General features: G+C 41.5%; 1 protein-coding gene across 1 annotated transcript; it reads right to left on the minus strand.

The window, feature by feature from the left end:
- Positions 1–22,162: 22,162 nt before the first annotated feature.
- CPZ (carboxypeptidase Z) lies at positions 22,163–60,283 on the minus strand. The gene is made up of 11 exons (XM_074865031.1): positions 60,130–60,283; positions 48,011–48,034; positions 45,319–45,693; positions 44,316–44,528; positions 41,232–41,428; positions 40,098–40,259; positions 32,663–32,821; positions 28,461–28,596; positions 27,252–27,391; positions 24,494–24,593; positions 22,163–22,722 (listed from the first exon to the last, which is right to left on the minus strand). Exons 1-11 carry the CDS (start codon positions 60,215–60,217, stop codon positions 22,367–22,369), a joined length of 1,950 nt encoding a protein of 649 aa, XP_074721132.1. The 5' UTR covers positions 60,218–60,283; the 3' UTR covers positions 22,163–22,366.
- Positions 60,284–72,089: the final 11,806 nt, after the last annotated feature.

The raw sequence follows: 72,089 nt of genomic DNA on the forward strand, positions 1-72,089 counted from the left end.
GACAGTGATTTTTCAGGCACAGTGACAAAAAAAAGGTCAATGTAAAAGGATGGTAAAATAAAAATTACAGGAAGAAGCAGCCTATAAGGAAGGAATGTTTTTTATTGGGGAAAATATGTCAATCTCAAAGAAAGGTAAAAGACAGGCTTTTGAAAAAACAGGATGTAGCAAATGTTTCTCCAAATATGTCAAAGTCTGTGCCATGCATCATGACATGTCATGTGACCAAGATATTCCAACTCTGCCGTTCAGGTATTGAAAGTACTAGTCCTTATTTTTGCCAGTTTGCTGTACGGAAAATATGACTTCCAGCAAGCTTGTAGCAGTAAATGGCACACAAGAAATTATAGGGACGTATATATACTGTGTGAAACACTGTTTGACAGATACCACCTTTCACTCTGGAGGGGAATTAACTGGTAAGAGGAAGAGCAGAGAGATGTGAATCAAGAATAAAATAATCTCAGTTGCCTTTTGGGAGGTTTTTTTAATTAATTAATTAATTAATTAAATAAATAAATAAATATGATGGCAGTGTATGTGAAACCATATATTAACAATCTAAGACTGGGCTTCTTTTGCCTTTCACTGCAAAATCAAATTGGCTCACTTAATTTCCTAGAAAATTTCTTCGGTTATGTGAATATTTCCAAGCAGAAATGTACTCATTTTCCAGGGAAAGTAAAAGGATGTGTAATCAAAACCAGACTTATTTCTGAAAGGAAACTGGCTCATTTTTAGAATGAAAATATGTCTTGCGTTAGGGAAGTGTGATCATTCTTGATTTTGTGACTTCCACAAAGCAAAAACTCCAAACCCTCAAATCCTATTTGTGAAATGGAAAGAATAGGACTTCCCATACTGGATCAAACCAGAGGCCTGGGTAGTTCAATATCCTGTTTGTCACTACCCAAGAGAGCAGCTTCAGAAGAAAGCATGAGAACTCCCCCTGGGAGTTAGTTTGACACAATCTATCCCTCCCAAGATAATTTCTATGGGTAATTCTAGCTTCTAAACTTGGAAAATTATATAAGGTCTTAATTTAAAGAGCTTTAGTATAAGTTTCAGCAATTTACTATAACTTACAGGACTTATATTGATGGTATTTTTGTATACTTCTGCTAGCATAAGGTTATAAGTCACCCTTGCTTAATTTGTTAGTAATGAAGTGTGTGCAGGCACATATATTATTTTAAGATTTGAAAGAAGAAGTTGCCAGAAATTACTCTAATCTTCTCAATATCTGCAACCAGTTAAAGCATTTTGCTCATTCTATTGATTGCTCTGAAATATTCAGAGGGGAAAAAAAAAAAGGGAAAAAATAAAAAAAAAAGAGAAAAATGTAACCTGGTCAACAGTTAAGCAATTAAAACAACCTCCACATAGTGGGGGTGCAGCTATGTGGTGCACAAAGGCGTGGAGATGGCGAGTGTCACTGGAGTGGTTGTGCTGTAGGGCAGACACAAAGAGCTGCTCATTGGGATGGGGAGAGGTTACATTGCTGCTGTGGCAATTGCAAGCTGAAGAACATCAGTGACTGGCAATGAAGCATTAACCACAACGGCCTACCTGCAAGTGGCTTGATGTTAATGTGAAATGGCAGCTGAGAGCAGCTCCATACAACTTTCTCAGCCTCCCTAAGTAATTGGTAACCTCTGAACCCTGCTCACATGAGTAGCTGGGGAGAGCTGCTCCCAGTTAGGCAGAGAGGTCAAGCCAAAGCCTGATTGTCTGGACCTTCAAACATGTGACCTTCTTCCTCAAAACTTTCTTTCTCACACCTAAAGATCATGCCACTGGCCCCTAGAACTGCACTTTGATCGGTGCTTGGAGCACTTTGTTTACCTTATGTATTAAACCCAGTCAAATGTGCTTGAACTGTACAGTATCAATTTTTCCCAGGTCCTTTAAGTTTGCGCAAAGAGAAACTAGCCTGTCTTAGAAAACTTCTACCTTACTTAGTGCTGATCTTGGACTTTTACAAAACTGACAGTATCACTAATCCAATCCTGATGTCTGCAATGAGGTTTAACACTTGGAACATCCAAATGAAGTTTAACCAGAGCAATTTACTGAACTTTTAGGTCCAGCATTTTTCTGGGGCATATTCTGCTTTTAGATTGAATATGACAGTATGTCCTGATTAGCCCAGTGTTGTGAAAAGTGGAACCAAAGCCTCATTCCAGGTGGCTACCACGTACTACAGCATTTCTAATCACACTTAGCATTTGACCATGCATGCACTAAAGTTTTGCCAGGGCTTTTGAGAGGCCAAATTAGTTCTTTGGTTTTTAAATAAAAAAGTAAATGAACAGATGTCAACAGTTGCTTAGTTTTTATGGGTTTAAAATATTTTTATTTTGACAAACATCCAAATATTCTAGTTGCAGCACAAAATGGTTATTTCTTTGCTTCCACCACCAACGTTTTCTGGAAATACACCTCACTGGCTGATCATGCTACTATTTTCCAGATAAAGCTTTTGCTACATGCTTTTCTCTGGCAGAAACTCTCTTGCTGCTGAACATCATTGACTCTGGCTCATGTTAAATATCTTATTTCCTTTAATAATTAAGAAGACATTTTGAAGGCAATTATTGCTATTTCCTTCCTACCTATTCATCTACTATCAGTTTCTTTTTCTACATTTTCATTTGTTTTGGTGGAAACAATTTTCAAAGCAGGCCACTAATAAACTGGCAATGGTCCTGCTCAGTCATATTAAGAATAAGTGTTCTGGCATTCTCTGATGCTGAATTTCACATAGCAATCACTGGCAAGCCATAAAATTGTTGCAAGTTTTACCAGTACGAAAAGACATCTCGGTACTCCAAAAATTTGGTACTCACTTAACCTAGTCAAATTATTTTACAGTTTAGAAAGCCAGCTGCCTTGCAGTGACCGTCAATTTTATTGTACAAATCAATTTGTCTCCACTGACGGAAAATAATTGCAAAGCAAACAAATTATCCATGGTACATTGAACCCTATTCACTCCGGGGACGCTGAGCTTACAGCTTGAGAAGATTTCCCTCTGCCTGTCTCAGAAATAGAGCTTGCTATTAAAAAAACCCCAATGAAACATTAAAAAATCTTACTGCTCTTACTCTTACTGCTGCTGGAGAACTTCAGTACATTAATTTTGCATTTGTCTAGGCATTAAGATGCCATTACATGGAACTTTTCTGAGTATATTCAAACCCAAGTCTATGGTACTGCTTCATATACTAAATTTTTAGTACAAAGAGCACTGTTGTTGAAAGTGAAGGATTTGGAAGCTGCTGAAGGCTTACAAAATCACTCAGGATGTTATGTAAAAGCACAGACCAGCAGCTTTTTATATAGGCCAATATCCACAGAGGGATTTAAACTCCTGAATAGACTGTAGGGTTGGAGTACATTTACTCATATTTCACTCCTCAAAGCCACCACCCTCTTTTCATCTGCCACTGGAAACATTTCAATTCTGTCAACACGCCTAATGCCCCAGCAGTTCGGCTCCTGCAACCCTCCCAAAGTACCTTCATTCAGGGTGTGGGTCTGGCTGCCTTGCTTGGAAGATGGAGATCAGCTTGGACTCTACAAAGTGTGGGTGCAGGTGTCATTTCCAAGCAAACACCTACCAGTAACTAGGGTTCTCCAGTGAAGGTGGACAGTCCCTGGAGCTGGTCCCAACTGGACTGCCCTGACTTGACCAATGCCATGTTCCTTCTTTCTCCCTCTGGCATAAGAAATATTTAAGTACTTTGGTGAAAAGTAGAACAGACTTAACTCCTCCTCAGGAAGACTGTCAGATACAGGTTTCATCCACTCCTCCATGTCCCTGTGAAGCCTCCATGAGGACAGGCTAGCTCCAAGGTGGTGGCTCCAGCTAGCTCCTGGGATGGTTGAGATGAGGCCAACACCAAATCCCAGAAAGACTTTGAAAAAAGAGGGACCTACCTTTAAGGAAAAGTCTCCTTGTAAGCCCTAAGGAGAGGGAGGCACTTCATCCATCTGGGAAAGTTGCACAGCTGCTGGAAGAAAAAAACTTGTGCCTTCAGAACTCCCTAAGGAGTTGGGAACATTCATGGTTAAAACTGTTGCCTTTGGGAATCAAGGTCATAGTATGTACAAATCACAAATGCTGGCTCACCGTCCTAACTAAAGATGTCTAGCTTCATAGCGTATAGTCTTTACAGGTTCTTGTCCTAAACTCAATGAGTAGAGAGCTCAGTGTCAGGCCTTGCAGAGTCATCTAATTTCCAGTGGAAAAAAAAATTATATCCAGTAGATAAAACATTTTATGTATATATATACTTTTTTTTTTTTTTAACTTCCATCTGCTTTAATTTCAGATGCTGAAGATGAATCTTCCCGTCATTTGAAATACTTTTTCATTTTCTAATTCCCACTCTGTGGGGCTATTTATTTATAACCAACTGTGTTGGTTTCAGCTGGGATAGAGATAATTTTTCTTCTTAGCAGCTACAATAGTGCTGTGTTTTGGATTCAGTATGGAATTTGGCATGAGAAGAATGTTGATAATAAAGTGATTTTTTCAGTTGCTAAGAAAACAAGGTCTTTTCAACTTCCCATGTCCGGCTAGTGTACAGGTGCACAAGAAGCTGGGAAGGAGCACAGCCAAAACCACAGATCCAAACTGGCCAATGAAATATTCCATATCATAAGATGTCATGCTCAGTATATAGATGAGAGTTGGCCGGGAAGCTGTCTTTCTCTTCTGGGATTGTGGTTTCAGGATTTTCCCTCCTCTGGGATCACTAGCCAGGAATGGGATGGGCATTGGTCGGCAGGTGGTGACCAATTGCATTGTGCATCACTCATTTGTATGTTCTATTATTACTATTAATATTATCATTATTATTTAAATTTTTATTTAATTTCCATTATTAAATTGTTTCTATCTCAACGTACAACTGTCCTTACCTTTACCCCTCCAATTCTCTCTGCCTTTCCCTGGTGTGAGGGAGGGTGAGCGAGTGGCTGTGTGGTGTTTCTCTGCCTGACAGGTAAACCATGACACCAACATCCAGTGGTATGGCAGAAAAAACCCTAGGTACTTGCATTGTTTTGTGATATCAGTAAATTTCAAAAGAACAATAGGATCACCTTATCTATTTTTAAATAAAAATGAGCACTATATACTCTTTCCAGTCTGTCCCAAAGATCACCTGGGTGGTAATTTCTTGTCCCAGTAAACCAGTCTTTGAACCTGCATTTCATTACAAACATATTTCATTTCACTGCCTCAGCATTTCAAATAGAGATGCCACCTGGTAAGAGATGCAGCAGTAAGCTACATTTTTTCCCAAAGATGAATGCAGTGTTTGATGAAATACATCCCACATGGCTTCTCTTTTTTATAGGTGGGATTTCTAAGAAATGAGTCCTGTGGTGTCATTCTAAGTGAAATTAAAGCCTACTGGATTGTCCATTTTTCTTTATCATTTAGTGGAAAATTTTAGCAAAATTTATCAATGTGTATTGATATAAATTTGTCAGGGATTGGTTAGAAGAGATCTCAAATTTTCTAAATTGTGGAAACAGGCACTCATTATTAGAAAAAAAGTTGTAAATTTACCTCCACTGAGGAAATAGTTATGGTAAAAACCCTACTTCTTTTTTGACACCATAAAGTCTACATGAAAGAAAAGCACGAAATGAGGTATGGTTTGGGGTAGAGCTTCCTTCTTCTTAGGTGTCAAAGCCAACAAACGTTTAGACAAACAGCAGTGAGAAGCCAGACTTCCTCAGTTCCAATGTTCATCAACCACCTCAAGCTACTTACCAGACATGAAAGAAAAAGAGAGGCCAAGAAGTCAGTGGAGGGAGTTACAAAATACTTGGTAGCATACAGCCTAAATTCTTTAATGACATTTTTAGTAAAGGTTCTTGCTGCCAAATGCGGTTTGCTTCACCATCAGATCTGTCTCCATTAATAATGCGTAACTCCACTTCAACATTATTCCTGTAAAGCACTTTCTTAATAGCAGACATCAGCTTTGTGGATTGCTACAGAAGTCAGTAGAACTTGGTTTTTGTGAATGTATGGAGTTCTTTATCTGAACATTTGCAATTTAAAACATTTCTAAGAACTACCAGAATTCCCGGCAGAAATCCACCCCCAGAGAGGCTGAAGTCAAATCACTGGAGACACATTTCTATGATCCTGACCTGGGAAGAACGTTGCCCAATCTAGTCTATGATGGGAAAATATTTGAAACAGGGACAAATTTCTCATTGACCTCCTCTTCCCCCACTAAGCTCACATTCTTCACCTCCACTTCATAATTTTTCATGGAATCAGAAGAACAACACGTATTTTCTCCATATGTTTCTGCTCAAACTCTAGTTGCATTTGCAGAGAGGTTAACTTTCTAAATAAAAAGGGGCAAGAGTATAAGCACTCAGATGCTTGCAGGAATAGAAGAAATGGAAAGATTTTCAAGAAAATACTTTTCATGAGATTTCCAGGAGATTCTTCAACTTCTCTCTAAATAAAGGGAAATATTTTTGCCCATATTAACCATGTGCCATCTTCTATCTACTTTCTGCTGAAATTTTGTGAAGTTTTGGAAATTAATATCTGAGAAGCAAAAAAAATAATGTGTGAAGAAACAAATAGACAAAAGGATTTATTTCACCCACTCATTAACATCCCAGGAATAGTCTGTGAATGACCTTTATTATCACTGTAAGTTAATGCTAAATATTATATATGTTAAATTATAGATTAAATATCATAGAATAAAGCTTGGCTCCTACTGGGCATTTTAGAAGAATTTCCATTTAGACACCAGATATTGCTCTCTCTCTTTTTGCATCTCATTTATCTGCTAAACACTAAAAACATTTATTACGTGGTTATCGTAACATCATTATGTAAAAAGAACAAAGATGAGTGCTAAACCCAGTCATGTATAAAGTAAACAAACCGCAAACAGGCAAATGGCACATCTGGGACCTGACTCTGCCCTGTGAAGTCATTTACTGTTTTAAAACTGAAAGAGCAATGTCTGCATGGTCTTTTGTCACTGATTTAGTAAAATAATTTTAAAACTATTCTTTTGTTCAAACTGGTACAACCCTGCTTCCAGTGGCCATGATTCACAGGCTCTGTACATAAATTTATGAAGCACGGTTTTCAGATCTATGCTGACTTAATGTTCAGGTAACTCCTTTACCTTTAATGTGTTTCCTCCCAATTCCCACCTGCAACTCTGAAGGATAACGAAGCCCATTGCATTTATTTAATATTTCATTAATTGCATTTTAAGTCCAAGGTATAACCACGCACTGCTACTGGGAGGACAAAAGGAACTAAGATAATATTGATTCATTTAACCAGCATAGAATGAAGTAAAGGTCAAATTGGGGCAAAGCTGGTACAAGCAAATACTTCCTAGTTAACTGTTGTGATTCAGCTACCAACAACTGCAGGAAAGGCATGGGAACAGACTCTCCAGTGCTCACTAAAGTGTGCCATTAGTCTGTTCTTTGGAGTCATCAGACTGTCTCGAGTTGGGTTTTGCCCCCTAGGCAATCATCACAATTAATTGGGCATGCAATTTATCATAGACTAATTAAGTGGCTTCTACTGCATTTATCACTGCTTGTGAAGTGAAGGAGCTCATTCTGGCTTTTTATTTGTATCACTGGCAAGGTAGTTTAAAGCACATGGATTCATCACTTCTAGAGGGGTATTAGATTCGCAGCAACTGAACACCCTTGCACCCAGGAGGGAATAGCAGTACACCCTAGTGGTCTAAGCCAGATGTGTTTGCATTTGCAAGAGTATTGGGCTGGTTTCTGTGGGAAAAGACCTTGATACACTTATGGGTGTGGGGGGGTGTGCATGTGCATGCGTACTCATGCAGTCATCTCTACTCTTCACTGACTTTTGGTCAATTGCAAGCAAAATTTGAGAGAGGGAGAAAGGTCTCAAAAGAAAGAAATGCTGTTAAGGCTCCCATTGAGAAGGCGACTTTACAGTGAGCCTAGCCCTGCTTGGACATGGGGAATCTTCTTGGGAACTCTACCTTGAGACACAAATCAATAGGACACCAGACACGCTTGGTTCCTGTGCTCAGAGTTATGAGTACTCACCACTGCTCATCTGCGCTTTTATAACCTTCTGCTTCCACCAGAATATTTGTTTTGCTCATGCTGATCTGGGAATCATTTTGCAGTCATTAAAGAAGGAAATTTCAACGGAAATCTCCTTTGCACCAGACTCCATATTTACGGTTATGTCACTTTTAAAGACAAAGCAGATCAGTGGTACCTGTATAATTACAGTGGGGTACAGTTGCTTCTGAAAGATGTTTTTTCACCAGAAAGCTTTTGGGCAGAAACTCTGCTGGCGCATTCCTACTGACATTGTTAGTTAAGCCAAAAGCATTCACATTTGGCTGCCTTTGATGGTCCAACGTATCCTACAATGTCGAGCCAGTGTAGACATCCCAATGTCCCCACCATTTTCTAAGGAAATAAGACCTGAGCCAACTCCTTGTCCCACCACTCCAAGCTCAATGTTGATGTACCCAGCCAGACACTTGAAAAACTCCAGGGAAGTGTGTACAATATTTTTTCTTTTTTCAGAGATTAGCTGTATGGAATGAATTACATAAGGTGATGAAGGATGGAAGAGTTTGAATCTAAATGATAAGAGGGAAAAAAAATGTTCAGCGTTGTTGCTGTAATTGGCATAAGAAAGTAATCTATTCTTCAGCAAGATAAGGCAGCTTAGTTATTTTATTCAATTATTAAGGCATCTTAGCAAATGCTTCTGAGTCCTCATAATGACTACTCCCATATGCCCCAAAGGGTTGTGTGGTCTCTTCTCTTAGTCTGCGCACTGCAGGGTTGACTTTACACACAGAAAATCAAGATTGCAAAAGCATTCCTCAACAAGGAAACATTTCCCATTTGGTTCTCAGCTCTTCATTGTATTTCCCACCCACTTAACCACAACATTTATTTTTATAAACCAAACTGCCAGGAGCATGCCTGCACCACCCTTTTGCATTTTTAACATGGACTAAATAGAAGGAAACTGTCTTGTGTTATGCCAGCTTCAAATCTCTGCATTTACCCCCCAATTCAAATAGATTTTCAATCATCATTAAGGGTGGAGGATGTATTTAATGGTATAGCTATACTGCACACTACTATGTCGAATGGTGATAAGTTACCAAGTCGGGTACATGTGGGCACTGGTAATTGTCTCACCATAGCCTCAGTGAGCTCTTCGAAGCCTTTTTTTCCTCTCACTTTTTGACACGCCACAAGTTTCTCCTTTTTGTAGCAGAACAGGAACTGAATAGATACTAGCAGCAGCAGGAGGAAAACAGAAGAGTCCTTGACCTTTACTCCACCCCAGGATATGTCCCTAAAGAAATATAAGACTTAAAGTTATCACACAGGCTATTGTAGCCTGAAAAACCTTCTCACAGCCTAGGGGCCAATATGCAGTATTTGCTCCATGTCCACTCTTTGCCAAAATCAAATAGCCCATTCCTATTCAAGAAAGCATTCAAACTTACATTCAATGAGAGGCAAGTGGCCAGTTTCCACCAGAGGGATTTCTGCATCACAGTTTCCAAAAGTAGTTCCTAGTCTCAGCAGTGGGGCTTAGCTTTATTTAGGTAGTAAACTACAAGATCATCTTAATAAAGCTAAGAGCATTAAAGTGTCTGCAAACTGTGGAAGTCAATGCCTCAGAATAATATTGAAACAAAATACTTGACAAAAGTTTAACATAATGGTTGATATTAAATAGTTCATGAAGACACCCACGACTATATAATATGTTAAGGCATTGTTTAAAGGAGTTACTGGGGTTTATACATCAGATTGTATGCCTTTATATAAGCTCACAAGTTAAGATTTCCACCACTAGCCATTACTGCATTTCTTCCTGTACTGAAGAATTTCTGAGAAATCCCTGAGCAGACAGGTCTTTCAGAGGAATGAATGTAGTGTATCATGTCGCTGTTGTCTCCCATCAGTGAAGTAGGCAGAGACTGGATGAAAGGAGGGTGGAGGGAGAAGCAGCAGGAAAAGCACTGCAGAGCAGTGTGGACCTGCTTGGGTGGTGTCACTGGACAGCAACATTTAAGGAAGTTTCCCCTCCTACCTTAAGATATTCAAGCAGTAACAAGATATACTTGAAACTGGAATTATGTAGAAAGTTACATAGGTGTTCGTGATTGTACCCACCAACTTAAAGGCTAAGATCTCCCAAAGAGCAGACATTTTAAGCCAGATGATTGTCCCCAACATATTTATTTATCTATCTGATTTTTCAATCTACTACTTTTGTGTAAAGAAAAGTTAAGCACAAGAGCTGATGCACCTTTAGGGTTCTGTCAAAGGGTATCTGCAAAAAGAGCAACCACTGTACCTCTGCTAAAAGAAAACTTAGTTGTACAGACACTAGTCATGCAATGAAAAGATTGGGTTTTACAGATCTTTCCCTGTGTCTCCTGAATATTTCTACCTGTCAAGTCTTAACCAAAATGCTTTTGCAATCAATCACTTAGGGTCTTCATAAGAAATCTGGAAACACACACCCTGGCTTGGATATATTCTGGACTCAGACAAAGTGCCAGTCAAAAAACATCACAGTAAGCCACAGAGACTGAGGTCCATTCTGTTTCTTCTTTTCTTGATTGAACATAAACCAGATGGAGCTGTGTTCTCTTACCAGTGCATACGTGTTTCATACTGGCAATTGGGTACACATATGTTTCTACATGATAAAGTGACATAAAAAGGTCTTGAAATGGTCCTTGGTAGAATATGCCAGTATCCTTTAAAGGATCAGATTCTCAAACATCACCTAACCCGAGGGTATTCGAAGACTACAGATTTATTAGTTTTGTCAGTAAAGTTCTCCAGTAACCTACACACGTTTCTGTGAGTGCCAGGATTTGGGCCAGAAATTGCCCCTATGTTGGAAACTTGGGACGCAGCTATAGTCGGTATGAAAATGGCATCTCAGGTAGTCACCTCATAGCCAATGGAGAGAAATACATGCAATTTTGGGACAATCCATCCTATTTCAAAGCAGACATGAAGTAGACCTCTAGGTCAGCTAGATAATGACTTGAAAGTGTGCAATTCCCTCCATTAACTATAAACTAAGCTTAGAGCTGTTATCTTGGTTGCGTACATTTACATCAAAATCTAGTGAGATGAAGCCCTCCACAGGTACTCCACCTCTCCATGTGTCCAGTCTGTAAGTGTATTCAACACACTTTAATAAGAGTGTGTTTTCTGAAAACAGGGAGCGTAACTGTGAGATAACGTTCTGTATTTTTGCCATTTTTATTGAAAACATATTTATAAAAAAGTGTAAGAAATATCAAGTAGCTTACCCCGAATGTCTTAGTGATCAGAAATTGGTCCAGTTAGAAGAAAAATATGGGACCAAAGCACTTTTTCTAGAGGGAAGAGCTGAAGATGTAGCAGCTATGCTGTAAACATGGGGATATTGAACGCTCTGCCTTCTCTAGTTGGGTTTTAAATGCAAGTTGACACAGCCACTGGAGTTTTTCGGATGAGCAACATGAGTGCTGACTGGACCAAGCCTTTCAGGGGAGGTAGTCAGAGAAAAATCCAATTTGTGATTCCAGCAGAGACTGAAATAGGAGCTGTACCCCTGAGCATGTCAAGACTGATGCTTTTGAGCAAGCTGACAAGTAGACATTTAAGTGGGCATTGTTAACATCAGAAGCAAAGTAACCTGCATGCTTTTGGTACACAAATTGGAGTAGCTGAGCAAGCGTTCTGAGATTTTAAAATTTGGACTTGTCCAATTCCTATGCCTAAAATGAAATGGCCTCCTGGTCAGAAATGGGTTTTCACATGTCCTCTACACATATAGGACAAATGTTTTCTTAGTGATTTCAACTGACTGCAGTGATTTATTTGCTAGAGACAGATTGGTCTGCATTCAGTTTTCTCCTTTCTCCATTCCTTTCTTAACACTAGTGAAAAAATAGAAATTTTGTCAAAACAAACTTCTGATTTCCTGGTTACCTACTGGAGAGGAGGAGAATCGCCTTGAGCATTGCATTAGCCACAAAACAGTGTCATTTTAGCTGTCATCTCTCTCTGTTTTGTTTGCTTCCTGGTAGCCCTAACCACTAGTCTTACTGCTGCTTTAACCTGCTCAGATCTTACTTTTGATTTCGTTAGTAATTCTCTTACTGAAGGATTGCATCTTGTGAACTGCCTAAGTTTGGTATTATACATTAATAAAAGCAGCAGAATTAACTAAATCACTTGTACAGTGTTAATTTTTGGCAGAAAACTCACATATTCATATTTTGGGCACATCAATGTTTCATTCAATTTAGCTGATAAAAAATTAATGAAGAAAAATACCTTAGGTTTTGTGATCCACCTGTTTTTGAAGCCTTTATTATTCAACTTGAAAGAAGGCATATTATCAAGACTTCAAAAATCAGAACCAATTTAAATAAAGACAATATTACTTTTTTATTCTTAACGGCTCAAATATCTTTTTGATAGAAATACAAAAGAATACATTATGTAACTTATAAGCCATTATTGTTTATACATGCATTATATAAAAATATATCTCCATGTACGTGTGTGTGCACATGTGTGTGTATAAATTAAGAGATGTTCCAAATGAGCATTCTAAATTTTGGAGTTCTGGTTTGTGACATTTTAAATTTAATAAATATAAAATCCCTTTTCATGTCTAGCTTTTCATTTAGAGGATTGTTCGTGTGGGTGAAAAAAAGAATAAAACCCTGTGGGTTAATAAAGGCTCATGGCATTTCTTGTCTAAGGAGGATTTGCATCATGGGCACAGGGCTGCAGAGACACCTGGGGACCTGCCTCACTGCTGTCCCAGTTCTGGCAGCAGGGCATGATGCCATCCCATAGCTGAGTCCTGTCAAGAGGCTGTTTTATTTGTTCAGTTGAGCACAGACACAACTATCTTGCTTTACTCTGCTCTCCTTAAAGTGCTGGTAACATACCAGCTCAATTTAAGCATCTATGCTTGGGGAATGTGGCTGAGGTTGCATTCAGAAGCACTTTGCAGCACTAGAATTCTGAACCAAATGCAGCCACATCACACAACCTTTGTCTGCCTAACTCAGGCCCTGCCTAGATTTGTTAATGTTCAGAAAAAACTCCTTTAAAGGTGAAGGCGCTCTGGACATGGCTGAGGAGGGAGCACTGCACGGAGGTGACCACTGTTCTGATCCAGACCAGTGTTTCCTGTGTTTCTCTCTACTGATTTGACTGTCTCAGTGGTTGGTATGACTTCCAGTTAGTCCAGCAAGAGTTCTCCTGTGGATGCAATCATATCATTGCAGAAGTGTATTTTTTCTTCTTCCCCCAGGGGAATAGCTCTGCTAGTCTTTGGGATAGTTCTTCCATTCCCCTTGTGTGGCAGCTGTGCCAGCTGAAGTCCTCAGCACCCTCCTTGCCTGTTCACACCACCCAAAAGGTCACCGTGCCCTTGATCTACTGATCACTTGCCCTGGCTTCTTATGGTCAAAACAAGCCAGCCTGGATAACAAGTCTGTGCCAACTTGGTTCTTGTAAGAAAGGCTGATCAGCAGGGATAATAAAACAAGCCTTATCCATGTCTGATAATCCTTAACATTAGATGGATTTACTTCACACTAACTCCTGTGCAGTCCAGTTTCTTAATTTCTCCTTGACATTTGTAAATATTTATGATTAGACTGGGTATCACTTTCTCTGGACTGCACAGGAGATAAAGTATTCTCCAAGGCTGAGTAACAGTCATACCATCCAGTTCTCCAACACACACAAGCTATTGTTTTTAGAAGTCACCTTCTCCCTGGATTATATTAATGTATAAAAATGTGTTGTCTGTATTCCTTTCTTTGTACATGTATGTGATCTATCTCCCAGATATTTACTCCTTCTATAGGGTGAAGGCAGTTTGATTTTTTAGTAGATGTATGGACTATTTTATAACTACATTAGTGACTGACATTAAGGTCAACTGAGACATCCAAGGTATGACATAATAATGTTAATTTGAATACTGGGTTATGTGTTTCAAAATATATTTAGCTGAAATATTATTACAGACATAAAATGCTACTTAATGTCAGTGTAAGAGCTATGCTGTCTTAATTTTGTTTGTTAGCAGTACATTGCTTTCTACAATATATTGCTGCATACTTGTCTGTGATTTTTATCTATGAAGCTTTATTTTCTGATGACAAATGTTATCTTTATTCCTGTTAAAGATGAATAAAGCAGTGAATTCTGAAGTAATTTTTTATTAATCTAGCTTACATGGGTTTCACCAGTCTAGTCCTTAATCATGTCTTATTGCTATCATCTGCATTAGCTGTTACATGTGTAGCTTTAATAGAAATTCTCATTTTTATATGGTTCACTGCTATTGCACCTAAACAAATACCAGTGGGCAGCTAAGAGCAGGCTATAGTAAGCTGTGGATGTCCCTGAATGAAGAATAAGACAGGGCAGTTTCAGCTAACCTACTAGCCACCGATAGCCAAGTAAAAGTTAATGGAAATACATGCTAGAAGAACTGCCATTGGTTTCCATGTGATTGAAGAAACCAAGAAGCCATAAGACCTAATCCTCACTCTATCATCACCTCCACGCATAGTCTCAAACAATCCCTTAGTTTTTTCTGCAGCCAGTTTGCTGAAAGGACCGCCAGGAACTCGTTAAGAGACATCTCAGGCCTGCTTATGTAGATTCACAAGCAAACTTTGCCCTCGTCATTGCAACATATTTTTATTTAAGGCCCTGATGTTTAGGGGAATTCAAAACCCATGTTAAATACCTGCTCACAATATGTCACTCAGTGCAAAATTCATTGGGACATGCAGACACTATGTGGTGGATTAATGCTGGCTGGCTGCCAAATGCCCACCATGTCGTTCTCTCACTCCTCCACCTCAGCAAGACAGGGGAAGAAAAATAAGATTCAAAAGTTTGTGAGTTGAGATAAGGACACCAATTACTGTCATAGGCAAAACAGACTTGACTGGGGGAAGATTAATTTAATTTATTGTCAATTAAAAATAGAGTAGGATAGTGAGAAATAAAAATGAAACTAAAACCACCTTTCCCCCACCTTCCTTCTTCCCAGGTTCAGCTTCACTCCTGACTCTTCTACCTCCTCCTCCCTGAGCAGTTCAGGGGGATGGGGAATGGGGGTGGTGGTCCATCCATAACACTTCATCTCTGGTGCTCCTTCTCCTCACATTGTTCCCTTGCTCCAGTGTGTGGTCTCTCCCACATGATACAGTCCTTCAGGAACTGCTCCAGCATGGGTCCTTCCCATCATGAGCAGACTGCTCCAGCATGGGTCCCCCATGGGGCCACAGGTCCTGTCAGAAAACCTGATCCTGCGTGGGTTCCTCTCCATGGGGTCACAGATCCTGCCAGGAACTGCTCCTGCTTGGGTTCTCCACGGGATCACAGCTTCCCTCAGGGCATATCCACCTGCTGTGGTGTGGTGTCCTCCCCGGGCTGCAGGTGGAGATCTGCTCCACCGTGAACCTCCATGGGTGCAGGGCACAGCTGCCTCACCATGGGCTGCACCACGGGCTGCAGGGGAATCTCTGCTCTGACACCTGGAGCACCTCCTCCCCCCTCCTTCTTCCCTGACCTAGGTGTCTGCAGGGCTGTTTCTCCAACATATTCTCACCCCTCTCTCACAGCTGCTGCACATTTTTTACCTTTTCTTAAATATGTCATCACAGAGGCACCACCAGCATTGTTTTATTGAAAGCAATCAGGAATAGCATTAAAATCAAGGAAGAGAGTTGCAGATAAGAATCAGGAGCAGGAGCACTCCTCTGTGGAGCTGAACTACCCGTATTCAAAGTCAGTGACATAAAGGAGGCCCCTGAGTGTGGGGCAGTCACTGCCCTTTATGGGTAATATGATGCAGAGCCTGGCTTATCTGCTTGGGCTCAGCAGCAGAAGGAAGCAACAGGCAAAACTAATTTGAGATGTTCACATGATGTGGTGTGAAAGGGTCGTGAATGGTTGCTCTGCTACAGAGAGGGCAGTGCTGTGCGTGCCAAGCAGCAAAGCTCAAATAGCTACAGCACATCACTGGCTGTAAGCTAGGAAGCACAAAACCTTTAAAGTTAGGCAGAGATTTTGAGCTTTTATTTATTGAACTTCTGGGCCAAAAATTACAATTAGGTTCTTAAAGTTTCTTGTAAATTTACCTCTTAAACTGTCAAGGTTTAATTTCTAATTATTGCAACACTGTTGGTATATTTATAGATGTAGCTGTAGGATGAATGGTGGTACCCAGCATGTATTACATAGCATGTATTACATTGAATAGTCTGAGGCTGCTCAGTGAATTTGTAATGAGAAATTAACAGCTTTTACATTATGGCAGGAAAAAAAACTTTCCCTAAAACAGTAAAAAAAATCAAATACTGTAATTTAAGACTTTTATCCAATTATTCAATTGGATAAAATTACTAACAAGGTAGAACAATTACTAACAAGGTAGAAAAGAACAAACCTGTTCTTCACATACTAAATCACAGTTCCTAAAAGGGAAGGAATAGAAATTAGAAAGGTCTCCCTCAAAATGCAAGTGGGTGCAAGCTGTAAAATGAAGTTTTCATCCTGCAGGAAACTGATATTTCAGAACTGTGCTTCAGTGTGAATCATGAAAAGCTAAATATCCTGACTTCATCAGAAAGGAATTTTCCACTGCCTCTTTCTTGTCAGTTTCATTGAATTACTATTTTTTAAACAAAAAAAATTCCTAAAAATGCTTAATCAGATCCAGCATAGAGCAATGCCAGTACTAATTGCATGAAAATAAAGATTGTGTATCTTGTGGCAGAAAGAGAAAGCTGAAAGAGATGCATGTGCATTACATTACTGAGTGCGTAAAAATATTTAAATTCCATTTTGAAAGAAGGAAATTAAAACCAATATCAGCATCCACTATCATTATTCTTTTAAGCTTATTGTTAGAAGGTGCTATAAACCCTTAGAGAAATATTTAACTTCCACGTCTCTTCTCCTGTATTTCAAAATAATCCCTGATAACAAAGGTTAGTTACAGATGTATACTGATTGGTTTTTGTTGTTGTTCTTGCCTCCTTTTGAAGTTAGGACCTATATACTGAAATTATAGATGTATTTCAAAGACATATATGTAAATTTATAAAAATATTTATAAAATGCTACATTCCTTTCCATAATCCAGTTCCACACAGACACTGCAGTAGCAAGCACCTGGCAAAAATTCTTACATTTATAAAATTATTTGCCTGTTCAGTGATATGACTACACCTTTCCAGCTGGCCTTATGTGCTATTAACATCTTCGAACGGGATGGGAAAGTGGTGTTATGCTTCCAAGCTCTTCCTATAAAGGCAATCTGGGTCAGTCCTGGTATTACTATGAGATGCTTACTGACAGTGTGCTGCAGAGGTGCTCAGCCTCTTCCCTTATACCACCATGGCCACACCGACACTAGTGCTACTGTACCAGTGTGACACTAGTGGCCCCTGGGAGCCAGGAGGAGCTGCCAAACTTGGGGAAAATCCCCCATTCATCACACCTCATCGAAGTGGACCTGGAGCCAGAAGCAACATGGCCACCAAAAAGCCCCTACAGAGGAACCATTCTTCTGGCATCCCCTGCACACGATGGGTGGCTGGAAGCAGCACACTTCACAGAGGTCTGGCTGCCCCATCAAGGAAGCCAATGTGAAGCCCTCTGGCAGCACAACTTGAGACTACGCAACGTCAGAAAAGACAAATGTCAAACGGGATCCCTCCTCTGACATGCTATGAAGACAAAGACAGCAGGGGAAGTATACTACAACCTCCCCATCACTCCTTTTACATTGTGGTAGCTTCAAAAGACAGATCCTACACAGTGAAGGAAGACAGCGTGAGAGTACCTCTGACAGGAGCTTTGTAAAAACATGTATGATCTTCGGCTCACATTTCCATCCAAGCCACCTGAACAGCTCCGTTACCTGTTGTTCCTCATCTCCTGAAGGCTGAATCTTCAGTGCTTCACTGCTGGGGGGAGGATGCCCTCCCATCACAGAGATCTCCCAGTCTGTCTACAGGCATCACCACAGAGACATACAGTCTTGTCTCACTTTGATGGCGGCTTTCGTAACTGCTAAAGACATCTCTGGCTTGTTTTTGAATTGCAGTGCAATACTAGAGTGATGGACACAAAGAAATGTCATTGGCTTGGCAAACTCTGCTCGACAGCTGGTTTGCAGGACTTCAAAACAGACTGCAATATTGTTTTGGAGTGCTTCCCTTTCACTGCTAAACTGAGGCATGAAAAGGAGAAGAACTATATAAACACTATGAAAAATGATAGCAGGAAGAGCTTCTATTAGTCAGTGATTTTGACACTTAAAGTTTTGTTTTCAGGCACTTAGCTTAAGAAATCTTCCTCTTCTTTTCTATCTTTAGGAAAATAAAGAAGCTTCTTCCTGTATGTGGGTGGCCCAAGACTGGAACATCATTTTGTTACAGGAGACAAAAATGTCAACAGCTGCAAACTTTTCTGCCTTTGTTTATTATTCTTATTTTTGATCTAAAAAGTTTTTATGAATGGATCAAACAGACCCAAATCTTCTTTGGTATAATTCATGCACACAGCTTGTGATTTATGTCCTGATACTTTTTATATGTGTTTTTGACTTTTTTCTGCCATAGGAATGAAAGAGAAATTGCACATATGACATAAGCAGACCTTTCTCTTTGCTCTTTATGTTTGTAATGTTGTTAGTCATATCTGCATGCTTTGACTTGTTGGGAAGATTAATTGCTGGCAGAGCGATGAGGTCTGGACAGTTGGCAGGTCAGACCGTTTATTAATGTGATTGCTTTGTGCAGAAAAATTTTGGCTCCATGGTAGAGAAGATCCCTTCTGAAACGAATGTGGAGACTAGGAAATTAATTATTAAGGAGGATGTTACAAAAACATACATCAATACTGTTCAATATGTGGTTGGAAGGTAATTGAAAAAAATTATGTAGACTCTGACTTAAAAGGAGAGGGAGTCTCATAAACACACACTATAATTCCTGACAGCACTGTCTGGCTGCTGAACCTGTCACGCTCCAAAGTAGCACTGGAAAAAGGCCAAGCCCATTTGATAAGGCATGCTTTAAGCATGATGGAGACTGCCAGGGAACTTTGGTTGGTTTTCACTCTTTTCCTATGTTACTTCAGCTTCAGCTGTAGGAAGGCATGTTTCCTTGAAGCATTTCAATCCCCCTTCCTATTCAGAAAATATTTAATATGCTCCTAAATTTATGTTCCATTAAACTCTGCACATGAGCATATTCCAGAGAGGTGAATGAGAGAGCTGATCACTGTGTTCATTTTCATGTATTAATTGCAGAGCTGTCTACAGCTGCTTAAATTTCACCACCATTTACAATCCTTTTAACCATATTATAGTTGGGGGGTTTGGAGTGTTGTTTTGGGGTGTTTTGTTGATTGAAATAAATATTGAAGAAGATTTACGTAATACAGTCAAGGATACAAATTCAAGCCAATACTTTCCCATATAAACGTAGAACTGAATCTATATTATTCTCAAATAAAAATGGAAAGGTGATATTAATTTTGGTTGCACTGTTATTTGGCTGGTTTTCTTTCTTCCTCTTTCTTTCTTTCTTTCTTTCTTTCTTTCTTTCTTTCTTTCTTTCTTTCTTTCTTTCTTTCTTTCTTTCTTTCTTTCTTTCTTTCTTTCTTTCTTCCTTCCTTCCTTCCTTCCTTCCTTCCTTCCTTCCTTCCTTCCTTCCTTCCTTCCTTCCTTCCTTCCTTCCTTCCTTCCTTCCTTCCTTCCTTCCTTCCTTCCTTCCTTCCTTCCTTCCTTCCTTCCTCCCTTCCTTCCCTTCCTCCCTTCCTTCCCTTCCTTTCCCTTGATGCACCAGTAAAGATGTCCCACATCTAATCTAAACTCAGATGGATTTTTGAGAGCCACCCAGGGAATTAGTGTGGTCTTTTCCACTTCCAAGGAACTGAAAACTGAAGATTTTACCTTATGAAGAAACAAAGTAGTTCCAGAGGACCGAGGCATACCTTTTCCCCAAGAGCTTCATAGTTGCTTCAATGCACTTTAATACACTCCATCTATACAGGCTGTTGCCTGTGAACCAGCAGAAGTCTGATCTTAACTTCCTCTCTGCTGGAGACCTCTTTTTATGGATGATGTAGAGAAACATAGGGAGGCTACTCTTGCTCTATCATATTGATTTCACATTAGTGGTATAGTAGTATAGGATACTAGTTTTTCCAACTCTCTCAAACATAACACATCTTTACATTCTTCCCAGAAAATCATCTTTCCCAAGTCTTGACTGCCATCTGCTATTTCAACTTGGGACTCCAGAAAAGAAGTGGATTTTCTGCACAGTCATTCTGTTTTGCATTTCAGTGGGCTTGGGTTTACTGTGATTACTTGAAAAAATTCTAAACAGTCCTGTGAGAATCTAGGAAATACTTATAGAAAACATCTTTCTAAGTGTGCAAGACATTATGTGCATAAAAAGAGCAGCTAATAGCCAGAAGTTTGGCATATTGTTCTGATTTTTTTAGCTTTACCACTGTTTTCACAGGATGGTGGCTTTGAAAAAAAATGACCACAGAAAACAGTAGTAATACTTATTACTGGAAATAAAGTCTGGAGGTGTATCTCTTCCTTGCTTATCTTTGGCATATTTAGGATTCAGAGTTTCTTTAACTTGGCAAGCCTGGTCATGCAGTACATTCGCTCCCATATAATTACTTTTTGTTACTGCTATGAAATTGTTTTACATAGTCTCCAGACCTGCAGACATTCAAGCATATGAATAACAGACTTCTAACTTCAATCAGATTACAACTGGGAATAAGGTACTTAGACATGTGCAGCATCTGGTTGCAGAATTAAGATCATTCATCTCTTGGGTCTTCTTAGGCAATTATAGCATGAGATCTGTGCACATGGACTATAGGATTCATGCAATGTGGGCTTCTTTACCTGAGATGAGCAAAAATGTTTTTAGAAATCAAAGGACAATCCAGACAGCTAATACAGCAACTCCTGCAGTAAGTACATCACCTCCAAACAATCACCCTATTTACACACTCCGGCATTTTCATGAGGAAACACTGTGAGTATATGGAGTTCTTTAACCAGTTCAAGCCAAAAAGAAGTGTGGGCCTATGTGTTTCATCAAAATTAAGGATATTTTTTTGAATAACCCTAAAAACCCATTATATCTGATGTTTGAGAGAGGACAGCATCTTGCAAGACCTTTATTCACCTAGTTTTACCCAATTTGAAAAGAAATTAATGATTTCTTTGGTGTCTACAAGTTTAATTAACAAGTGTGTTGACTCAAAACAGTGCATGGTGTTAATGACCTTAGTGTAATACATCACATTTTAACCTAAATACCTCAAAAATTCTCTCATGTATTTTTCTATGTCATAGGATGTGTGTATTTCCAGCAGTAAAATGATATTTGAGTATTTTGCTGAAATAGATTAAAAATCTATTTGCTTAACAGATTAAAAACTGTTCAAATTATATTAACATTTAAACATCATAAAGATTGGATACTCAGACTCCTTGGAACAGAGTTTAATTTCCAAGCATTTTTCTTGATTTGACGGGCCTATTCATGAATAACTTCAAAAAATTTACTTCAGAAAATGTTATTATTGATACTAAACTGCCTATGAGCAGTCCATCCTACTGAGCATGTTACTTATTCAGATGCAGATTTATTTCCCAGTTCCTAATTCCTAACGATTTTCTTTTTCTGTCCGAAATCAATGCTAATATCACATAATGAATTTTACAAAAATCATTGAGCTGTATTAGAATAGTTACTGAACTGAACTTAATATGCTAAAATAATGTAAAAAGAGGAAAGAGAAGACTTTTCTGAATGTTTCTGTAAGTTGTTTTTAGTATATAGTCATTAATGCATTGAGACATGTACAAAAATGCATTAAAGGATCAGGAATATTTTCCTGCAGGTACTTAGAACCTAATAAATAATGAATGTGATGATTAACTACATGGGCAGAAGTACAGAGCATTACCAAGAAAAAAACTGCATAAAATCTGGCATTTGAATGGGTGTGCACCACTGTTTTTAATATATAAAAACACTTGAATATACTCAGTTGTGTGTGAAGAGAAAACAAAAGAAGTAAGCGTGCTTGAATTAACATCATTTTTTCAAATGAAACAGATTTAAATATTGCCAAGAGCAGTGAGAGCATCTGGAGTTGGGTGGAAGGGCAGCAGAACGAGCTGATCAGAGCACCATGACACCCTTCAGTGCTGCTTGAGCAGCCACAGAGGTTTGTGCAGGTCTAGAGAGCTGAAGTAAGACCACCACCAGGGCTTCTCCCTGCCCGGCGACGACCCACCTCGAGCCTCGGGCTGCCCATGTTGGGCGTGAGGGTCAAAAAGTTCCAGTGGGTCATATGGGTCGTACATGTCTTCCATTGAGCGGCGGAGGAGCTTGTTGGGCCAAGCCTCAACAGGTCGCAATACAAAGTCGACTCGCCCAGCCCGTTTCATCTTGGCAGGAAGGGTGACCCTCTTCATCACCCGGCTGTATCCCGCCGCTTGGGCGCTGATTATGTACGTTCCTGGAGGCAGGAGTCGCCAGTAGTCTCCATCAGCAGCTTAGGAAAGGTAAAGGCACAACAAAACGGCTTAGTTTTTAGCCTTTCATCCTTTATAGTTACATACTCACATATACGTGCATGCACAGACAGCACAAGTATTTAGGGGGCAGGCTTTGAAAGGATCTCAGATTTTGATTCAGATTTTGAAAAAAGTTCAGATGTAAACTCCAGAATGACAAAAAGAGACTCCACCTGTGAAAATCTGGCCTTTGGGAGCTAATGGAGTAAAATTCACATACAAAATGTCAGTAACTGCTGTGCCCGTGTCACAGGGAAGGGAATCTTTCCTTCATGCTGCTTTCCCAGGGGTACAAGAAATAACTCCAAAGACGTCAAATGAATTTAAAACTATGTGAAACTTAAGAAAGTGAAAGCAGAATCCAGGCTGCAATATATATATATATAGCATGTCTAAGGAGCTAAGAAATCCCTGCTTTTATTATATTACATTCAATTACTTTGCAGACATTATAGCACATAAGACTATGGAGTCAGAGCTGCAGCTGGTATAAATTGCCATTAGTGTAAAATGGGTGTAAATTTCCTCCAGCTGAAGGTTAGAGCCTGCAGGCAAAAGCAGGGAGTTTTAAAACAGAATATTTATTCTTCATTTTATATTTCCTTTATTTTTAATGGCAAGTTTCTTAGCTCAGTTAATGTTGCATTAATGTTATTTTCTCATGGAATTTCTCAGTCATTTTTGACACTGAAATTAAAAGACTTTCTAATCATATGACATTCTTATCCCCACCTAACTCAAGAACAAATGCTCCTTTTTCCTTCAATGTAAACACATTTTTTATTTAATTCTTAATTCTTTAAAGGTCCACTGCCAATGGAAAGCCATTGTCTGGGAAGAAGTTTGAAAAAGACCCTAATTCATGCCAGAGTCTCCCACCAGCCTCAAGAATCTGCATCATCCCCACTATTGTATCCCCTCTAATGTTAGTTTTTTTGAAAGCTGGAAAGCATCCACTACATTATAAACCATTCTGGCTTTACGAATTGATTCAACAACTATCATTAGAGCAAAATGTTACCATTCATGTCTTCTATTTTGCACTTCTATGGCCTATCCTGTTCTCAGTGAAATCAATAATAAAATGAGAGCATTGATTTCAGTGAGAGCCTAAAAGCTCAGAACTTTATGACTGTGAAAATTAACAGTTGCTTATGCCTCAATACTTGTTTACCAGCTGGTGACAGGTATAAAGTGAACATAATTCAACGTTCTAGTTTTTTGCATTCAGCATAACTATTGGCCAAAAATTGCATAAATTTATGCCTTTCCACATGAACAAAAAACATTGCAGGCCCTTCAGTCACTGAAGTTATTCCAGTTGTTAAAGTCAGTGTGGATCCTACTCTAAGGTCTATACCTTATGATCACAGTATTTCAACTAACTTATTCTATCAGGGCTCCGCACCTCCCCATGCTGTTACAGCCTCTGAGCAGGGCTACTGCCATATTCCTGCAAACATGAAACATAAAGGTGTATTTCTGAATCTCACTGAAGACACATTGGCTTTGACGGACAGCAGACAGTTCCAGGTGGAAGTTGTAACAACAAAGACTATGTCAGTCCAGAGACATGACAGACTCAACAGCCAGTCTGACATGTATTCTCTTGTTATTCTAGAAACCCACAGCTGAGCCTTCAATTCTCTATTAAAGCACCATTTCTATCAAATACAACAAGCCTTCTGCAGGTTAAGCTCTCAGTGCTTTCACATTGCCCCAGGAAAAAGCTCAAACTAAAAATATTACCTGTGGTGACATCATGCTGGATGCCCCTGACAGAAATACGAGCATTTTTTATTGGGTTGCCAAACTTATCAGACACAATTCCTTTTATCCCCCGATGAACCTGGCAAAGCAAAGCAAAGTTAGATGGGAGTAATTTATTACAGTACCACGTCCTCATCTTCTACAAGGAAGAGAGGAAACAACTTTCAAGAGGTTCAACCCATTATAGAGGCTCTCAGGCTCAGGCTAACGCCCCTTCAGATCACATCCTCTATTTTGGGAGCTCCAAGGTGGCTGAGGAAAAGGGATAACTGAACAAGAGCTTTTTTTGGGCTAGGTATGTGGCTCTGCATTGAGAGACCCTTCTCTGCACAGATCACTGGCACCTCATGATCTGACCACAGTATTTAAAGACTGTTTCTGAATGTCTGCCCTAGACCCAGAACCACAAAGAAATTAGAAGGTAAGGCTTTAAAAAACAATCTGATGCTCTATACACAATGAGAAGGTATCACTTATCTACTTGGGACTCATCATCGCTCTGCTGCCTGCACTTCACTACATGTCAGAATGTCATGATAGCAGTGTGTATAATATCCTTTTTCCCTTCTCTACAAGTACAGAACTGAGCTGCTTGAGCTGATGAGAAACATGCTTGGTGACAAACTAAAGAGTGATGTGAATGCTGTCATACAAGGAGGTGCACAAACAGCTCACTATATTTGAAGTTCAATAAAACAATACAACACTGGAAAAAAAATCTAAGTATTTAAACATTAATCCTCTTGAGGTTCTTTTTTTGCAACATTCTGAAATGAAAACATTTTCTGTTGGAAAATCTATATGACCTTTTAAAATGAAAAGTAATTCCATTTCTATTTTCCCCTGAACCGCTATAATCAGCTTGAGGTGTTCTTTACTCCACTTCCACCCCTCCTTCTTTCTCTTGGTCTCATTTTTCCCCTCCCCATTATCCTTTGTCACAAAAGAAGATTAGAAAATAATAACAAAGCATCAAAAACAGGGAAAAAATTTGTTCTTCTCTTGGAATATAGAGATGTTTACAAATAAACATTAAAATATCCACTTTACATTAATTCTTAATACGAAACTGGAAAAAAAGTCTAGTCTAGAGACAGCAGTTTTTTATTTAAGGTGAGGCTGTCTTGTCATGGCTCTTGTTAAACAGCTATTCCGTACTGAGTGGAAATATTCACTGGAGGGTTTAGGAACAACTCAGTATAAGGATTTGAAAACTGTCCCTTAAGAACTATGATGATGAATCATTGCAATTTTCTTTTCAGCATGGACTTGAGGATTTATCATATGGATAGTGGATAAATCTGGTCAGAAGAGTCATCTCAGATCCAAATTTAATTTACAGTGTAGACATACTCAAAGTAGTATGACCTCATCCAACTTCAGTAATAATTTTGCAATTACAACATGACAGGATAAAAATGACAAAATTGAAATTTCTTTAATGATGTTGATTTGTTTTCCTTCAGTAAATATACTATTTTTTGCTTTGCCTCAAGTCTGTGCCACATAAGTTTGGGAGAGTGTTTTGATATCACGTCTGATGGGGAGAAGAGATCAGTGTTCACGAAAATGAATTCTACTTCTGCGTGTTAAGCCAAGTAGATTTGTACACACACCAAACAGCCTGGTATATATCAGAATAAGAAAAGTTTGAATTGGTTATGGCAGACTTAATCCTTATCAGGAGTAATTCAGTCATCCTTATCTACAAAGTTATTTTGCTTACTGTTCTGCATTTACTCAAAAAGCTTTTCCGTCATAGACTTCTACAGTATCTCACACCATAAAAATCTTTACATCTTGAAGACTTCAATAGCAATATATATGGATTTAACCCAGCTCCATTTGGATTCACTAAAACTCATTTTCATCAGACAGCTGTAAAATGAAATGAGTTTGGTGGTCTGTACTGTAGACTTTATTGAATGATAATACTTACCACAAGTAGCAAGAGGTTGCTTAGAAAGGCCATAAAAACACTCCTAACAATTTTAAATTACTACATACTCTATCAAAATAAGGCATGACAGAAAGATAATCTACTAATGGCTGAGACAAAGATGAGCAACTTCTGTTTCTGCGTTCACTTACTTATCGTCAGTGAGGTATTTGTTTTTGCTGAGCTTAACCTTATTATTAAAAATTACTTTTAAATGGCATGTTTTAATACTCACAGACATACAGTTGTTCCTTTAGAAGATCAGGCTTCAGATTTTTTTAACTACTTTCATAAAGAAATCAAGCTGAAAAGTGTGGAAACTGCATTTCTAGCAAGATACTTAGAACCTCCCCATTTTAGCTGAAATCTAAATCTCCTGCTGCCATGCAGTAGGGTTTGGGCCACAAGCATGGAATATGGAAAGAAAAAAGTTCCAGGAAGCTCTTTGGAAAGCAGATCTTGTTGGTTTATTCTTCAAAAGAATGGTTTATTCATATTTTTCTGAATATGCAGGTTATCTCTAGCATTAAATTTTGGACAGTTGATTTATAATGTTGCACAAAGTATTTACAGACAATTCCCTTTTTCACTGTTTTCAAGGCATTTACAGTCCTCAATCTCCATCCCTCCTGCAATATAGGCAAAATATTATCCATGTGTCCTGCCAGACAAACTGAGGCACTGGGGCCCCTGTTGGGGTGTGATGATTGATTTGGTGCTATCTTGATCACTAACAGGGAAAACAGTAAAGAAATGAATATTGACAAAGAATGAAGGACCATAAAAGCAGAGCCGTACCATTTCCATGTAATTCAGAAGGGCATCTCTGTTTTCATGCCAGATTGTAAAGAGCTCTTCCTCCAAAGGAAACTTTTCGCATCCTACCTCCACGGTAACTTCAAAGCAATTTGTGTGAAGGTAATTAAAATCTGCCATACCTATAGGTTTAAAAAGAACAAGGAGAGATCATGAACAAGCCACTTAACCCTTAACTGGAGCTTTGTTGTTGCAGTCAGCTGAATGCAGTCCCTGTGGCTGTGGATTAATATATTGTAAAGAGTGTGCATGGCTAATATATAAAAAGTATTCAACAAATTCTGAATTCTACAACTCGTTTCAACTATGAATTAACTAATGACAATGACACTTCTTTCAGGTGAAAAAGCAGCATTTTAAATTATTATTCACCCGACCAAGAAGCAATGATAGAGAGATAAGGATTGGTTAATCATGGTAATTGGATAATCGGCTGTATCAGAAGTGATTGTCAAGGGTCACCAGCAAAGAGATGACCTTTTGCCATTAGTATGTTCAAAACTGTTTCTGTACAAAAGACATTGGATATAATTTTCAGAAGAATGTAAGCCAAAGATATTTAAACCTAATTCTCACTCATGCCCCAAAGCTTTCTAAATGCCTAGTTTCAACATAATTATTTGGGGATTCAGCTGAGTCCTATCTGAAAACACAACTGAAGCACTGCTGAAAATTTATGAACACTGATATTTTATCCATGCCAGTATTTCAGAAATCCTGAAGAAAACTAATTACTATTATTGGAGAAATCAAATTAGCAACAAATGAATGGGATGTTTGTCTCTGTTGTAGTTTTCCCTGAAAAACAGTTTATTTAAACAGATTGAAAAAACAGCACTTGCATACTCTGCAAGATGGATTCAAACTCATGCTGCTAAGGAATGAGAGCATAGCATTAAGCATTTATTTCTAGAATTGAAAACTAGAATACTATATGCAATAAGAAATTTGACCCTTGTCAGCTTGTTAACTTTCCTTGGGTCATATCAGGGCTGAATACATCCCATGGTTTCTGAATATAAATGTTACCAATGTACATTTTTCTACTTAAATCCCTTACAAATTATGTTTTGTAGGGGTTTGGCCTAAAGCAAACTGAAATGAATAAAATTTTCTCTTTCAAACCCTTGTGTCTCATAAAGGTCATATAGAGGTTTTACCTCACTTGATATGATGGTAAAGTGGTTTTACCTCCAGTGAAGCTGTACCACTCAGCACCATTTATAATACCTCCACGTTTTACAAAATTTCCACCGCAACGAAGTTCAGATCGGTCTGAGATGACTGGATGTGCATCTGCGTAGGCTTTAGCCAGCATTTTAAACATCTGTAACAAAAGGGTTTGAAATACATTTGTTTTTACAAACTGTAAACGCTGTCATTGCTGCTGGTAACTATTGCTGTTGCAAGCCCAGACCATACAATGAGCCACCCTACATCCTTGAGGCTCATTGAGGGGGTGAAACTCCATGCAAGGATATTCTGCCAGGAAATTTTCACTTGTCTTCTTCTCCAAGGTCCTTCTTTGCAATCCAATAGATTTAGCTAGAGACAACATTAAATACCAGTGGATTTTGTGATACTTGGCTTCAACTTATCATCTGGGGCAGTAGTAGAGGGCTTGTTTGGTTGTACTTCATGTCCTAGGTTTTAAAGCTGAAATTAGCTCTCCCTGTTATGTTTTAGCTCTTACTATTTTTACCCTTTCAAAAATACCTACAACAGCCGCAGCCCGACCAGATCTTCACATTGGCAGCTGATGTTTAAAATAGACAGAATCAATTTGCTTTGCACTTATCACTCACACAGGACAACCTGCCAGTTTGATCTCAATGACAGTTGCTTCTTTGTGGGGCAGAAACCATTCTTAAAAAGTGAAGGAAAAGATGTGGTGATGGAGGATGTCACCACTGATTTCCTAAGAGTTTTGATACTGATGAAGAACAGATGAGTCACCAGCCAGAAAAGAAAAGTCACAGGTACATGTAGTGAAGACAGAAGAAACAGCAGTGATCTGCAGAAAACATTTATTTCAGTCAGGTTCCTGCTGTTTTTCTCCAATGTTTATTCCAACTTTGTACAGAAATACCCCCTCTCTTTTTTGTCTATTTGAACCTCATCTACAGAAGGTATAATTTCAGATTTCAACATTGAAATTACAGAAATTATCAGATGCTGCTAGGTCCTACTACTCAGTATCATGAGTTTCATTGCTTAAGAAAACATCTGCAAGAAGCTGGGTGGCTAAAATCTTATTTTTAGAAGTGATCCTGAAACTTTAAGGTTAAAGACAAAAATGACCAAGCACACAACTTTGATCTAATATTTACAAATGTTTCTAGTAATCACAAGCTGAGTCAGCTATGGGATCAGGTAGGTGACCAAGGAAAGGTGGAAAGCGAGTGTTATGTAAGTGTAAAGATGTGCTTTTACATCTCCCTTGAGTTTTTATCTGTGTCTAAGTATTGCTCATCCCAGACAATTAAGCCTTCTTCAAAGTTCTGCTGGAAAGAAATGGATGTTAATTGTATATGTTAAGCAGAACTTTTACTGCCAATAGTTTGGGGCCAGACCCACTATCTAATTACTACAGGAAATTGGGTCCCAGTTCTGAACCTTCTGTGGAAGATATTTGCTAAAAGTTTAGAAGGTGCCTATGTGACTTAGGAGTATGTTCTTCACCTTTCCCCAAAATATCTGTAGATGTTTTATTTCCAGTGACCAAGTCTTTCTTCTCTTGTTTCACACCAAGAGGCACCAGACTTTTGCCTGGCCACTAGTGCAAATGAAAGAAAATGGGTGGTAGTGAGAACAGAAAGTAAGAAATCCAAAACCAAGTGAACTGGATTATAAAAAAAGTTAAACTTCTTTAAAAAAAAAAAAAAAAAATGGAATGTGCTCAGATAGGAATACATTTGTTATCACTTAGCAGCAAATGCATGACTAGTCATGGACCTCAAAGAAACTTAGACATTTAGGTGTAATATGGTGGAACAAAGGGCAAAAACCACAGAGGAATCCTCATGACTTTGGAAGCATGAGGCTTCACTTCATAAAAAGAGGTCAGTGCTGTTATCTTGGTCAGCACTTTTACCCCACAGATTGTCACAGGTTGGCTTTTTCAGGGGGAGGGAACAGTGTGTTTCCATTCACCAAAGGAAGTGAATTTGACTTGGTGTACACCATTCTGCTCCCGTGAGCACAGGCATCAATGCAGCTTCTTATGTAACCAAGAGCCTGCTAAAAACATCCATCTCCACAAAAGCCAAGAAATGGGAAAGTTCTGGATTAGGTGGGCTGAATCAGATGCAAGAATGTGAGTGTTAGGACATGGTCCAGCTCTAAGACTCCTTGGTCTCAGCAGGTACCAGCCCAGGCTGTGATGCAGGCCAAAGAGGCTTGAAATCCGCAGTGTCTTGGAGCAGATACCGAGAGGATCTTCATGCTACCGCATATACACCATGAGGGACACAGGGAGGTGGCAGCACCCAGATGCATTTTCAAACAGGGAAACCTGGTCGGCATATACTTCAGAGATTTGATTTAATTTCTGGCCATTATCTGCACTGCAGCATTTCACCCTGGCCTGAAGCCAAAGGTGCAAACTTGCCTCGTTTCCCCTTGCACAACAATTCGACAGGTCAGTGGTCAGAACAAGGGTTATGGCTAATGTACAGCAGCTAAAACAAGCTGCTATATTTCAGGATGCAGGTTCCCTGGCAGAAACAGCTGCAGATGACATTACTTAAATGCAGGTCACTTCACAGGTACAGGTTTTGTAACTTTCTGGGCAAAATTCAAAGTCATACTGATAGTGTTAAGGTTCCCGTGCTGACTCATTCAAAAAATTGGTTTTAATTCAGGACAACCTCAGCCCTCCTCTGTATGTTTTAAACTTCCAAGGTTGTAGCTAACCTCCCAGGCTTTGCAGCCACTAACTATGCAGCAGTCACTAGCTTGAGGTTTTCTGTCTTACACTGTCGCAAACCAGGGATACCATTAGGGCTTGCCCAGCTGTGCACTGCATTGGGATGGAGCAGGTTGTCCATGTGACTGCATCATTTCATTCAAAACACACATGCTGTCCCTGACTGGAGATCATGAAGGGACTGCTGTCCTTCCATCCCACACGTGCAGATCAGGATATCCCTAGCCCAGGTGATGGGATATAAGTGCACATGTTTATGATTTCCCCTAGTCCTCACCAAGAGCTACTGTAGCTTTCATTACCACCCTTCAGATATTTCTTACATGGGCTTTTTACTGATAGTGCCCGGTTTATTTTACTGCTAAATCATTGTCATACACACATAGTAGGTATCGTACAGCTCAGAAGAAATGGATTGATACAGAAAATATTGAATCATCATAAATATTTAAATATTTAATACGTGCTGGTGAGAACTGTCACTTTAGAAGAAGTCAGTCCAGAGATATGCTCAAAGATAACGGATGCTTCAAGTCAGAGATCAAATTCTGACTATTTTTAACTGCTATTCATTATATAAAGAACCACTTTTTCTTAAGAGGCCAGGGACATTTTTTACTTATGCTAGAAGGCTGAAAAACTAGCTGTTCATCTAGTGAGCATGTTGGCAATGAATACTAGATTGAGGAAACCAAAGGAAAATAGGAAAGATGGCAAAAAATTTCACAGAAGATTTACAGTGAGTCTCAAATGGGTAACTTTCCAGGGATGAGGGGAAAATCATTCCTGTTCATCTGACCTGGAATAAATGTTACAAGGCTGCCACCATATGGCAGTCAGGCTGCTTTTTTTTTTTTTTTTTTCTCTTACAGATTTCAATGGAAAATAACACTGCTAGTCAGGCTTGTTCCTTTTCTTCTAAAAATGAGTGGTAAAAATATCACAGCCTACACCCTTTAAATAGTAAAGCCTGGCATTTCCTTACCTGTGCCTTGTGAAATCAATGTTTGGCCTCACAAAACAAGGGTAAATCTTTACAGGTCCAGCTAATAGTGTGCAAATGATCCTATATTTTAAAGCACATTAAATAAGTGTAAAAATCATATTATATATATGTATATATACCTGCATTATATATAAATATGTGATTTCCCAGGGAAGTGGTGCAGTCCCCATCCCTGGAGGGGTTTAAGAGTCGGGTTGACATAGTGCTGAGGGATATGGTGTAGTTGAGAACATCAGTGTTAGGTTAATGGTTGGACTGGATGATCTTCAAGGTCTTTTCTAACATAGATGATTCTGTGATTCTGTGATTTATTACATTTTTAATACATACAAGCATCCATACACAGACATGTATACAATCTAAATAAATCAAAGTTTGTTACTTGTTTAAAAAAAAGTTTCCATAGTTCCACACATGGAAACCACACCAATATGCTCACCCTGGAAAAAAAAAAATTACCTTCTCATCAGGTGTAGGGGAGAACATTTTTTCTTCCATAGGATGCCTTGAATAGTCATAAGGATAGGTCACAACCAACTCACCCCCATGGAGGCTGGCAGAGAGCACAAATGGGATAGACCTCAACCACTTCATGACTGCTTTTGTCTCAGGGGCCACCTAAAATCCAAGAGAAAAAAAAAAAAAGCTGTGAGTAGTCATGCAGCTCCGAAGGGATCTGATCCTGAGCAAGGTGAAGTCCAGCGGAAAAGGGAGTGTGTCAGAAAGGAGAATGCTGAAGCTTTTTGGCTCTTCCATCCCAAAGGTTAATGTGGGGAGAGCAGCAGTTTGCTCCAGAGAATAAAGGAACCACACTGTTCACCGTAGAAAAAATGAAAAAAAAAAAGAAGCTTTGACAGAAGAATAACTTTTTTATTACAGTGACATTTCCAGCAGTTCAAAGTGATGATGGCAGCATTTTAGGTTTGAAAAATTGTGGGGTTGTACCACTACTCGCAAAAAAAACTCCTTGTCTGATTTAATTTCTGAATCAGCAGGATTGACTTTGGATGGATAAACTGGAATACAGGGATCAATTCGTAATTCTCAGTGCTTGTTGGAAATTCACTGCCTCATTTGCTATCCTTTGGTCAGGTTCATCTGCAAATAAATGAAAACTAATGAACATAAAGCACTGCAATGGCTGCAGTTTACCTGCAGTGAACTGCTGCAGATAAGTCACAAAATTCGTCTTTCTGGCAGTCCATGCTCAGTAACAGTGGCCAAGGGAGTCGGCACCGCACTCCCAAAGATGCTCAGGCACCCATCTCCCTCCAGCATGCAGGAGGCTCCTTCATCCCTTTTTCTGAGCAATAATTTCACGGACCTGCTCCGGTGTTAATTCTTAGGGGTAACAGTGTCATCTGGTGGCCGGTCCCTGCAAGCCCAGACACAGGCCAGTGCCCTTGGAGGAGGTGAGGTTCTGTTCTCAGCTTGTGAAGTTATCAGGGGAAATGCGGGTGAGGGCAGAGGCTGCTAATCCGGACTCTGCTTTGCACAAGTGCAGATATGCAGGTTTTTAAAAAAAAGGGCAAGATCTGTTATGATGGACTTAGCCCAACATCTATATGGGGCTGCTAACATTGTATAACACCCTTTAAGTTTGATTCCAGTAGCTGTTAGAAAATCAGACAGCCAGGATCCGAGTGGCTAGTGACTAGTAACAAGAATCAAGTCAGATATGTGCAGGAAAAAATTACAAAACAAACAAACAAAACAAACAAACACCCTAATGACCTATACATTAGGTTTGCAATAACAGTAATTCCTGTTTTGTTTGGATCAGTCCCTATTCTGCTATTGGTAGATCACAGCTTTGCAAGGAGTATCACAAACTTAGGTGTGGAGCAGAGAAAAACACTGTGAAGAAAAGTCACACCATGGATGTATTACAGCTCCCAGTAATGAGGTAGAAAGCAAACAGTCTCAGGAAAAGGCCATGTCTAAACACAGTTTTAGCTGGAACAATACAAGAAGATATCACCCTGCACATTCCTGACCTACTCAGGAGGCTACCTCCCTTCACTTATTAACTGAGTCCTCCTAGTTTGCAGGTTTCCTTAAAATGCCATGCTGTAGTTGTTGAGCTGAACTAGTGCTTCCAGCCACTGCAGCTGTGCTATTTGGAAAGGCTGTACCTCGTACTTGGGAAGAAAAAGGAACCTGAGGATTTCCACCGCTGCGAGGTGAATCATTAAATTAGTAGCTTGTGGTTAGCGTATGGACACAAGTCAAATTGTGCCACTTGTCCTCAGGAGAAACAGGCCAGGTCCATTTTATATGTCAACCTAGTGGCAGCTGCTGAATCTCTGTGTCACAACCCTTTCAACCTCTGTATTATAAAGAGGCAACTTAAACGTAAGACATGATATAACGAGCAAAGTCTGACGAACTCGGGAACGCACAGAATGCACTTTGCACACCTGAAACCTAACCAAGGTTTTTTGAATAACTGGGAAGATTAGACACAGATTTTCCAGGAAGGGCATGACCTGAAAAACATTTTTAAAAAGGCAGATAAGGGCACTCTGAAAGGAAAGGACAAATGCTGTGCACTCTTTGCAGTCTCACACACTCACTCACACAGCACAGAGGTGGGAGAAGCAAACAGCCCACCAAGCTTCGTGACAAGGAACCTGACAGTGTCCAAAGAACACTACCCACAGCAGTCAAAGTATTTGCTTTTCTGGTCTTTGTACAGTGCCCTGGGATGGTCTGATAATGACCTTTATCCCAAGGGAATTTGGAACTGAATGAGCCACTCTGATCTGAACCCTGGAAGTGCTTTGTTCATCCTTTAAGCCCATTTGTTCTGAGGAGTGGAAGACACCAGGTGGCTTGTAAGGGGCTGTGAGTGGCACTGCCTGCCCCATGGATTCCTGCTTGGGGGTTCACGGGTTGGCTGAGGACCTGGCACCAAGCCTGCGCCCTCCAAGCCCTGTAGCACCAGCACTCCCCAGGAAGATGCTGCCCCAAAATCTCAGCAGCTCCCTGCCCTGCCTGCAGCTGCCCCAGCTCCCACTGCCGAGCCAGAGAGGGCATGCCTGACACCAGAATCAGCTCTGCTTTCAAACAGCAGTCTTGGGCCTCAGTAAGATTTTTAAGTTGTTTCTGCAATTCAGTGGGCAAGGGTGAAATGCACAGTTTTATTTAGAGAGGTCATAAATTCAGTCCCTCCACCTGATTAGCCAACTCGCTCACTTGATACCTGCATAAGCCATGAGACACTGCTGTGTCACAGAGCCAAGGTCTTATTGAAGCTAATGTTGTGGAAAATCAGGAATTTCAATGGCACTATTTCTATCCTAATAGCATTTCAGTGACATCATTTACAGTGATTAAGGCCTTGAAATGTGCACATCCTGGTTCAGCTCCACCGGATGATATCAGATGCTATCTGTGTCACTCTGGTCTTTGACTATTCATAGGCTTTTCCTTTAATGTGGGTTTTGTGGGTTTTGATTTTTTTTTTCACCAGGGATCTTACTTTTTAGTCAGAGGAGATCAATTTTAAAGTATCCGTCTCACAAAAAAAATTCTGCATAAGTACAGGGAATAGTCACTACCTTTCTCAAACCTGAGTCTCATTTCTGTCAATTATACTGCAATTAGTCACTGTCTCCATGGCTTTCAAAGATTTCTTTTTTCCCTTTTAGAAGCAACCAGACTCATTTTCCTAAAGACTATGCCAGCCTCCACTGGCACAGACTTGCAAATTCTGTTTGAATCAAGCCAATTTAACTGATTTTTCTTCAGATGAAGCCTGAAGTCTCTCAGTCTGAGCCCTCAGACCACTTATTACAACAATTCATAATAGTGGGGAACAAAATGCGCTGTGCAGCAAGGGTTAGGGGGAGGCAGGAGCTCTCCTGAGTTTATGGGATTGGCTGGGAGCTCGCTTTCCATTTTCTGATCTTTATACAATGCCCTGCAATACTCAGATAATTACTTTAATAAGGCCAGTAATAAACACTATTAAGGAAATGAAAGCTGAGAGGCTGGTGTTGAAACATCCAATCTAATGCTCTTGCATGCACAAAGTTGACTACTGTAATAGCCATGGGTTCGTCTGCCTGACAAAATTAAACCTCATTATGGGGGAGCTGATTTGGCTGTCCTGCAATACCACCAGCAGAGGAGAGAGACACGAGGCATTGAGACCACTTATTGCCAGATTTCTGAATCATGTGAAACTGCAGTCGGCAAGGAGATTTTGTGGTGCCAACCAGGTCACAAGCAAATTGGTTCCCTCATTTGTTCTGCAAATCACATGGATTTGGAGATGCTTTGAGTGTTGTTTAGGTCAGTACCCACTTTGGGGTCAGGAGAGCATCTAGAGCTTCCCTGAGGTTTGGTTCTTTGAGGAATGAATCATTGGACCACCACTTTATTTCAATTTCTTCTTCAAAAACAGAGTCTGGAGCACATGTCATACAAGGAATGGCTGAGGGAACCGGGGTTGTTTAGTCTGGAGAAGAGGAGGCTGAGGGGAGACCTCATCGCCCCCTACAAGTACCTGAAAGGAGGTTGCAGAAAGCTGGGGATGAGTCTCTTTAATCAATAAGTGATAGGACAAGAGGTAATGGCCTCAAGTTGCACCAGGGAAGGTTTAGACTGGATATTAGGAAGTATTTCGTTACAGAAGGGGTAGTTAGGCATTGGAATGGGCTGCCCAGGGAGGTGGTGGAGTCCCCATCCCTGGAGGTGTTCAAGAGGTGGGTTGACATAGCACTGAGGGATATGGTGTAGTTGGGATCTGTCAGTGCTAGGTTAACGGTTGGACTGGATGATCTTCAAGATCGTTTCCAACCTTGACGATCCTGTGATTCTGTGATTCTGTATTTATAACCCCAGGACTGCACCCACTGAGGCAGAGCTCAGACAGAGGGTGGTTGTGTGCCATGACTTCCTGGTCCCTTGTCTGTGGTGACAGACGCCCCAGGGTAACCAGCATGCTGCAGCTGGGGCAGATCTGGCCACAGCAAGGGGGGTATGGAAGAAATGTTAGGCTGTCTCCATCCAGACCTCTATAAACTGCTATGATGTTACACAGCATCTAAGAAAGCTAAATACATGGTCAGAAAAATTATGTCCGCAAGTGTCTGTCTACTACTGATCATCCCAAAGACCATCAGAAGGACCAAGGCAGACACAGGACTTGAGAAGGGAGAGGGGGTGTTAGAGACAGAAGTCCAGAGAGTTATGGGGACTCTGAGCTGCACAGTGTAAGACAAGCTCACAGCTTGCACCGGGCCCTGTCACAAAGAGGGGTCAAAGACAAGTTTCTTCTTCCTCAGTGGTGCTTGAGCCTTCAATCCTGCACCTCTGGATGCAGAGAGAGAGTGAGCACATGGCTGGAAGGAGATCTCCGTCCTTTCCTTCATGTCTCAAAGTCTGCTGCACAGCCACTAGGTCCAGTCTGAAAGGGCAAAAGCAGCTTTCCTGGATACCTCCATGGAAAACCAAAGGCATTTTCAATGACATTTTTAGGCATGCCAGGAGGCCCTGTAGCCTCTCTGCATGTAGCTCAGGAGACAATACAGCCCATGAAAGAGCTCCCAGGAGACTGGGACCTTCACTACTGATTCTGCAAAGGGCAATGCAAAGAAAGGACTCTGCCTGGTAAGTGAGATGTTGCAGACACTATTTGACTCATCAGCCGTATCTCTGTGGACAAGCTGGTGGCAGTGCTTGGTGGCTGCACTATATAACCTTACCAAGAACTGAAGTAAGTGGCTGCGAGTTCATGTTCCTAAGACAGGGAACATCTTCCTGCAAGCATCTCCCCCAGGAAAGCACATACACTGATATGGGTCAAAAAGCCCAGCAGATAACAGACCTGCAGTTGCGCTGAATGGCCAGCCTTGACAAGGTTGAGAGCAAGACAACACTTGCTCTCAAATCAGGAACCCAGTGAGAAGCTGTGACCAAGACAGATGGGCTCTGCAAGAGGGTCTGAAATAGCACAGTGACTCCCAGTAAGCTAGAAGCATATATACATGCTTGTAATGACTGTTGGTTTGTTACATATTTTTGATTTTGCATGTTCTTCTGAGTAAACATTACTTTATGTTACAAAAGATGGCAAGTTCCTGACTAAACCGATTTTGTCTTGCCCTATGGGAACAGGATGACAAATACTGAACTAAAGAGAGCCATCTTCAGAGAGCTGCTGTGAAACACAGGCATATCCAGCTGAAGTCATGACTTTAGAGGATGAGGAAGAGGGTTTCCTAAAAAGCGAACAGGGATGTCTCCAAGCCTCAGTCCTATGGGGAAAAGCAAACCCCCTGGGAGACCAGATAATACTCTGTAGTGGATCCAGCTCAGAGCTCACACTTGCAGTGTTCAGGTCCCCTCTGCAAACAACGTGCTTCCACGTCTGGTATCTGCAAGGCTGGGCCTAATCCTACTTCTGAGATTCTTCATATTCAGTCATATACCATTCATTTGTTGAAGAAAAATTTCAGTTTGATATCTACACACTGTTGGTAGATGTACAGCTGTGAAAACTACTATACACAAGTGGGGTGAATCAAAACTATTATCTTTCTAGACTTTTCTACTAAAATCCCTTTTTTTTCAGCTGTTTTCATTTGACCTCATGTTCTGCTCCACATGCTCTCAACCCTTCTTTCCCATCTGAGGCTCTGTACTCTACTTGCATTTACCAGCTCACTGGTATCTGTCATTATTCAGTCAAACGTTGGAAACATTTAAGCATGTGACCTTATCCTCATGTAGAAATCTAGTGACATGATCTGGGATCTGTATGATTACACACATAAAATAGAACAAACTTCTTGAGATTAGTTGTGTCAAAAATCAATGGTCTAATACAGTGTGTATTACTGAACTTCTCACAAATTTGCATCTTCATATGTACATTATCTCGAGGAAGCGAGGTGTTTTTATTCAGATTTCACTACTGCGAAATGGGGTACCAAAACACTGGGGCAGCATCAGAAATGCCTTTAAGATTTAGACCTGGCCTCATATGAGATCACCTGCAGCAGAGTAGAAAAATGAAGCATGGTCTCTCAAATCTTCTGTTAATACACCAGCTGCTGAAACAGCCCTGTTCCTCACCTGTTTAAGGCTTTGTGTTAGCAATAAAACTTGAATTAGAATAAAACAAGTTTAAAAGCAGAAGAAAAGCAAAGTTTCTAATGGCAGAACTACTGATTTGGCTTCCTGTATTTCTTCTTTCAGGGGGAACTAAGTTCCATTGCGAGTTGCTAGTGTCGGGGGCTGCTGGGCTTCCAGCAACACCGGTAGGACTGAGCTTTGCATCCCTGGACATCACATAACATGAAGCTTCATGATGATGAATGCGAGGCCCTGCAGTGTTGCCTCCATCCTGCTCCCTGGGACTGGAGAGAGAAGCAACTCTCTCTTCCAGCACCACTGCAGCTTGACAGGCTGTTTCCATTGCTCCAGCTGGTTACATTTGTTTATAAACATCCTTTTTGTGGAAGTTGATGCCACGCAACTTCACATGAAGCCTTTATATGTTTTCCAAAGCAGAAACTACTGTTGCATCAAACCTGTGCAGAGTTTAGTGCAGTGAGACCCAAATCCATAAAGTCTTTAACATCCTACCAGTTTAAGTCATTAATGATGAATCATTACACACTGTGACCCCCTCCTAACAGTCATTATGCTTAATATAAAATAGCAAAACCCAAATTATCCACAAATTTTCCCAATTATTTGTGACACCTGCCTCTTTGGCCAGACCTACACCATGATTTTTCATGCCAATTTTGAGCCTGATCAGTTTATACTACTTATAAAATCTGATTACCAGAGAGTAACTTCAAACCAAGCAATCTCAGTTTCTTAAATCCTGAGTTGCTCAGTAGTATATGTGATTTATAAAATCTGTAATTCATACCTTACCCCACCAGTAGGATTGTGGAATGGGGATGTGGTCAAGGCGGGCCCCACGAATCCCAGCTCTTCTGTAAGCCTCAGATGTCAAATCAGGGAAATTTCTGTTCAGGTCCAAGTTCTGAGCTGTCTGTCGACCAATGACCCATCCATTGTAACCAGCTCCCTAATTTGTAACATAGAAGCCAACATCAGAACAGTTTCATGTTGCAAAATACCACTTTGTGGAAATTGTTTAAAATGACATTTTAGTCAAGGTGAAGTTTTAAAAGAAGTAAAGTCTAAAGTATTTAAAAGAAGTAATGTCTATACTGCTAAAAAACCACACTTCTAATAATTTGTTATCCCATGATCACTAACACACTAACTAGCATGCGGGAAGCGTTTCACTCACCAGTGATGTGACTCATAAGAGGAACACAGCAGCTTCTTACTCAGCACAGAGCAGCATGCAGAGTGGGTTAGAGGAGGAGAAAAAGAAAATACAGCTGATGCTCCAAGACAGGATCAGGCAGAAGGCATTAATCCCAGACTCATACAACACACAAAGCTCACCACATGAGCAACAAAAAAAGAAAGGTCCTATTTTCATGCTAATGGTGCTAGTGATAAAAGTGAGGTGAAAAGAAGAATATCAGGTAACATATAATAAAAGTTTTGTTTTCACAGGTCTCCTTCAGACAACAGCTGATCTCAAAAGCTGCCATACATTATGAAAGCGTGACAGTATGGAAAATAGTCACATTTTATTATACCTGCTCTTCTAAAAGAGGAAGAACATCTATTCCACAGTATTAAACTACACTTCTTTATAAAATAATTTAACAGTCATTACAGTGAGTCAGTGGTCATTTTGTTCTAGAACTAATAGCAGACAGTGGTAAATGTGTGAAAAAGTAACACAGTCATTCCCACGTCATTGCACGCAGGCAGCAAAATTTACAAACACGCTCTGATTTCCTTTTAGATCTGTTCACATCATGTTTGGAAAGCAACTTACCACCAAACCAGGCTGGGATTCTGGCTGCTGATTATTAACACTCCCTCCCATATGTGACACTCCCCTCCCGGTTTGTCCTTTCTCATGGGGAATTTTAGAAACATGAAGCCCTGAAGATTTCCTTATAAAAAGTCTTACCTCTTCTGCAGCCAGTTCATAACCATCAGGGTTGAGAGAAGGTAGGAGATGAATTCTGGTATTATTAATCAAGGTCTGGATGCGAGGGTTCCCGAGAAGATACTCTGAACACAGATACTGTGCGAGGTATATCAGCAGTTCCTTCCCCACAACTTCATTTCCATGCATATTGCCAATGTACTTAAATTCTGGCTTGACTGTGGAATATGAAGTAATGAGATGCTTTAATTTGATTATACCTGGATGGCTTCCAAAAGCAGAGTAACCCAAATAGTTTACTGATGAGTCAGAAAGCTTTATTTACACTAATTTAATGCATACATTCCTGTAAATAGCACACCAATTACAGGTGAATTTCCCTCCATTACAAGTCAGTTCAGTGACAATTTAAATAGTGTGAAATAAAGTGTGTCCATACTTTCAGGATTCCAAACCATAAGAGGCAATCATTGCTCTGAGTGTTTGCTGGACTCATCATTAACTGTGAATAGAGAATGCTGCAAACAAAAATGTCAAGCCATGGCTGGGAAGGAACAAAATACACCCCTGGCACTCTCACTTACCTTGGGCACCTTCAGTGCCTTATATTGTCACAGATCCTAAAAACAACCTGCAGATGTGTAATATATTACCCCTCTTTTTGGAACAGAAATTAGGTCGTGCATAAAAAGTGGCTTTTAGGCTAAATAGCCTTGGAATAAGACTATTAGAAACATATAACTTCACAATTCCCTGCAGTTATTCTCTCACTTTCCATCCTTAGAGACTAATGGAAGGTAGAAAATAGATGCACTTTGGAGACACCCTTTCCTGTTTATCCCTTCATCTTCGTCTTTGATCCCGGCCAGCCTTGAGCACTAAGCACTGGAGGGCTCACACAGAGCTATTAGGCCAGCTTGTTCAGGCTGGCAATATCACCAGCTCTAGAGCTATTTCTACCCTCTTTTATGCTGTCCTGAGCAGCATGAGGCAACAGATTTAGAAGGAAATGCTAGGTAATGTGTTAAACTACCATCTTCCATCATGCCATATCACAGTTTTAATTTAAAAGCCTGATTCATAGGCTTTGTGTTTTCCTGGCAAATCAGGTTAAAAAGACACCTGCCACTTCTTTTCTTTACAGAAGAGAGGAAGGATGATAGGCCAGGAAATAGAACTGTAGATCTTTGCTCTGTTAAAAATGCCTACTGGGACCTTGATCAAGTTTAAAGGCACCTCAAAATACCTCTACACCATGCAAGACAGCGTGGCCGAGAGTAAACCAAGCTAACACCAGACTTCGCTGTCTTCTCTGCCTCCCCTGCGGCATAGCACACAGAGAACACAGTAGCTTGACCTGAGATGATAATCTCAATATAAGTATTAAGTCAGATGTAGTTCTACAGCTACACAGCTGAGTTTGCTTTCATGCTGGAGCTAGTCTGATGAGAAGCAACCTGAGGCTCTTGGCATGTAGTCTGCTAGATTTTGTCAGGTACTATATTTGAGTTGGGAGCTGGTATCTGGCAAGTAATATCTAATACTCCCCAAGAAAATGATATGCATTTTGAAGACTTTAGAACATTGAAAAATCTGACCTTTGTTGTCGCAGTGATGAATCTACAAAATAGAGATCAGCACTGTTTCCCTTTGCAGAAAAGTTGTGAAGACTCATATCCTAAAGGTATTCAGGTGCCTTGATAACATAAATTTCTGGAAGCATTGACCTGTCACACTGACAGGTATTGCACTGACCTGAATCTCTGTTCAGGATTGTCTTCTGTACTGCATTGCCCTTTTTAGATGTCAATGTTCTTCTGTATCTGATGCCTTCTCACAAATTGTATGTATTTTAGGATGTGAAGGACTATGTTTAGACTAGGGACAGGCATTACTTGTAGAAAGTGTATAAGGTCTGATGGTACAGTGATAAATAAAGGGAGACTGAGGAAGTGATAGATGATGGACAGGGCAGGTCAGTAACAGAAAACTATCAAAAGTTCTTTGTACGCTGGGCACAAATAAACAGTAGCCATATCACTGCAACCAAGTACACGATCATACATCTAGGAACAAGGAACTTCAACCAGGGCCGTAAATGGAGTTCATAAAGTTAGGAAATTGCAACCAGGCTGTAATTGCTACAGTGAATCACCAGCTATCGCTGTAATTCAGGAACACAAAGGAGGAGAAATGTTTTTGAATCAATGCTTTTTACAGTTTAAGAGATATCCCATTAAAAGGACCTGTTTTCACTTGGATAATCTGGACTCCCCTGTAAGGAACTGAAGGAAGCAATGCCTCAAACATTCATTGGTACAGAAAACCTCAAGGACAAGCTGTGGCCTTTGTGATTAGTCTAAGGAATGTCACCCAAGGAAGCGCAGAGTGTATCAAAGGATGCATATCCCCACACCCTTGCGGCTGTATTGTCAGACTCCTTAGATAAGCCTCAAAGGGGGGAAACTCAGTGAAACCAAATGTTTGTCATCAAGCACAAGGACCATTAATCACTGGCTCCCTTGTGTAAGCCCAAAAAGGTGACAAGGACTGATAACTGACACTGAAAATAAAGGAGGGGGGGGGAGCACAACCACCGACTCAATTGAAAAAGGGGGTTGGTGCACCCCATTCCCTCTCAATGCATGTGCAGAACCCATGCTCCACCTTTTCCCTCATCTCTCATGGAAATGAGTTTGTGGAATACCTGTCTCTCTTTGTCTAGCATGCTAATCAGCTAATAAAATGAACCTAAAAGGCGACAGAAAACTTTGCTGTGTGTGCACCCACCACCCAAGAGTACTGGACCAGAGACAACACTGGAACCTGGGGTGGTGACTGGACTTCTTTGACTCTCTTTCTCTCCTTTCTTTTTCTTTTCTTCCTTTCTTTTCTTTCTTATAGATTTATAAGAGACCACATTGCTTATTATCCTTCTCCAAGTTTAAGCTATTTCTACCGCAAACAAAACGTTTTAACTGGTTGTCTGGTGTCATTTCACCTTAATTTAACGTGAGGGGATCACAGAACCTTTACGACTCTCTGGGCTCCCAGTCCAGGTCAACACTTCCCTCAAGCAACCTGATCAACAATGATATAACTCACGTAGTTCATGGTGTCCAGGCTTGGTTGAAAACTCAATCACAAAAAGATCCTTCCCTTCAAAACTGCGACCTATGCTGTAAGTTGTTGCAATATGGGAGCACTTAGAAGCAGTCTTCTTCAACATGCTCACCATTTGGGAATATGAATGGTGTTTGAACTGAATGAAAGTTCCTGGCAAGTCTGAAGGCAAATCTTCCTCAACATCTACTTCTCCTGCAAAGAAAAATTGTAACATAGTGTTTAAAACCATGGTGCTCAGAGGATTGTATGAATGCATGAACTTTTCTACAAAATACCTTTTTCAGTGGTAGAATTGCAGAAAATACAGCCGCAAACAAAACCTTAAATCTATGTAGCACATCCTACACTGTTTACTGTGGCATATTTTGTTTGCAAAATCATACTAATGTATATGCACACTGACAAATATTTTGTGAAACCTCCAGTTATAATTTGGCTTTTGGCATGCTTAGCGCATTTTAGTCACAAAATGTACAGATTTTTCCCTTTGAATCTGGTGAATCAAATTCATTTTTTATGACATTCATCTGTCTTCAGCTATCTGGATCTTCTTCATCCAAACAAAAATCTGTGACAATCATTAATGAGATTATTTTAACGAGCTGTTAAGTTTGTCAAGTAGTCATGAATTTATGAGTGCATTAAAGTTTCAGGTTTTAAATAAAATATTTCAAATATACAGACAGCTATCACGCAGAGCAGGGCTTATCTAAATGCACATTGGTAGTCCAAACATCTAGCTCTGAGCTGCCTGTCTTGATGCTCTTTGTATATGAGGGAGAGAAACAGATGCTTGAGCACAGTTTAATTAAGTGTTTAAAATAGGTGGAACAAAATGAATCACACCTTACAGGAGTTTATAAAGACGACAAGCTGAGATGACAAGTTGAGAGGTTTTGTGCATTAGACATGTCAAGCTGAGTGAGATGAGACCCTTCCCATCTAGATGAGTGAGATGTGTCAGCAGAGCTTCCTTCCTTACCTCGCAGCTTTGCCAGCGGGTCAAAACATCCTTCTTCTTCCCCAGCAAAAAAGCGGTCGCAGTCTAAGAAATAGGGCCAAGCCATGTCTATTGCATCAAAGGCAGGGAGGCAATTTTTTTTCAGGTTTTCACAAACATGCCTGCAGGGCTTTATAACTTTGTCCTTTTCGCACTGCGGGGCCAGTACTGAGCAGCCCAGGAGCCTCAGGTCCGGATTGCATTCTCCCTGGAGCAAGTTGTGCAGCACACTGATGAGGATGTACTCGGAGCTGTACTCAATCACTTCTCGAGACTTCTGATCCAGAAAATTAGGATACATCATTTGAGTATAGGCGACATCAGTACAAGAACTTAAGGCAATGTCCACGCATTTTGCTATGAAAAGGAGATGAACATATGAAAAATAACTTGCTTTACTGACACTCTGAATAGTTCAAAGACAATATAACAAATAACACTTTCAATTAACTTATTTTTTTTGTTCACAGATAGCCTGGAGGCAGTTTGCAATATTCTCAAATGAATCTGATGTCTAAAACCACTTAAAGATGATGGAAGGTATGCTTGGTCTGGAGATTGATTGAAAAGAGTTTGATGCAAGTAGATGTCATTCAGAATTTAAATGGTATCTGACAAATTGATGGGGTTATCTGATTGATAAGCACTGTCCTTAAATAAGATTTATTTTGTTAATTCAATACAGGAACAGCAATGAAAAGGCAAATCCCTGGGCAGAAAACACTGGAGTACTAAGCCTACATGGGAGTTCATTTAACAAATAGCTTGGAAACCACCAAAATTAATAAAGCCTGTTTTCCAAAGGAAAGGTTGTTTCATAGAATCATAGAATGGTTTGGGTTGAAAGGGACCTTAAAGATCATCTAGTGCCAACCCCCCTTCCATGAGCAGAGACACCTCCCACTAGACCAGGTTGCTCAAAGCCCTGTCCAACCTGGCCTTGAACACTTCCAGGGACGGGACATCCACAACCTCTCTAGGCAACCTGTTCCAGTGCCTCACCACCCTCACAGGGAAGAATTTCTTCCTTATATTTAATATAAATCTACCCTCTTTCAGTTTAAAACCATTACCCCTTGCCCTATCACTACATGCCCCTGTAAAAAATCCCTTTCTTGTAGGCCCCCTTTAGGTATTGGAATTCTGCTTAAGGTCTCGCTGGAGTCTTCTCTTCTCCAGGCTGAACAACCCCAACTGTCTCAGCCTGTCCTCATAAGGGAGGTGCCCCAGGCCTCTGATCATCTTTGTGGCCTCTTCTGGACCTGCTCGGCAAGTCCATGTCCTTCTTATGTTGGGGGTCCCAGAGCTGGATGTGGTACTCCAGGTGGGGTCTCAGGAGAGTGGAGTACAGGGGGAGAATCCCCTCCCTCAACCTCCTGACCATGCTTCTCTTGATGCAGCCCAGGATACAGGTGGCTTTTTGGGCTGTGAGTGCACATGTCAGGTCATGTTGAGCTTCTCATCAACCAACAGCCCCAAGTCCTTCTCTGCAGGGCTGCTCTCAATCCACTCATCGCCCAGCCTGTATTTGTGTTTGGGATTGCCCCAACCCACGTGAAGGACCTTGCACTTGGCGTTGTTGAATTTCATGAGGTTTGCACAGGCCCGCCTCTCCAGCCTGTCCAGGTCCCTCTGGATGGCACATCCCTTCCCTCCAGCGTGTCGACCGCACCACACAGCTTGGTGCCGTCAGCAAACTCACTGAGGGTGCACTCAATCCCACTGTCCATGTCACCAACAAAGATGTTAAACAGCACCAGTCCCAGTACCAACCCCTGAGGAACGCCACTCGTCACTGCTCTCCACTTGGACATTGAGCCGTTGACTGCAACTCTTTGAGTGTGACCATCCAGCCAATTCCTTAGCCACTGAGTGTTCCATCCATCAAATTCATGCCTCTTCAATTTAATCTCCAATTAAATCTTATCTGATTTAAATTAAGAATACAGTTTGAGCTTATTAAATGCCAGAGGATCCATAAGAGAGAAAAATCCCCCGTCAAGGTGTGAATTTGCTGGTGTCTAACACAGGAAAAACTCAGATTCCTGAATAAAGTGTATTTGTAATATCACTCTCTCACTTGTCCTTGCCTTTTCATATGGATTCACTGATGAAGTGTGAGATCATATAGATTTTTTCCTTTAGCGGGGAACATATCAGTAAGATATCTCTCCTTGCTTGGCCCCACAAAATTTGTAAGACTTTAATATCTCTGAAACTGCAGCCCTTTTATGAAGTTTGACTGAAATTGCCCACAGAAATCAAAAGTTATCCTGGGACTTGAAGCAGGCCCATAAATGTGCTTACACATATATTCTCATAAACCTAATGCGTTTTAAGAAATCAGGTTAAGAGGGTTTAGGAAGGATAAATATTGGTAATACCTTCAACCCACTCAAAGGTGAAAAGGGAATAATAGAGAGATGTCTCTTCATAAAATTACTGGCTATTACAGTGATGGGCCTACATTTGAGCCTCCTTCTCTTGCTAATGCCTCTGTCTGGTAACAAATACCATTGTCACAGCAGCAAAATCCTACCTTGTGTGAAAGAGAACATCTGTCTAGGAACAATACCTACTATAGCACCAACATTAGAAAACTTGTTAGGAAATAATGAAGAAATACTTAAGGTTTTGAGATTCTCCAAGGACAGTGAGCAAAGTGGCATCATACCTTTCTGTACAGTTTGGCATTGACCTGCAAACAAACAAAAAAAAATCATTATGGGGCAGGTATCCGTGGTACCTCCCTCATGTTAGAGACTGTCCAATCTGGTAGCCCCAAAGAGGCTGCTGCAGCCCTGTGACCTGAGGTCCAGCCATACTAGGGACAAGCACGTATTCCCAACAGGCACATGTTACATATACACACAAAGAGAAACACAGTACAGGCAAACACAACAGCACCAAAAAGCATCATCTTGTTCCCCTTTCTGGCTAACCAGGATGAAAGACCATTGATGGAAAAGAGGTACAGGTAGATCCCTCCAGTAGCTTAGCTTAGACACACTGGAATCCCAGTAGCTAGGCTCAGTTTACCCAGCAGCTGGCCCCTCGATCCACTGATCTCCCAGTTGCCTCATGTGCTGACACACATGCTGGTCTCTCTGGTAGCTGGCCCAGACCTAGGGTGTCGCTGGTAACCTAAGCCTCAGACACCGTGGTCTCCCCAATAGCTAACTTGGACCTCCTGGTTCCCCCAGTAGCCAATTCTGAGACCCTTCAGTCTCTTCAGTACCCAGTCCAGGATCACAGCTGCTCAAATACCCAGCTCCCAAATCTTTTGTCCTGTCCACTGCTAGTCCAGCTTGGTGTTTGCTAGCAATTGCACACACTGACATACAGACACAAGGCACATGCACTCTGGTCCCTCCAGGTGCTTCACCCCAGTCACACAAGGCCCTCTGACCCGTGGTGTCACACCAGTCACTGGAATTTGGAGCCCCATACACCACCATCCACACACAAAAAAAGAGAGACCCTCACCCAGGCAAAGAGTTGGAAATGGAGTTTAATAAGAAGACAGGACAGACTGCAGGGATCAGGTGCAGGGCACCACCAGACAAGCACACTGACCAGCCAGTCTTTAATCCACTTTAAAAAGGGAGGACTTGGCAATAAATCTGAAGTGTGGTTGTGTAAGAAATCAGGCCTATGTTTGAAAAAGACATTGAGCTACCCAGCCCTGACAACTTGACAATATTTCTAGGCATGCTTAAAAACTGTAAGTTAGCTGCCTAGGAAATTTCACTAATGAAAATGTAGTTCTTTAGTAACCTGGTTCAATCTAAAAGTCCATGTGAGTCCTTCTGTACATACCTAGATGCTTTATGGATCTCCCCCTAACAAATCTATTGGTCCCACATAATACTGTGCATACTTTTCTTGTAAAGCAATTAAGCCTTTGGTGGATATGAGGGAACGTATTTCTTCCCCATCCTACTTCATTCTATCTCTAGCAACTGCATTTTATAATCCTTTTAATAACATCTTTAAACTAATTATTTCCCTTCCCAGCTACTCTCATGGGAAAGCTTTCCAAAAGCTCACTTCTCTAATGGCTAGAAATTGCCTTTTAATTTCCTGCCTAAAAGTATTCGTGGCCAGTTCATAACCATGTGTTGTTGTGCCAACATTGTCCTTTAGCTTAAATAGCTCCCTGTGCTCCCTGATGCATGCCTTCATCGTGTGTTTTCAGAGAGCAATCAGATCCCCTTAGCTTTCTATTTACTAGGTCAAATAAACAAAGCTCTCTTGATCTTGAAGGAAGGTGGTTTGATGACCCAGGAGAGGCCTCTTTTCCTCCTGTAGCCAATGATTCTATATTGCTCTTCTCCGATACTGGCAACTAAAGAAAAATATTGCTACCAAGATATTGGAGCTGTTTTCAGCAGGGCCTCATAGGAGCTAAGCCACTATGTGCAAACTTTTTAAACACCAACAGGTCTGCTTTCCTTGTGATGTATTTGGGATCTAGCTATGTTACTATTTCTTCTAACTCTCACTGGGGGGGCAGGCATCTAACTTCTTGCTCAGTGAACTGAGTATTTGTCCTCGAAAGGCCAAATTCATTATGTTGTCTTTTTTTTCCTACTAAGGAAAGTTTACTTCTACTCTTGGCGTATTTGTTTAAATGTAATCATCTGCGTATGTGTTGCTAATGAGTTGATCACACTCTTTAGCCAAAATAAAATCATTATAATGAGAAAAAAATTAACCCTGGAATTTTATCTTGGAGGGAGACATTTAATTGGAAATGAGTCTGGTTTTATATTATGAATTGTCATTGATCCACATTACCTCATAAAGCAAATGAGGGATCAGAACTAGCAGAAACAGCCCATCTCCAACATCAGCATAAAGCTGGAAAAAATTACATCCATAGAAACTTCTTTCCTGGCTTGGTACATTATGCTAATAGCAATATACAATACCTGGTTCATCAACAGTACCTTCCGTTATAGGATTTCAGTATTTCCCTCAGTTAGGCACAATCCCCTCAGTGAGTTATTTATTTAAGGTTGAGGCATTTCTAAAAAAGCTGCATCTCAGCCAGATACTACATGTAGTTTTACACCTGGGGATAATCAAGGAATAGCATTTTGTACAATGCTAGCTGGGAAAGAGAAAGGAGTGATCTAGTTAGTAAGAGCTCCAGCAATTAACCCTGCTGATAAAACTGGATGTCACTAGCTCCCTGAATCTGGATAGTCTTATATTCTAATGCCATCACACCCACAACTTGTGAGGCCTTGGACACAAGTCTGGAGGAGCCACGTGTTCCATACAGAGGGGAAAACTTGGTGTGGATGAGACTGGCTTGAGTTCAGCCATGCCCCAACGAGCAGAGTGACACTATCTCTGGTTATCACCAGGGTTATTAGCAATGTTCGCTACCTTGAAGGCTGGATAAGAAATATTTGACACTTTTTTTTTTTTTTTCTCCTCAGCAGAGAATGACTGTATTGTAGCTGTTATTTTAGACTATAGGGTTGTGTGTGCTGAGTGCAGTTCTTCATGGGTTCATTTGGGGAGTATGAATGATCTTTCTGCAGCTGCTCATATTTCCTCAAAAGTAAGAGGCATTTCCCTTTTGCTGGCTCCATGACCAAGCTACAAATGTCCTTTTTGTTTGTCTCCCCAACATGCACTGATCACATAATGAAACTGAGGCACACACAATCTCCCAGAGCACTATTACTGTGCAGGAGTGCTATAGCCATCAGTCAGTTTGATACGTGGCACAAACCTGTTCTCAATGGTGTCTCAATATTCTGCTTATTCAGCTGGAGCAAAAAGGTATTCTAGCAACATGCTGGAACAAGCAGAGGAAACCAAAGGGAAAATGCATCAGGCAGAGTCTGGGCATGGTGCTGCTCCTTCCCCCTGCTCTGGGAGTCTTGCTGCGTTTAGCAGATGCCTCTTTCTGCCCAGCTGGACAGAAGGAGAGGTTGGGAAGCAATAGATCGCTGATGGAAGAGACATGAGAAATTTCGCTAAGTCATATGCTGTAGCTGGGTTCACAAGAGGACTGGATTGTTTTGTGAGCAGGAGTAGATGTTAGCACAGGAGAGGTAAAGACAGCTCTGGTTTCAGACTGTCTGCTACCTGGTTTCTACACTTTGTTATTTTTACCACACTTACAGGGAGAGGCAATCTATTAAGCAACATGGCTATAACTCATTAACAGAGACGCTGACAGAAAAGGATAGATTTCTTTTTTAGATGGGGAACCCAAACCCATATAAACCTTTCCCATGACGACTGAAGTTGCTCATCTCACCATGTGATAAGCAGGGGTGATTCTTCAACAAAGGATAAAGCTTTTCTACTACTTTTGGCCCAGGATGTACCTCACAAACTCAGATCTACCAAGACTCACTCATTCACTAGCAGCAAAACTGACTCCTTCCTCATGGGTCCTAAACCTAGATCTAAGCCTCACATTTTTGCAGCATACCATGCTGTTTTCTCCCTGTCTCTCTGCCAGACATCTATGCAGCTTATTCTGCTGCTTCAGAAGCCAACTCTGCCCAAACTCTCAACACCTGTCCCCACTACAGCCCCATGCAAGCTGCATATAATCCATACATCAGCCACAATTCTGTCTTGTAAATACCCAGGAGTGAACCAGCTTGAGTCTTCAGGTTATCAGGAGTTAATATACATAAAAACAAGAGAGAAGAGGTCTGGTTTATACCAGACCTTGCTTTGTAGTGACTCTTAAATGTGTGTGTGCTGATGTGGTGTTTGGACTTTTCCTGTGTTTCCTAATGCCAATGCTTGCATATGTTTTGGAGGGTGCGGCTCTGCAAGGGCCAAAGATAATTCTCCAGTATGTGTACTTATATAAATAAGTGTGGATGCACGTAGCTGAGCCAGAGCTTGCCTGCCTGGAGAGCAGGCAGCAGGAAACTCTCCAAGGCCAGCTCCCGAGATGCAGCTGCACACTCTGCTCCTGGAGCCCTGCACCCACGGGTCTGGGTCTGCACAGAGAAATAACCAGCAAATCCCTGTTCCCACCCATTTTAGCTCGTTTTGTCAAAGCTTCTGCAAAGCCAAAAGAGTTCAGCCACTCCCTTTCTCTTTTTTATAAGAGGAATGACAGGCAGTGATACATAGAGAGTTTCTCAGATCTCCAGATTAATTTGGCAGGCTTCAGTCGCTGCTTCTTGTGTGCTTGAAAGACCCTAAACCTCTTCCATTTTCTGACCAGAGACTTCCCTGGGCTCAGAGGAAGACAGTGCCGCCTCCTCTCGTAGTCCCATCCACAGACAGGTTGGTACACAGAGACCTTTTTCTTCCTGACCCAGAACAGCCTTTTCAATTTTTAATGTTTATTTTTGTACTCTAGCTATTCCACCAGAGCTACAAAAGTCCTTTCAGTAGCACAGCTTCTATTTAAGATTATGGATAAAATAACTTATTGAAGAGGAGAAAAGCCATTTCAAGCTTTCTGAGCCCTCTCTATAATATACGCTTCTGGTTTTAATTTGCAAAGGCAAGCTTGAAAATCTACAATGCAGCACATACATATTTTACTGCCAAGATTACATTTTTTCCCCTTGATGATTCAGCACTGAAAGAAGCAAGCTGCTGTGATTAACCCTAACACAGACAATAGAGCTCGACAGCTACTTTCAGTGCCATGGCTTGGCCGCTTACCTTTTCGAGAGCAAAGCCAACAGGAGACTTGTGCGCTTGAGGATATGGAATAAGCCCAGGAGCCAGTCTTAAATTCAAAATATCTAAATCATTCAGTGAGACTTACACAATTGCATTGTTATGACTGACAGATCAAACAAGATTAGATAATTTATCTTGTACAGACCAGCACACCCCCTATCAGCTCTCTGGGTTTCCTACAATACTGTTTTAAAACTGGAAGACATATGTATCCATTTTAGTCTGTTTATAGTCAAAACCTCTGCTTTTTCAAACAAAGCATTTCAATTTCTGATTGTATTAGTATAACTCTTCTTGCAGTTCTACACAGTTCATCGAGTTGGTCTTTGCAATGAAAATCTGTCTTGTAACTCTAAAGAGACAAAATTTAGTATCAGTCGTAATATGCAAACACTCCTGGGCTGTAGCATTTTGCAAAACATTGCAACAGCACCTGCAAAAGGCAAACCACAGCTGCCTCTGGAGCCAGCTCCCGGCAACAGCATGAGGGCAAGAGCAGGATAAGATCTGTTATAGAATCCTATAATGGATCAGAATTGCCAGGAGGAGTGGAGAAGTAAAAAGGGGCAGGGGAATGAGGCAGCTGAGTAGCTTGGTTAGGGGAAAAATGGTCCAGCCAGAAAGCCCAGGAGAGAAAGCAGATACATATTGAAGGCATACATGCAGGGGCAGAAGTAGAGAAGATCCCCAGCCACAGAGAAGGAATTCCAGGAAAACGGGAGGGGAGAGGATTGATTGCAAAAAGCAGTCCACGTGGTTAAATCCTTTTTCTGGATATATCAAAGCTTTTGTGAGTAGAGGACTGAATTCCTGTTACTAATCTTCCACTCCAGCAATTGCTGTAACTGCCCCAGGGGAGTGATGTGTTTGCAAACCCCAGAAGCAGTATGCAGGAGCCTGAGCGCAGGCAGTGAGACAAGCCCTGTTTTAGCCCAGCTCCCTCACATAAAGAAGCCTGAAAGCACCTGAAAGAGATTAATGCCTAATCTGCCCTCACTTTGCAGAGCAAGATCACAGCAGGAAGATGCAAGCCAGTGTTCGTTATTAATCACCCTTCTTTCTAACCCACCTGCTGCCCGGCATTCAGTTAAACACCCGTTTTTATTGAATTACTGAAGGTGTTCCCACAGCAATGACACTGCAGTCGGCTCTTCCAGGACTGTTTCTCTCACAGGACTGCTCTGGGGCCTGCAAGAAGATCGTGAAGCTTTCTCATGGGTGATGAGAGTTCATGCAACCTGCAGACCACAGGTCAAAATTTGTGCAGATGCACACCAAGACCTGCCGCTTGGCAGCGGCTCAAAGCCAGCCTCAGTGGTGGCCAGTAATTCTCCCTTGTTTCTAATTGTCCAGATGCAACTCAAACAGGGCTGCAGTTGTAGCAGCCTAAAAGAATTAACAAAGAGTATTTCTGTCTGCATTGTCTGTCCCCACTGCCTGACTCCATGTCTCTAGTGATAGGATCTCCAGTATCACCCCAGCTGTGTCTCTGGCCAGTAAGTATGCTCCAGGGAGTCCTTCCAGCTGAAAATCCTCAACAGAAGCATAATTCCCAAAACAAAAAAACACTAAATACCCTTTTTTGGCCTCAACTGACATCTTTTCCAAGTTGTGAGGGAAAATTACTGATTAGGAGAACAAAATGCAACAGACAATGACATCAAAATGGCCCAGCATTTTCCAGATTGGCTGAAGACTTGCTGGGCTGCACATGTGGCTGGGCTGTTACTGAACATGTATTCGCTGTACACCAAGATGATCTGGAGGCATATAGAGACCATCTCTCAGTGTCTGGACCATGAAGGAAGGGGAAATCAGCTCAGATCTGGGTGATGCTGGTGTTAAAACAACAGCTGGGGTGAGAAGGTGGAATAGGTCAGGAAATCTCTACAACTATCATCTAAAGGATCAAATTTTTGTCACGGTGACTGGAGAAGGGTGAAAACACTTATTAGTCTGGTAATCTGGAGCTGTGATGCCTCCATATCTTTACTCTGTGACCATATTCTACTCTCTACAGCTCATTTCCCACTGTCTAATGATTCCGTACTAAGTGCTTTGGCCAACAGCTTACCACAGAGTCAGAAGCTTACCTCTGAGTAAGTTCAACCCTGTTGAATGCCACAGGACAGAGGATGATTGAGAAATTGAATGAGAATTGATGACTGAAAAATTGAGGTTTTAGCTTTGGTAGTACAACCATCCAAAACATTTGCCAAAACGTTATTCCATCCTCTTTACAAACAGTCTATGCAGCCCCCTAGCTGCATAGCTCTGTCTTTTCATTAGTTTAGATGTATGAGAACTATTTTAATTGACATCGTATCTGGTTCTGTAGTTAATTGAGTTTTAGCCAAATGTGGTATTCTTATGCTACAAAAGATTGTCAGTTAATTCAGCAGCCTTGACTTAAGTCTGTGCCTTAATCTCATATTATCTCCTAGCTAAGGGTGTCCTATTATAACCCTGTAGAACTGAAAAAGTGCCAATTAAATCAATGGAGTTACAATAGCATAAACAAGGGGTTCAAATTTCAGTTTTGTTTCTGCAATGGGCAGAGCAACCCTAAGTCCTTAAATGCCATTGATTTGTGACAGCTGCATCCAATTGGGAGGGTGACTCTGTCCAGACAAGTCTCAGCAATCATAAAAGCCCTGGGTCAAAAAAGCCTGGCAAAGAGACCAGGATGTGGTCCACCAGTCTCAAACACCATGTTCACAACATGATAGATGATTTCTGCATGGTACTTTCATGCTCAGCCCCCCTGACAATGGCACCTGTGACATTTATCCAACATTTCGTCCAGGCTTGAGCAGGGGATGGCTTTCACTGGGCCTGGGCAGCCTAAAGGGGACCACAGTAGCTATCAGCCAGCCAGCACCCCCAAACAGCCACTAGTTGACTGTGTGAAGGGAAAGGCAATGTCCAGAAATGTTAAATGGGAACAACCATTAGTGTTACTAAGTCTTGCTAAAAGCATAGCTGTGCCTTAGGGCAGTGAGGTTTTTGTTCAAGTTTTGACTTCTATGTATTTACACACCCATACTTTAAAAGGGTCTGAACAAGTATTCTGAAGAACACTTTGCCTCCAGATTAATGCATAAACTATGTCAACAGTAAAAGGATATACCTGTGTATTATATTTTCAATATAAACTTACTTTTCCCACATAAGTGGCTGTTTCTGATCCCATTTCCCATGTTAAATGTAGCTGAAGATCAGTGTTGCTAAAATAATAATTGAGTAGAAATACTAGAGTCAGTGGCAGGAATCCAGAGCAGCTCACATGACTCGGAGATGACAACCTGCTTTACAAGAGCTGGAATTTCTCATCTTGTGACTGTGTATGATGTAGATGCTAGTTCTGCATTGTTTTGTTTTGGCAAGCCTTGGACACATCCATCTTGGGTGCAGCAGATGAGATTCCTATAGCTTGGGCTTTCCCACACATGACGGCGCAGTACTGTGGCCACGCTCCATGTCTGTGCCTGCCTGTGCCAGCCACAGCAGGATGAAGGGCCCAGCTGGCACCACTGGCCCTGGGGCAGAGGAGCAGACCCCAGCCAGGTCACCCAGTGCTGTCACACGCATGAGAGCAGCAGGAGCAGGAGAGGCTCGGCCTGTGTGTGCACGCAGACATGGGTTTCACCCGGAAACAAGCATTAGAAATGTCCACAGCAGGTGAACTAATATGCTCAGGTCCCATGAAGCTGGGGCCAACATGAAGCTCATGGGAGGAAATGGCTTTTCCCTTTTTCCCTTTCACTTAGCAAAAACCATGGCACGCTATGGAGATAGGAATGTCAGAGAAGGAGAGGGAGAAGGTATAGCATCTATTTGTGAAGCCACTTTCTCTGTCACTCTAACTTTCCAGAAGACAATCAGTATTACTCAGTGCCATAGCTTAGAGAGGAACCAGTGCCACAAAATCTGTTCTGAGCTCCAGAAGGATTACAGTACCTGTCCCTGCCTCCCACCCTGCTGGTTTTTCCCTCTCCAGCTCCCTTCCTTATACCTCCCCACTCCCTCCCATCTCCAGTGGTTAAACTCAGAGACCCTCAGGATGAGGCAACGTCTGGCTCAGGAGCAGAGCGAGTCAGGATGACGGGAAACATCAAGGTGCTTGGGAGAGGAGGCACACAGGTGACAAGCATGCCAGCCAGGGCTACGCCGGGAGCCCCGCTCCAACCGCTCTCCCACCTCCACAGCTCCCGATCAAACAGCTCCGGTCCTCAGCAGTGACACCTGCCACTCTATGCCACCTACCCGAAACACCTTTCAAATGCTCGGACAGGGAGCGGGGGCTGGCAAAAGGCTCAGGCATCCCTTTTGCCTTTAAAGCCAGTCCAGCCCCGGTGTCTCCCCGAAGCCGTCTGTACCAGCTGAGGAGCCCACACGGTGGCACCACAGGCGGCGGCGCGGCCCCGGGCCGGCCGCGGTACCCGGGCCGGGGCGAGAGCTCGGGGGTTGCCTCCCTGCTCGCCCCGTAAGCCCGGGGGCTGCGCACACACACTTGAGCACTGGCGTACCTCTGCTCCAGAAGTCCCCTGTAAGGCGCTCTTTGAATATGAGTGGTCAGGAAGGGTTTTATCGCTGTTATCTTGCAGCCTTAGCCTGACCCCTGGCAGCATCTCAGTGGTGGAGCTGGCCCCAGTTCCAAGGAAAGTCACTGCTTTTAGTATTTCAGGGCATGTGACTTCAGACTGCTTCTCCTTTGTTTTTATTCTTGCTGTCAGTGATGGAAAAGTGCCGCATTTAACTAATTACCACTGAAATACATCAGTCAGCAGCAGAGACATGCACAACTCAGATAAAACAGGAACCTGTGCTATTAGCTCCTTCTACAAAGGCTGTCCACCTTTCAGGGGAAACATGCTAAACTGTACTTTTCTCACCCAAACTAGAGGCCAAGAGGCCAGTAAAACTCATCAGGGTCTGAAACTGCTGCCTCACAATGGAGTAATGTAGCATCTTATCACTGGGGGACACAGTGACTTACTGGCTCCCCAGGGATACAGGGCATGGCTGGGGAGAAGGGATCTGCCCTCTCAGTGCCATGGTTCCCAACTGCTGCTCAGAAAGCTCCCCACACAGTATGTGATGCCTGTGCCGTATTGTGGGGCTGAATGACAGTAATGATTTCCTTATTTTTCTAAACGGAAGAACACAAAGCATTTTGTAAGGATCTTGGTATTGTAAACCATGTTTCATTTTGGTTTCTTATTAAAAAAAGCCAAATGAGTCACAACAAAGCAGATATCATGGAGAAGGCCAGGCAGCCTGTAGAAAGCAGCTCCAGCCTTGCTGGGAGTCAGGCAGTGGCACTGGTTCCTGCTGCCCTTCTCTCCTCCTGCAGGGCACTGCAGGTCTGGCTGCTGAGATCCACTGAGATCTGCACAAGGGATCCCAAAGCAGGGGAGAAACTCCCGCTGCTATGGCTGAAGACATAACCTACTGCCCTGGATGTTGAGAGGAGACCCTTGCAAGGTCTATTTGTGAACATGTGCAGCACTGCAGTCCCCTTCCTTTTCATGTGACCTGACATGACCTTTATCTCCCCTTTAGAAAAGGAAGACCCTTTTGAAATCTGGCAGGTCTCTCAATGTCTAAGCTGCTACTTTATTCCCTGGTCCAACATCCCTTCAGTGTGAAGCGTGCCCCTTCCTCATGTTGCACACCATGTAGTGACGTTGACAATTCACTTTTCTTACCACTAGCCATCCCTCTAGGGCCATATTCAGCAGTCCAGTCCCACCACATGCAAGGTGTATTACCATCACCTGCCTTTCCTCAAGCCCTCGCCTAAAGGCAGCACAGTTGCCAACACAAACAAAAAATTCTGCCACAGCAGAGTTAGCCTTCAATGACCATACAGTTGTGGTTGCTAGGATTAATACCCCATGGCAAAATTTTTCTCAGCTGGAACAGAATCATACCTCACAGAGAAAAGGCATGCTGCAAACCACACAGCCTCTTCCTGTAATTGGCTGTAAATAGTCTACAACGCTTCTCTTTGTGCAGCTTTATCCAAAAATAAAATCCCTTTAGGCTGCGGTAGACCTCACTTTGATGTTCGTGGGAACAGGACTCTCAAATTATATGCAGTATACAGCACATGGACTGCATTGTGCAGCAGCTCAATGCCAGTTACAGTCTATGGCTTATATTTAAGCACTGAAATATAGCTGAATTTCCTTGGGTAACATTAAGGTCAGTTTCAGGTTAACTTATTCTTTCCCGTATTCCCATAAAATAAATATTTTTCTGAATCATTTTGAGTTTGAACCCTCTGAAAGTAGTTTTCCTGGAATAGACCTTGTCACTACACTGGAATTCACCTCTCCATTGTCCCCACATAAATGAAATTTGAATTAAGCCCTCTTGATAAAAACACCATGTATTTTTGAAAGATACTGTTAATATTTTTATCAGTCAGCTGGTTACTGGACCAAAATCTTTCAATTCATTTAGCAGCATTTTCCTACCTAACCATTATTCTAATGGGTAAATCTGCTTTTCCAGCCAATCAACTCATACAAATTCCATATTGCTTATAGCAAGCTAAAACACACCCTACAGCTGTCAGATCCTAATAAATCTTGTAATACTTTGGACTTGAAATAAGTGACCCAAAGCTAAATGTACGAAGGTGTTTTTTTCTTAAGCAGAAAAGCACACAGAAGGTCAAAAGTTCATCTTCTTGCAACCTAACACATTCCTAGAAGGCAAGGCCAGAGATGGGGCAAATCCTCTGCATTCCCCAGCGAGGGGGATCCTACTGACTGGAAACTCTAAATTGACAGAAAGACACGTCTACACATGGCCTTAAAAGACAGTGATGGTGAAACATTATGTTCCCTTACATCACAGACTTGTTTTTTCTGTTGCAGAGCCACACCACCTCCTGCCTTCCTATCCACGCTTCCCAAGCACAACCCCAGTTTCATCGCTGGCAGTCTGCAGACTTCCAAAGAGCTGATCCCCTCGTCTCTAGGGGAGACTGACAGCTCCTGCCACTCTCACCTCAAAGCTGGAGCCCTTTACTCTGCTCATCTCCAGGAGAAGGAAGGAGAGAAGAAGGGGGACTTTTGGGGTGGTTAGCCTTACCTAGGGTTTCCTGGCCGGTTTCGCAGCGGGGCGCTGGCTCGGTGGCCCTAAGCAGCCCGCCAAGGAGGAACAGGAGCCTCAGGACCATGCTGGAGCCCCTTGCACAAGCAGCACAGTGATGTGGCACTCGCTGCCTGATGAAGCAGCTCCTCGCTCAGAGCCTCAGCGCGGCTCTGGCTCTCCAAGCTGCCGAGGAAATCAGTGCACTGCAAGGGCATGCCCACATCTCACAGTATATGCAGTCCAGGCGTCAGATTTCAGCTAGCATTTGAGCTTGGAAAGCAAAAGGCTTTGAAACAGAGAGGGAGGAGGAATGAGCTCCCCCTCCCCTCTGCCTCCCGACCGTCTCATTCTTGCAGCCTGGTTTACAATTTCATAAACAGTTTGAGCAAAAGGGGGTTCCTGCAGGGATGCGCCTGCCTGCTCCTCAGCCACGGGTCCGACGCCTTTAGCCTTCACGCAGCAGTTTTCCTAAGGGACATGGGAGCTTTGTTAAAGCGTGTCTCGCTGAAGCTGAGAGCGGCTGCCTGGAGAGAGCAGGGGCAAAAGAGAGAAAAGCAAACAATCGAAAGCAACTTTCCTCCCAAAGAATGGTATTTCATAACCCACTTAACTGCCAGTTTAAAACACAACATGACAGTGACGAGACTCCAAGCTGCATCCCCTCCAGCACAGTGAGAATGGGAACCCACAAAATAGCAAGCAGGATCCCCCCTCCACATGATCCTCCTGCGGATTTTACTTAAGATCCAGTTTACAAAAGCAAATTTGGAGGGATACGTGTCTTTTCTGTCTATTCTTAAAAAAAACCCCAAAACTTCACAAAAATGTATATAAGATCCCAGAACAGCAAATATAGGCTTTAACTGGATGGTAAATCTATTTAAGTTTATCTTAAATTGATTTTTTTTTTTTAGTTTTGTTGGTTTGGTTTTGTTTTTTTTCAGGGAAATATGCATTGTGTGTTTTTATCCCTGTGCAACAGGTATGGTGGAGAAGCTTGCCTTAGGTAGGATGTGAACTCCTCATTTCTTATCTACATGTCAAAAAATACCCTGTATCACAGAAAAAGGAATTTTTCTTCAAAAATATAGACCAAAACAGAGCAAAGCATCCTATCTTTCCAGGCAGTGCATGTTCCTTTGACGACAGATACCTGCTTACACATGAGAGCAGAGAATCTGTCCTTGCAGTCAGAGCACACTGGCTCCTGCTGATCACCATCAGAGAGATCAGTAGGGAGTTATGCCACTATATGATAATGTAATCAAATAAAACACCCCTATAGGGAAACACGCTGAAGAGTCTGACAGGGCAGAAGAAAGCTGTATGCATCTCAAAAAGTAATTGATGTCTCATCATATTTGGAAGAGGTTACATTGCTAGATGGATTGGGAAGCTCAGCAGTAAAGTACATCCTCTGCTACCATGCTCTTAAAGAGAGGGTGACTTTTCTTGCCTCCAGGATTTCCTACTAGATCCAGAGACTACAAAGTCTGCCCTGGGAATAAACAGCTCCGAAGCCCATTGGGGTTTAAAGAACAAACTTCTAAGGACAAGAATATTATTTAGCTGCCTTTTTTCTGCCCTGATCACACAGCAGCATTTCTGGACTCTCAAAACAAAAAAGTTAGTACCAACACAGCTCTGAAAGCGTGGTCTCCAAAGACAGAGGTACTTCACCTTCTGCCCAGCTCCTTGGCAGCCTGTGGTCGGCTGCTCTGAACACCAGCCTGCCACATTCATGACCGATGTGCTCAGGTACAGCTCAGGGTGTGTCCAAGCCCAAGGCTTGCTCTGTGCCTGGGCACTGCATTATGTGTTAAAGGTAAAGAATGAGGCTGCCCAGATCTAATCTAAGTGATGTGGCTAAAGTCCTTACAGCAAAAAAGGCTGCAGAGATTATACCCCCGTCCTTGGAAGCTGACCCCCAGTCCTTGGAAAAGCTGATGTCTTTATTGTAACTTTCTGCAGCCCTTAAGAGTACGGAGTGACATCTCTCTCGTACATCACAATGCTTTTTGAGGTGAGCTCTGCTGCAGAACTAATCCTTCGGTAGCTGTAATCCCTTCAGCTTTCCCCTTTTCTGTTCTTTTCTTGTTGGCATTTTTTTTGTTTCTGACTGTGATTTCTCACTCAATTTCCCATCCTTCAGCCAAGGCACTAAATCCTCATGAGTGTTTGCTCTCCTCCACTGTGCTTCAGGCCACCAGCCCCAGTTTAGATGCTGAATACTTTAGGGCCACATATTTTAAATTACCAGCAAATGGAAGTCCACTTTACAAGGATTCCCAAAAATATTTTGCAAACCACTGACACCTGCTTTCACCATCACTGTCAGCCCTACTGTGATACTCCACATTCCTACTGTGCTCCATGCTTTATCTCAAATACTTATGAGACTAAGTCCCATCACACGGGGAATACTGATTTGGTGTCATTTGGGAATGTCCATTTGTTATTTCCCTGAATTAAAAGATTGTAGTACACATTATATAATTTCTTGTTCTCAAGATTATTGTATCCATCTATCATTATTTGTAGCTTGTATATGCATTGTTTTCCACACACACACCCCAGTTCAACTAGCCTTTGGGCCATTATATCATATTAATCAGACCCAAATTAGGCTTGAGAAGTGGGCCTGTGCAAACCTCATGAAGTTCAACAAGGCCAAGTGCAAGGTCCTGTACCTGGGTCGGGGCAATTCCAAGCACAGATACAGGCTGGGCCATGAGTGCATTGACAACAGCCCTGCAGAGGAGGACTTGGGGGTCTTGGTGGATGAAAAACTGACTATGAGCTGGCAATATCTGCTCACAGTCTACGAAGCCAACTGATTCCTGGGCTGCATCAAGAGAAGTGTGGCCAGCAGGTTGAGGGAGGGGATTCTTCCCCTCTACTCCACTCTCCTGAGACCCCATCTGCAGTGCTGTGTCCAGCTCTGGGGGCACCAACGTAAGAAAGACACAGACCTGTTGGAGCGGGTCCAGAGGAGGCCACGAAGATGATCAGGGGAGCTGGAGAACCTCCCTTAGAGGACAGTCTGAGAGAGAGTTGGGGTCGTTCAGCCTGGTGAAGAGAAGGCTCCAGGGAGACCTTATAGAAGCCTTCCAGTACCTAAAGGAGGCCTACAAGAAAACCACAGAGGGAATTTTTACAAGGGCATGTAGTGATAGGACAAGGGGTAATGGCTATAAACTGAAAGAGGGTAGATTTAGATTAGATGTAGGGAAGAAATTCTTCACTGTGAGAGTGGTGAGACACTGGAACAGGTTGCCCAGAGAGGTTGTGGATGTCCCGTCCCTGACAGTGTTCAAGGCCAGGTTGGACGGGGCTTTGAGCAGCCTGGTCTAGTGGAAGGTGTCCCTGCCCATGGCAGGGGGGTTGGCACTAGATGATCTTTAAGGTCCCTTCCAACACAACCCATCCTATGATTCTATGTTTCTAAATGGAGACAGTATTTTCTCTGCCTTCAATAAGGCAGTACAACTTAGTGATTAACTTGGATGAGCTCTGGAACAAAAAGAACATTGTGTCTCATCATCATAGCAATATGCTCAGCCTAATTAGCCTTGCCAAGGGTCAGGACTCCTTGGCCTCAGTGCAGGCTTTCCAGGACTAGAGATACCATCTTTACACATGACTGCAGTGTGGTACCCTCACTCCTGCAGTTCACCTTGGGTTTCTTTATGACATTGTCTAGAGCTACAGAGTGGCTTTAAGGGGTCACCATCTCAGAATATGGGAGCAGAACTCTACCCACTCTTTGTGCTTCCAGGGCTATATCCTGCCCCACACCATAATTGTGCATGCCAGGTGACCTAGGAGCCCTTTAAAGCTCTTGTCTTTCCATTTTGATTTTTCTTGACTTCCTTAAAGGATCAGGGGGAAGTATTAGGCAGGAGGAGAGATAGAGGCTTTTGGCATTGCTGTCAGAGATTACCCACACCCAAGGTGTGCACATCCAGGTTTTTTCCAAACATGAGAATGGGAGAACTGGCCTGGCTCAGGGTTAGCTCAACCCCTGCAACACCTGTGGTATGGTGTGCTGTATGGCTCCTATACACACCAACATACTGCCGAGTAAGCTCTGCACAATGAAGTAGCACTTGGTTCAGTAAATTATCTGGTTAAGGACTATTCAGTATAACAGAATAAACAAGTAACAAGGAAGGTGACAAATTAAACCCACAAACACTCAGGAATTAATGAGCAAGTGATGAAGGAGACATTAACAGGGAACATGTTGATCAGTGACTGATGGGCTGTTAAAGCAATAATTTGGGCACAGCCTTGAATAAGGTCAGCCTGAACTTTTTCACTGATAAGAAACATGAAATGTGATTATCATTAATACTATGGGATATTAGAAGTGACTTCAGGGACCATGCAAAACTTATTATGGCCTGCTTACGGGAAGGACCAGAGTGGATCAGGGAGACACAAGAGTAGGAAAATCAGAGAGGAGGGGGATAAAGGGAACATCTGCATGCAGGCAGGCTGCCAGGCAATATGCTCATCTGAGTCCTGTGCTTGGTCCCTGCAATCTAGTCTATTTTCATATTAAATCCTTTCTTAACACTTTTTTTTCCCCCTATGTAATCTCCCTCTCTGCCCTAGGTGTGAGTGCTGAAAGGTCAAAATGCCAACAACTGGAGAGACCAAGGTGTAAGCTGTGATGTCTAAGTGTCAGCAACTGAAGAGACCTAGATGTGTTTAGATCTCCTGAGTGAATATAATCCTATGTCTGTGTGTGTGTGCATATACAGTTTGTTAGCAGACTTCAATCTGGATTAGCAGGCAAGTAGGAGGAAATTTGCATCTGGAAAGACTCAAGATCTCAGTCAGCGGCTGTGTAAGGGGTCTGGCATGTAGACATGACCTGAGTGTTTGTGCTGAGATTTGAGGGGGTCTATGAATGTGAGCATACGTGTGAACCCAGAGAGAGTGGGAGCATGTGTGTTTTCACTAGTGAACCTCAATCCTGAACAGCCGGAGAGGGACAACAGGACTGGGCTCTCTGTACTTATATTTATGTGACTGTTGTTGGTAAAGGCAGGGCTTGTCTGGCATCGTGCATGAGTATACATGTGTGTGTGTGTGTGCCACTGTGGGACTCATCCTCGCTGCTGGCTGAACCTGCAATTGGGAACAGCAGTAGCTGCACCCGCATGTCTGGGACAGACACCCCTGGGCATCAGAGCGCACCCAGGAAGGAGGAATCCCCAGGTCCTGATCACCTGGATCTGGCACCCACAAACATCACATCCTTAACAAGATTCACTGCAGCAACTAAAAACTTTCAACAGCTGTCATCCAAAAGCTCCAAACTTCTTTGTTTCTCAGCTTCCACAGACCTTTTACATTGATCAATAAGTCTATATGGTACCAAGGTGAAAAATTTACATCATAAGTAGGGTAGATGGGAGCATAAGAATGACATTAAGGTAATTAGCAACAAAGGTAAATTTATCAGTTTGTCACCACCATCTATAAATGTTTCCATGGTTGCATGCCATAAGGCATGGAGAACAGCAGGTCTGGAAGCGTTATTTCATATACTCTTACTTTAGATTGCCTATTCTTTTCCTCCTTTCCAAGGAATTTGATCCCAGGCTTTACAGTGTGTCTTTCTGTGAAGCTTTGTCCGTTCCCCTGTGCACGGTTGCTGCCCGTGGGGTCCCCTGTAGACCTGCAGCTTTCTGAGGGGGGCGGTAGCTTACGTACTGCTCCTCCCACTCATACAATATTTCCAGGCATCAGCATTTCTACCTTGTTTGGCTATTTTTCAGCCCATTATTAGTACTGTGTATAAATTACTTGCCTTTCTCATGTTTGTTGTGTGTTAACACTGACTATATCAAATGGGACTACTAACAGGTATTCGACAGGTGCATGACCAAAACCTAAAAACATTAAAGGCAGCTAGGGAGGGGATGACTGGGAATAGAGGTACTTCCCCACCTCTATCTTTTAATTTCTGGGTTTTAGTAAATCTTTTAGGCTTTCTAGGGAGTTAACATCAAGTTCTGGTTTAGGCTTAAATATGATCTATTTGCCCCAGTTCTAAAAGAATCTTAAAAATGAACAAACAAATCCAAGCGATGAGCAGATGTAGCAGCATCAGCTGGGTTTAATCATTTGCACTTGAATCACTACAATCAAGTTAAATAATTTTACTAGCTCTTATATTGTTGACTACCTCTTTCCTGATCAGACCTTTCTGTTAGCTGACAGTCCACAGTACAGCAACAATCCAGAAATCCTCAGACAGGACTGAATACCAAAACTGGTTTATGTCTCTGGCAGGTGCTCAAAGTAGGATTAAATACAGTACATTTAACTTGCTTGCATTCTCATGATTCTTACTATTATCAGAGAAATTTAGAGGGATACATCAGTCTCAGACTGGTTTTCATTACCTGGTTCTTTTTGTTTTGACGCTACTGATAGGAGGTTGAACAATGAACAGCAGCAGTGATGTCTAGATAACTGTTTTCTGAAGGACAGACAGAGAGCAGATCAAAATGCTACTTCATGGCTTGTTATTCTCTCCCCGACTAGCTGCTAGTGAAGCTGGCAGAATGGTGTATGGTAGCACATCACATCTGCTCCAGGATGAAGTCAGCAGGTGTAGTTTTTGAACTTTACAGTAGTTTAAACTAATCCAGGAGATATTTTCATTTGCACAGTAGAAATCAATCCCCATCTTGCTTTTTTTTTCCTCTTTCAGTTTCTGCAGAACAGGACAGAGGAGAGGAGCTGCTCTCAGGACAGACAGGGAGTGAATTAACAACTTCCTGCAAAGCAATAGCAACTCTTTAAAAAAAAAAAAAAAAATCCAACTATTCTACCTATCTTTGCAAGACTTTATCTCTCTATGCCCTGACTGTGCTTCATACAAGGGCAGATATCTGAGAAAGGCCCAAGAGGGCTTCTCTTTCAGCTTCTCAGTGCTAAGTTAAAAGAGGAAAACACATTTGTTCACTAAACAAATATTTCTCATTCAAATTGACTTGCACGTGGATAAGAGGAATGGTTGTTTTACTGTAAAGATACAAAGGTTGTTCTGAGCTCTACACTTGTTAAGAGGAGCAGATATTTTCAGATGTTTCTCTGTGCCCTCTGGGACCATCTACATGATGCTTGGGGAGCTTTTAACTTTCTCACAGAGAATTTTTTCAGCAGTGCCTTTTATCTCAACTTTCAATTTGTTCCCCTTATGACCCACAAGATTAAACCAGCTTTAGAAACTACCACACACAAACACTGAGTGCCAGAAATTTGATGGAGAGACTAAGACTAGAGAAAAAATACCACAAACAAGACTTTTCCTGTTTTCCCACACTGTACCCTAAGAGTTTAACCTAGAATGGGTCATGGACTGCAACTTTCTACATGTCTCAAATACTTCACAAATTCCCTGTAGCCTCTAGCAGTTATTTTTTATCATTATTGACCAAGTCCATATTTGTACCAGCTCATGAAGGGAGGAGGAATAATGTTCTGGCAGACCTACCCAGAGCAACTCAGTCCAGACATACTCCAAAAATTAAATTTCCTGCAATGGCTCCAAAATTGGACTATAATTATTTTCTTTTTATTTTTGTAATTTTGGCATGTTTTGCCAACTTTTTTCCCCCAGTTTTTCCTCATATGCTGGAAACAAAAGCAAGCAATAAGTGAGCGGGGTTATTTTTCCCCCTATTAATATTAGAGTCACAGATATTTCTTTCCTCCCTGGTTGTATATAATACATGTAAAAAAAAAGTAATAATTGCAGCTCTTGAAAAATATTTAAATCATTTAAATTCAATGCAGGCACTACCAGTGATATTTAAACTCTGTTTTCATCTTCTGTTTTGTCACAGATTAACTAAGTAAATGACCCACAAAATTAGTTCCTTATACCACTTCCAGGTGATCCACTGAACTGATCCTGTCATAGAATCATAGAATGGTTTGGGCTGGAAGGGACCTTTAAAGGCCAGCTAGACCAACCCCCCAGCAATGAGCAGTGACATCCTCAACTAGCTCAGGTTGCTCAGAGCCCCGTCCAACCTGACCTTGCAGAGGAATGCAATTAAAGCAGAAGGCCTTACCATCCCAGAAAGATTCAACTGAATACATGCCTTTCTTTTTGCACTCTCTTCATGTGTTCTCTCTGCTTCTTGGGCTAATCAGTAAGAAATTAAGCCACTCAGGAAGTTTCTTTTGAAGACAGGAGAAAATGATATCTAGTTAAAATTCAGCCATGATCAAAGGCACAAGTGATACAAAAAACTGGAAGGCAACCTGGCACCAGATGGTAGAACGAGACCGCAAAGGGACAACAGTAATAAATATGATTCTGTATCCAGGAGAACATGTGCAGATTAACATGCACTGATCACCAAACCCTGCTATAAGCACGCAATATTATTTCAGCTTATTCATGAAAAAGATAGAACCGACATGAGGACCTTGTTATCCTCTCAAAGGCTGCCTCTTATTACTCCCACCTGTAAAGTAGCAAAGCAGGATTACTGCTAAGGGGTTACTGGTAATGCATTTTGTGGTTTTTGTTCAAGATGAGCCCAAAGGTGACTCTGCCTGATTCCCATAAAGCAAGAAAAATAATACAAATAAGTTGGTGAATCATAGAACTGAATATATAACTGCTACAAGGAAAAATAAGTGTGCTCAAAAAAGATCTGTGCTGAGAACTAAAGGTCTTTCTTTTCTTCTGATCACAGATGGAGTATTAAAAATTAATGTAAGCTCTACCAGAAAAGAACTTGACAGACCTATTTTGAGACTCATTTTACTTCATCTCTTCTCCCTGTCTCACAGAACATTAATGCCAAAACATTCAAAAGAAGTCCTTTAGGGCTTTCTTTGCACATTCACAGAGGTGCTGGGAAACATTTTGAAAAAGTGATTTTGAGTGCTTTAGTTTGTAGACACCCAATGGGGGAAATACTTAAGGGACCCCAATTCCTTGAAGGCAGATCCTCGACACTTTCAAGAAAAATCGGGCCCTCCAAGGCTGACACTTTCCAGAAACCTGAGTGTTAAACTCAGATAACAAGGACCAGTAGCCATTTCAGATGATATTGGCATGACAGATCTGAAGATTTCAACTTCACTTTCAGAAATAAACTTCTGAGCCAAATCAAGACCCAAGCCTCACTGAAAGCCAGGAAAAATAGGCTGTTAAACTAGTTAAAACTGGATGTTTTTAAAGATATTTAAAATTACATATCAGTATACTGACAATCTACATCTGACTAAATATCTGGGCCGTGATCATTTTTAAGTGTCTTAAGATTTGTTTTCTATATCAAGCTTCCAAGTCTTTAGAGTGGCACAGCTAAATTCCCTCTAAATAGAGTGTCTTTTAACAGATAAGGAATTTTAGGTCAGTATTTATTTTCTTCTTTCAGAGAATTTACAAACCATCAGTGGAAACTACAGAGTCCAAATATTATAAGTCCCATTTTTTCAGATAATCTTTGGAAGACATTATCTCTAGCCTGTGGCATTCAGGCAAGCTCCACTTGCCACGCTCAGATTGAAGATGTGCTGAATTGCCCACAAAGGACAAAGACCAAAGGTGCTGGATAGGGATAGCAAAGGTGGAGAGACCAGGATGGGGGCCATCCCTGGGATCATGCAAAATGCCATGCAGCCAGCATATTCAGCAGCATGATACTCAGTCCCACAGAGGCATCGCAAACAGCCTGCCTGCTCTACAGAGAACAAGCTGACCTCGAGGCTGTTCTCCCAGCTTTATCCAAGTCGATATGGGCATAACCTGTGCCAGACCCACATGCAGCATCTTAGCTCCCTAAATTATTTGTAAGAAAGTCATTAGTTCCTAGACATGGATAACTATTTCAAATGCAGTTTGTAACAATTCCTGTGGTGGGGTCACTGGTTCAGAGATGCCTCATATGACTTTTTCCAGGGTTCAACTAGAGAGCTAGAGTCCCGCACAGCACTGCTATGTGCCACCCTTCTGTCATGTTATTGTGCATCCAATGACATTAAAAGCATGAGTGTTTTCATCTCAGGAAAAGCATTAAAAAATTGGACGGGATTTGGAGAGAGGTAACAAATAAGATGGGGGCTTAAGCATTGACTCATCGTGAGAAATAATTTGAGCTGCTAAATATGTTTTTTTCTCATAGCCAAATAATGACTAATTGGATATTCAGGAGTCTGGAAAAAAACGTTGTATAGGACAGGCCAAGCCACAGTTATGAACAGTCAAGAGAACAAGAACAGGGCAGTCACAGAGAATAACCGAAAGTCTGTAAGATCTTAACTGCTAGCCACAGGCTAAACTGGGAACAATACCAGCCATGGGCTAAACTCTGGGAACAGCTCCACCAGTTAGTCAAATCCTTCTCCCTGCTTTTCAAAACAGCCAGCATTTTGGATTAAAACCTCTTCCAGCGTAAAGTCATCTAGTGCTACTGATAATATGATATTGCTCTGGTTAAAGAACTGATCCAGAACTACTAAGTTTTGTACAGATATGAGAAATGCCTTATCATCCACATATCAAACTAATCTCTATGGGATAGGTTTCTTCAGCCTACAAGGCTCAGGACAAGACCCTTAGCAGCTGAAAAGCTGTCATTGGTCGTCCTAGCCATGTTATTAGCTCCCTGAGCTACTGCAACAGTGAGCTCCCCATGACAACTGGGGATTTGTATTTTTCTAATTTCCTTCAACTGTTCATTTCACTGAGTTACCCTCTACTCTTATACTATGATTAAGGAACAAAAAAGAACTGGTAGCTCATCAAAAAGATTAACTTTGCTTGTCAAAATTTTGATTAGTCAGGGCCTTCCTTTGAACCACAGCTGAGCAGGACACCTTTGGAACACAGATATCCAGAGAAATCCCTGAAGGAGCTGAATTTTTCCATTTTCCTACAGATTATTGTGTTAGAAACAGGTCTCAATAGCTCCTCCTTTCTCCTTGAAGTAAACTACATTGCACCAGGAGGTGACTCCAACCTCCAGCTTTCCTCTGTGAGGAAGTCAGGATGTCAAGAAACCTCGCTAGCTCAGAGCAAGCCATTTACATACTCCACCTGATGTTGGACCTGTTTAGCTTCAAGTTGCCAAGCAACAGCTACCCTCAAGACTCATCAAATCAATGCAGCAGCAGTATGGGAAATTGCAAGGCAAAAGGTCCTCGGATCCATTTATCATCTTTTTTGCAGGTTCATATAATGTACAATTGAAAGTCAAAAGGTGTCTGCCACTCTAAGGGCTGAATCTGAGACCATTGGCATGGGAAGTAGAGGCTATGAGCTGCCAGGGCAAGAACAGACATTCAGCCAGTGCAGAACAAGCCCAGAGAAACCCACTATGCATCCGCATTGGGTAAGTTGCATTTCCATCCAATCTTCCCTTCATGAGGCTTATTGCAACAGTAGATGGGAAGTTTTCTTGAAACTCCGAAAATAAGAATTTTATTTTGATGAGGAATTAATGCTGAACACCTTGATTCAGCCATAAATGGATATCTGGTAATTTTATCTGAAAGTGAAAATGTGACAGTATTCATATTACTACTCTGTGTGCCACCAACTGAAGAAATTGGTAAACTATAATCCCAAGGGACAAAATAGATTCAGTAAGATTCTTAGTTTCATTTCTTTGCCTGCTTTTTCAGGCACCAAAAGATGAGGGGCACAGCTCTCTTTCTAGTTTATTTAAATTGCATGTTACAATCCTGCTCAGCTGCACAAAGTTAAAAACTGAAAAGGCTGTCAGTGGAAAAACAACAAAAAAACCCCCACAGAAAACCAAAACCATGGAAAAAAGAGTGAGAATGCCACCACAAAAGCCTGAGGGAATGCATCAAGGAAAGAAGGGGTCTGAATAGCCTGGCTTTCAGGTGACATGAGAAACCAGAGGGCAGGTAGAGACTTTAAAAGGTGATGAAGGTGGAGGAAG

This window comes from Strix uralensis, chromosome 4 (genome assembly GCF_047716275.1).
Source record: "Strix uralensis isolate ZFMK-TIS-50842 chromosome 4, bStrUra1, whole genome shotgun sequence".
Lineage (NCBI taxonomy): Eukaryota > Metazoa > Chordata > Aves > Strigiformes > Strigidae > Strix > Strix uralensis.

Coding starts and splice junctions, on each gene's coding strand:
- CPZ (XM_074865031.1), bottom strand. CDS start 60,217: ATGGTCCTGAGGCTCCTGTTCCTCCTTGGCGGGCTGCTTAGGGCCACC. Junction 40,260..41,231: donor ATGAACTGGCTGCAGAAGAG/GTAAGACTTTTT, acceptor GTTACAAATTAG/GGAGCTGGTTACAATGGATG. Junction 27,392..28,460: donor GTGGTACAGCTTCACTGGAG/GTAAAACCACTT, acceptor TTAAACCTATAG/GTATGGCAGATTTTAATTAC.